The 72,089-nt window shown below is 40.6% G+C and overlaps 2 protein-coding genes across 2 annotated transcripts; one reads left to right on the forward strand and one right to left on the reverse strand.

Annotated features, from left to right (window-relative positions):
- Positions 1 to 36,605: 36,605 nt before the first annotated feature.
- On the reverse strand, positions 36,606 to 44,680 carry LOC124264914. Its single transcript, XM_046699728.1, has 6 exons — positions 44,407 to 44,680; positions 40,055 to 41,740; positions 39,707 to 39,795; positions 39,307 to 39,466; positions 38,748 to 38,953; positions 36,606 to 38,242 (listed from the first exon to the last, which is right to left on the reverse strand). Exons 1-6 carry the CDS (start codon positions 44,573 to 44,575, stop codon positions 37,565 to 37,567), a joined length of 2,988 nt encoding a protein of 995 aa, XP_046555684.1. The 5' UTR covers positions 44,576 to 44,680; the 3' UTR covers positions 36,606 to 37,564.
- A 570-nt stretch (positions 44,681 to 45,250) lies between these two features.
- LOC124265006 lies at positions 45,251 to 57,582 on the forward strand. Its single transcript, XM_046699823.1, has 8 exons — positions 45,251 to 45,820; positions 49,366 to 50,470; positions 51,783 to 52,066; positions 52,647 to 52,844; positions 53,187 to 53,275; positions 53,555 to 54,080; positions 55,692 to 55,778; positions 56,432 to 57,582. The coding sequence occupies exons 1-8, from the start codon at positions 45,667 to 45,669 to the stop codon at positions 56,560 to 56,562; spliced, it is 2,574 nt and encodes an 857-aa protein (XP_046555779.1). The 5' UTR covers positions 45,251 to 45,666; the 3' UTR covers positions 56,563 to 57,582.
- The last annotated feature ends 14,507 nt before the right edge of the window (positions 57,583 to 72,089 follow it).

The raw sequence follows: 72,089 nt of genomic DNA on the forward strand, positions 1-72,089 counted from the left end.
CACGCGCACCACCTCCTGTACAAACTTGACAGAGAACGGTTCTCTATGGACGGTTCTATGTTCATGATAACTGTCTCTTACAGTAATATATAGAGTTTCAAGTTAGGGTTTAGTACTACGGAAGCGTAGTAGGGCCACGGTGAAAAAAATGTTTGGTCTCACTATCTCCTACGTAGGACTTAATATCTCCTACGTAAGATATTTTCTCCTACGTAGGACAAATTATCCCCTACGTAGTACTTAATATCTCGTATATACGTAGGAGATGAGCGATATATTAATATATATATATAGTTATATATATATATTATAACGGTAATGCTATTTTTGAGGGCATTATCATTTGCAGAAGCCCGAGGTCTTCCATTAACTGCCCGACGAAGGAGGGCAGTTAAAAAAGACCGAGGGCTTCTGCAAATGATAATGCCATCAAAAATAGCATTACCGTTATTATAGCTAAAATACATGGAATTTGTGTTGAAAAGAAAAAGGAAACAATGAAGGAATTTGACTGTAAGTTTACTCTAAACCAACTTCTGACTCGGTTGACTGCGCGAATGCAATCACGTCATCGAACAATTCAAGTGACGTCACAACAGAAAGTGACGATATTTGACCTTGGCCTTTGACAAGACCATAGCCTGCAACATGCCAAACCATGTCAGTGTTCGGTTTTGGTCCAACAACAACGTTAATAGTGCAATTGTTAAGGTTAGCACCAGCAAGAAAGCCAATATTACCGCTATTTAAAGCGGGAATTCGGGTTGCTTTGCCTTGTTTGACCCAGAATATCTGCCAGTCCAAAGCCAATGTCGAATGAAGCGACGCATATGAGGTCACTTGACAACAGAACTGATAGTGGCCCGTCGTTAATTAAGGTTGAGCGGTCCAATATCATTTGCAGCGGCCCGCAAATTTCTGATAATGGGAGGGCCGTTTCATGATAATTCCATGTATATTAGCTATAAATATATATATTACATAGATAAATAAAAACAGAATGCCTTTTTCTCCAACATGTTTCGTTCTTTACTCTTCAGGGAGATTGTAGCGGTTACAGTATGACGTCATTACATATATATTGTGACGTCACAATAGGGACAACATTCTAGAGCGACAAGGTCACAGCTTGCAATGGTTTAACATTGGTTTGAACTTGTCTATGAAGTAGTGTTATTTTAAAATTCGTTTTACTTTGTCCGAAGTTTGAACTTGATAAAAAAGGAAATATTGTAAATTTAACATCGTTTCCTTTCGCACAGACATCTAGATGTTCACTCAGTGGGATACATCGGGTTTCAGGACACTTTATTTGTTGTTTGTGGACACGAACCCGGGCTCTTAAATGTTCTGATTGACCAATATACTGTTCATTACAGCCTGTGCATGTTATGACATATATTATGTTTTTGCAAAAGCAGTCAAAATTCTGTTTTACATAGAATTCTCCGTGTCTCGTGAAAGTTACAGAGTGAACTTCAACAATCTGTCGACACGTTCCACAGTTACCTCTGTTGCATCTAGACACAGTAGGATTTGATTCCGTTTCTTTAAAATAAATTTGGCTTTTGTTAGTATCTTTTTTAAGATTATAAGTAGATACAAAAGCAATTACTTTTTCCTCATTGGTGTTTCATCGTTCCTGTCAAAAGATCTTCTCTAGCTATTAAGCGGTAAAGCTTTATTTATTCCGTCTTCAACAAGAGATTTTGGATATTCCCGTAATAGTAAAAACATCCTAAGTTCATTCAGTCTTTGATTGCGGGTGTCCTGGTTTGAAACTATTGTACATATTCCTCGTGCCAGGTTATATGGAAGACTTTTTTTGGTGTGACTGACTGACTGACTGAGTAGAGTTTTACGCCGCTTTTAGCAATATTCCAGCAATATCACGGCGGGGGACACCAGAAATGGGCTTAACACATTGTGCCCATGTGGGGAATCGAACCCGGGTCCTCGGCGTGACGAGCCAACGCTTTAACCACTAGGCTACCCCACCGCCCTTTTTTGGTGTGGCTCGGATGACAAGATTTGAAGTTTAAATATTGTTTCGTATCTGTAGGTTTGTAGAAGATATCTGTGTCCAATTTCCGCCCCGATTTGATGACCATTGTGTCTAAGAAAGCTGTTTTAGTTTCATCCGCCTCCATAGTGAAAACAAGATTTTCGTCCATGCTATTTAATAGTTCGTAAAATGTATTTAATTTCTCCTCAGAAAATGGCCAAATTATGAAGCAGTCGTCTAGAAATCATTTCCAATTTTCCATGAAATAATGGGCAACATCCTCTCCAAGAATTTGACTGCTTTTATGCTTGAACTTTCCCTCCAGATATCCTAAGACAAGCGTCGCATAAGTCGGCGCCATTTTGGTTCCCATGGCTTTCCTTTAATCTGTTTATAGTACTTATCGTCAAAAAAGAAAATATTGTTTTTTAAGATGAATTCAACGCTTTCCAAAATGAATGATTTTGAAATTCGCTCAGTTATGTGTTCTTCACAACGGTTTAACCAATAATCCAACGCTTTAATTCCTAGGCTATGTGGGATATTTGAATACAATTTGTTTACAGCAAAAGTTACAAGTTTGCTTGTTTCATTAACGTTTTGTGGTAAGGAGGAACGGAAATGCATGGTGTCACGAGTAAAACTTTTAACATTTGATGAGATTGGTTTCAATAAAATATCAATGAAATTACTAAGTCTATGTGTAGTACACGCTGGGCCTGCAATTATAGGTCGGAGTTTCAAATCTCCCGGGTGTTCCATCTCAACATAGCTGCTTTTAGCACTTTCACAATGTCTTATGATCTCCTTACTTTTGGGTAAGCCATAGAAATTGCTCGATTTGCAGTCAAAATGTGTTATATAATTTAATTCCTTTGATGTGAGCTCTTCTGAGTACTGACTGGTTAGGTTCTTTAATTTCCGAAGTACACTGTCTGACTCAGGAGTAAGTCCATTGCCATGTGTTTGTAGTTCGTTGAATCCATTATCACTGTTGCTCCGCCTTTGTCAGCTTTTATTATGATGTTCGGATCATTGGCCAAAGAGTTTAAAGAATCTCTCTGTTTGCTGGTTATATTAGAGTATTTCTTGCTTGTGTTAGGAATTATTGGATAACTGTTTATTTGATCCACAAAATTATCCAAATGTTTGTTTTGTCCCTTTTTGGCGCACCAAAAACTTTTATTTCTAACTAGGGATTCCTCCCCATTTCCACACTCGAAAACGTATTCCTCATGTCGGAGTTTTCTGCAGAATTCAGTTAAGTTTTCTTTCACTTCATTGCAGTTACTTGATTTTGGGGTAGGTGTAAATTTGAGTCCCTTATTTAATATTGTAATTTCATCTTCTGTTAAAGGGCGCCTGGACAAGTTAAATATCTTTATGTCTACTGTCTTTGGTTTTTCATTTTCCTTCTTTTCTTCACATTCCAAGTGTTGAATAAAAAAGGATTTTCAGTGTTGTTGTATCTGTGGCTTTGTGAGGGGAATACATCAGTTTTACCTTGATTTCGCGGCACTGGATTCTGATTTGTGTATTCCTCCTGGTGTGTTTTCTGCTGGTATGGAACTCCAGACTGGAAGTAAACATTACTGTTATTTGTCATTATCCTCCAACATATGCTAACAAAACTTTGAAAATTAGTAATGACAAAGCGTTTGTCACAAACATAGCTATTACCCCCGCCACATGTCGATATCTGAATGTCGCAATTATCCTCTGTCTGACCCTGAAAATTATGTAAACGTTACCGAAACTGTCATCTGATGCCTTGATACAAAATGCGAACAAATTCCATCCATTAGGTTTGGAGATTTTGCAAGAATACTCGCTGTGACCTTGAAAATAATCCGAAGGTCACTGAATTGGACTGGCGTTAGACGATACTCCCAACGCATCTTGGTACTACATTTAAGCAAAACATATTAATTCTGTCTTGTATTTTCGCACTAAAAAGTTAGATATGTGCAGTTTATTGCAGATTTTACGTTTTGGGGGAGTACCAAGCCAAGATACAAAGTCTCACAAAATGGGGATCGTGAGGCTGCAACATAGCAAAACCAATTTGCTTGAGGCTGACAGATAATATGTAGAAAAATAAAACATAAAAACAGCTGCATTTGTATCATATTCTAGGTGAGGCTGACTACTATTTGAACGTCCCTCGTAGTTATACCCGTTAGAACACCCACCCGTCTCTCCGACTCTACATCCATGCAAGTGTGTTAGATATACCCGTTAGAAACCCACCCCTACCTCACTTTATATGTGTGCATATCTAAACCTCAAAAGATATTTGCGAAAAGACATGATACAGAGGACAGTTGATATCGATTATATATCAGGACGAATATCATTTTCGTCATTTAGCTAAGATTTGTCAATTCATTCTTGGGTTATCGCGCTAACAATCTTTATATTGGCAAAACCCTCAGATTTTTTATGTGACCTTGAAAATTATCTCAAGGTCACTCCATTTCAATATACCTTGGTACCAAATTTGAACAAAATCCATCATTTCTTTCTTGGGTTATCGCCCTAACAAGCTTATTTGATGTATGAAATGCAACGAAAAAAACAAACACCCGTGTATTTACGAGTGATTAAAACTGTTATTACAATTTACGTAAACATTTATTACATTTTACCGCAACTAAAATTATTACAATTTACGTCAATTTTTATTACAATTTACGTTTTTATTACAATTTACGTCAAGTTTATTACAATTTGCTGCAAGTATTACAATTTGCGTTTTTATTACAATTTACGTCCTAACACCCTGTAATTTATCAAGGAGTGTCCAAGCGTGGGACAAAGTGTCTCATATGTTCGATTCCCAAGACAAAGCATGTCATTTCAGGAATTCTGTGCAGAGCTATACGTCAGTAATATAAACCAGAGAATACGCACAGGCCAGTGTTCAACATGATAACCAGTTACTTGCCCAACCGGTATGGTTTGCACTGTGGATTCAAGACCCGTGAAGATCCGGGTTAGAATTGATCTTTAGTAGCCCATGCTTGTAGTATGAGGCGACTAACGGGATCGGGTGGTCAGGGTCGCTAACTTGGTATTACAAGCATCCAAACTCTGAACCTTTAGTTGATTACATGTGACATGTGGTCTGTACTCTGAAAAAGAAATGCAAACAAATAACAAAAAAATAAATAAATAAGCTTAAAGAATTTGATAAAATATTGTCCTAAATTATCTCATCATATACAAGCCGTTGTAAGTCAGTTACAGCTCCCAGCAAGTTTTCGGTATTTCCGACAATAACTTTATATTAACTTAATGCCACAAATGCAGAAATAATAGTTATCTGTTAATTGGTTTTTACACAATTAGCGACGTAGCCTCAACGTGGCACATACAAAGCAAGTACGTACACCTTGAAAAATATAACTGTAAAACAAAAAGAACTATATTCAAGTTACATAACTGTAGTGTTCATATCACATGAGTGTTCTTTCAGTAATTTGTCACAACATCTTTGGTAAATCTACAGGTTGTGAACATATCTGACGAGGTAGTTCGATATTCTTATGATGTATTTTGCATTAGATCTCTGAATATGATCATTGCGTAGATCGATGCTCATGCTGTTGATCACTGGATTGTCTAGTCCAGGCTCGATTATTTACAGACCGCCGCTATATAGCTGGACATTTGCTGAATGCGGTGTAAAACTAAACTCATTCACTGTCTCTTCAGGTCCGGGTTACCCTGAGACGTTAGTGATGTATCAGTATTGCAACACAGGGTGCAGGAACACATACCTTAAATCTACCAATACAAACGGGACTAATGCTCTGACGCATCTCTCCGCCTACTTTCACGGCTTAGTAGAATGACAGATAGTTCTATCTTGGGTTACTATGTGTGTATCTTGTATAGTATACATTAATTTACGATGACTCATATAAGCACTTAGTGAGTGAGTGAGTGAGTTTTGTTTTACGCCCCTTTTAGCAATATTCCAGCAATATCACAGCGGGGGACACCAGAAATGGGCTTCACACATTGTACCCATGTGGGGAATCGAACCCGGGTCTTCAGCGTGACGAGCGAACGCCTTAACCACTAGGCTATCCCACCGCCCCATAAGCACTTAGCTGTAGCATAAGGTAATCTTGAGTTTGACAGAGGAAAATTAATATTTTATTGTATTTGGCATTCAGAAGACCTTCTATATCGTGATGGGGCCACATTTATTAATACATAGATTGCGACTTTTCCTGCCTGAAAACGGAAATTTCAAATTCAGCAACATGTATTTGTTTGTAATATATTAATTTATAAAATTTTGAAAATGTTCCCTTACGGTTGCAGAAACGTCGCACCCTTACGGTAGTAGAAACGTCGTTCCCTTAGGGTGGCAGAAACGTCGTTCCCTTACGGTAGCAAAAACGTCGTTCCCTTACGGTTGCAGTAACGTCGTTCCCCTACGGTAGCAGATATGTCGTTCCCCTACGGTGGCAGATATGTCGTTCCCTTACGGTGGCAGATACGCCGTTCCCTTACGGTGGCAGATACGCCGTTCCCTTACGGTGGCAGATACGTCGTTCCCTTACGGTAGCAGATATGTCGTTCCCCTACGGTGGCAGATACGTCGTTCCCTTACGGTAGCAGATATGTCGTTCCCCTACGGTAGCAGATATGTCGTTCCCCTACGGTGGCAGATATGTCGTTCCCTTACGGTAGCAGATATGTCGTTCCCCTACGGTAGCAGATATGTCGTTCCCCTACGGTAGCAGATATGTCGTTCCCTTACGGTGGCAGATACGCCGTTCCCTTACGGTGGCAGATACGCCGTTCCCTTACGGTGGCAGATACGCCGTTCCCTTACGGTGGCAGATATGTCGTTCCCTTGCGGTGGCAGATACGCCGTTCCCTTACGGTGGCAGTAACGTCGTTCCCTTATGGTAGCAGATATGTCGTTCACTTACGGTGGCAGAAACGTCGTTACCCTACGGTGGCACTGGGTCAGGTGGTAAGTCGACAGACGGTCGTGGGGAGATTATGTGTGGCTGGATCTGTGCCCGTTGACTACGTGGAAAAAAACGTCGGCAGAACACATGACGTTGGTCATGTGCGTTGCGTGATTGACGCTAGGTTGTCATTGTTTGTATTACACTAATAGAAGAGCCAGCGAATATCAACGTAATGCACTACCATGCTAGATGCAAGTTCAACCTTACGGCCGGGGCAGTGTGAAGGTTTGGGGAGGCATCTGGGGGAGTATATGACACCACTGGTAACAGTTCAGGGTAACCTGACAGCTCAACGTGATACTGACCAAGTACCTCAGACCGGTCCAAAATCAGCATGGAACGTCGTTCCATAGTGATAATGTCCCAGCTCATACTGCCTGGATCGTGGCGCTTTCACGAACGCAAATAACGTCAACCTTGCCTTGGGACTGCCCGAGGCGGACGATGAGGACAAGGCACAATACACCATGACTATCAGAGAACTGGAACAAGCCTTTGTTGAAGAATTGTTGAACATTTCCAGAGACGTCATGAGATACAGGTTCACTGAAACGTCGTGCCATGGCGTATATTTATGCTTAAGGAATACACACAGAGTACTGAGCAATATGAACATTTCGACGTGGACCTTTAAAACTCTACTTTCTGAACATATGACTATGGCATTGTATACCCAGGGCATTGTAGAGGTTGGGGGCCAAAGAAAGTTGATTTACATCGTGTTCCTATCAAATGCACATGGTGTATGTGTGGTGTTGCCTAACAATAGAAGTGAACATTTCTAATTTTTTCCACGAACACCTTTCATGGGGTACTTGTAGTACAAAAATGCATTCTGTTTGTTATTACACAACAAAATTCGCATATATTTAAACCAGAAATAACATTGTCAAGAATTTGTCCGAGAACAGCTACATTTTGCTTAATTTTAATCAACCTCAGAAAATCACTCAAATCGTAAAGATATCGTGCGTGGGTTGGCGTCGTGTGATTGGCAAGGATGTTTTCGTTTGCTTCTCCAGTGATGCGAAGCATTAACATGCTCTGACTCGTACCCGCTGTCTCCCAGCGTAGCTATTAATCAGAGACGCATCCGGGAAAATACCCATAATGTTGTGTATGTCCTTTTGTAAGTAGTTAAGCTTGTGTATATTAAACACAATTTATCTGTAATGGGAACCATACCTCATTAAGCACCCAACCACGTAGACGACTTACCTCCCCATGCATGCCAGGAATTGGCTGGGTATGACTGTTAAGGTGTAATCCTAAATTGTATATTTTACTTAAGACGCGTCAAGATCCGGGTTAGAATTGTTCTCCAGAAACAACATACTTATAACAGGGAAATAACTAGTGGTTAAGGCGTTCGCTAGTCACGCCGAAGACATGGGTGCAACGTGTGGAGCCCATTTCTGGTGTCCCCCGCCGTGATATTGCTGGAATATTGCTAAAAGCGGCGTAAAACCCAACTCACTCACTCACTCACTCACTCCAAATAGTTTTGGTATGACACTGCCTGGAACAACTAACCGTCTGCACTCCGGGTGGGCACTTCAACCACTTGACCACAGAGGCGGCCTTTCGGACACGTCCGGCATCATAAAAAACCTTCTTTTGAGTTGCATGGTCACTGAAATGCTGAAGTTAATGTTTTGTCTTATAAACTGATAAACACAACAGAATGTGTGATATTAAGGTAAACGTGTCTATGTCATCGTTGGGAGTGAGAAATGACACCTTAATCTGGTTATTTTACCACTGTATCCTTCATTGGGAGCATCACACAGCTATTTGTCACAGTGTGGTGCACATGCGTCACATGTTAAATAACAATTTGGAAACTGAGCAGTACAAAAAAAAATTCATGAAAAATAATACAACTTTAACTCCCGAGAACAACCAGTCTTGAAGAAACAGGTTTCACTTGGCACAAATAGAAGTGACAAAAAAGCACGAATCGTTCACCGATTCCCGACCACCAGACGAAGGGTTCCATACTCATCCATACTAACTTGTATACCAGTGATCTTCCAGTTTTCCCCGTAGTCTTCCCTGGGAGCTGATTACTTAAAGGTATATTAAAATGTGATCTATATATTTTTTGTAATTAATGTTTGCTTTTGTGTATGCGAAAATTTAGAAATGTTACTTCACTTGTTATAGATAAGACGGACACAGCAATGGTTTTTGATAATATAATAAATGAAATAATAATAATTATATAAGAGCTGCAGTGTTGGAGAGCCTTCATATTCTCCGGAAGTTCTTGGTGGGTTCGACTAGGCAGCGTTTCCTGGGAGAAGTCCCATTCGCTGTCAGGGCTGCGTGTAGAGGGGGCAAGGGCCCTGAGCTGATGATGAGCCTTACCAGCCTGACTGTGCCAGGATCACCCGAACCCTCTCTGCTGCATTTTCATCTTAATCTGAAGAACATAATAATATAAGAAAGTACTTTTCTTAAAAGTCAAGTGCGGCCCACGCAGATAATGCGATTTCCCGGAGACAAGGTCTGATTTACAAGCAACTTATAATACACCTCTGTTCTAGGAACCGCACCTTTCCTCATTTATCAATGAGGAAATCAGTTTATGTATGTCACGATTCAAGCTGTGACAACAATTGTTCCATCACTTGACTAACACCTACAGAAGCCAATGAAAAGTATACAGAGTTTCAATTAGACGTCAATCGTTTTACAGATCATTTCCTGCTTCACACAACATTTCCTGCAATATGACCGCTTGAGGACTGTCCTTGGCATTTTATTTTTTAACATTCTTGCGGGATTGTTATTTGGATATCAAAATCACCGACTGTATGTTCAGGTACATATCTGACCTTTCATATGTCCGTCATTATATAAACATTTGTTTATAATTAATCTCAAATTATATATTTCGAATATAATACTTATTTGAATTTGAGATGAAATATTAAGCATATGTTTATGACAATCGCGCCTATGATCTGTTTTATTGACATGCTGGAAGTTGATGAATAATAAGAAAGGTATGATACTTATTGGATGACAACTTCTTTATTGACCGCCTCCGTGGTGTAGTGGTTAGAGTGTCCGCCCGGAGAGCGGAAGGTCGTGGGTTCGATCCCCGACCGCGTCATACCAAAAGACGTTCAAATATGGTACTTGTTGGTCCCTGCCTGGCGCTAGGCATTAATGGGTACAACAAGGACTGGTCGGCTCGGAGTCAGTATAATGTATTCTAGTGGGGTATTCATGCTTCACTGCGGCATGGTATCTCAGTGGGCTAGCACTATAAAACCAGCTTGAGTCTGGGCTAGTACAAGCAGCCGCACATACACATGCACACGCATGCACATCGTCATATGAGCGAAATATTCTCGAGCACGACGTAAAACCCAATTTCACCTCACCTGACTTCTTTATTATATTATAATATATTATAGAAGTGGTCATCCATAAAGTGTCATACCTTTCTTAATAGCGCCTATTGTCAACATTATGTCTGGCGACATTTTTTACAACCCAAGTGAGGCAGTCTCATTTAAGTGAGACATCTGGCGAAAGATTGCTAAGATATTTTTGTGAATTTCATAAATTTCGAATACTATGCTTTAATTTGAGACGAATTAGTGGGCATATGTTTGTTCCTGCAAGAAGACACATGGACATGTCTGATATATTGAATTGACATCCAAGTTAGACCATGAACCTGAAGGTCAATCATAAGTAATCATATAAATGTATCCCGGGCAGACACAAAAGCACGCACGTACGCACGCACGCACGCACGTGTATGTACTGGTTGACTCCCAAGAGATTCGAGATCGGTGAATCTGTTCACATTACCCCATGCATAGATAAGAAGATTATGTCGTGACAGTATGTTGCTGGGCAAAGTGTGCACGTTGCAAAGCGTGTCGCTAGGGGAAATTAAAATGCAAACACACATTACATTTGTTTCTAAAACGCATGTTCAAAACAGAAATATTCTACACACATGCATGTCCGTACAACATATCTAAAAGACAGTTAAAACAAACATTTACCTACAAGCATCTACATACAACACCTTGAAAGAGTTGAACAGCTTCATCATCGTGATAATATTTAGTGAGTGAGTGAGTGAGTGAGTTTAGTTTTACACCGCACTCAGCGATATTCCAGCTATATGACGGCGGTCTGTAAATAATGGAGTCTGGACCAGACAATCCAGTGATCAGCAGCATGAGCATCGATCTACGCAATGATCATCTTCAAAGATCTAATACAAAATACAGCATAAGAATATCGAACTAACTCGTCATATATGTTCACAACCTGTAGATTTACCAAAGATGTTGTGACAAATTACTGAAAGAACACGCATGAATACCATAGTTATGTAACTTAAGTGTCGTTCTTTTTGTTTTACAGTAACATGTTTCAAACTGTAACTGACTTTCAACGGCCTGTATATGATGAGAGAATTTAGGACAATAACTGATCAAGTTCATTAACGTTTCATATATATATATATATATATTTGCATATTTTCAGAGTACAGACCACACGTCACATATAATCAACAAAAGGTTTAGAGTTGGATGCTTGTAACACCTTCATGTACAGAGAAAGAATAATGTATCATTTAAAGACTGACTGACTGAGTTTGGTTTTACGCCGCTTTTAGCAATATTCCAGCAATATCACGGCGGGGGGACACCAGAAATGGGCTTCACACATTGTACCCATGCGGGGATTCGAACCCGGGTCTTCGGCGTGACGAGCCAATGCTTTAACCATTAGGCTACCCCACCGCCCCGTATCATATAAAGAAGCTAACAACAAAGTCTATACAGATATAAAGATTCATCCATACTGATTTAATCTTTGCTTACTTTTAATATGTTAAATTTTGAATATGTCCAAAGGAGATGATATATTAGGCAAATAAAGTATGTAACGATGGGCAAAATTTTGTACATTTATCATATGAGCAGGTTGTAAATGCAATACATTTTGAGACATTATAATATTGGCAGCAAATTCTAGAAATATGTTTTTGATTTGGTACTATTCCATACCTTCAGTTGTGAAAAAATGTCTGTTTAGTTTAATTCATTAACCTATAAACGTCGTTGATTCCATATTTATGGAAAGTTGTATGTTTAACGACACAACCAGGAATATATCATGGTAGTCTATAAACAATCGGGTGTGAACAAGACAATCCAGTGATTAACATGCATCAGCCAAGTCAGCGAGCCTTATCACCGATCCCGTAGGCCGCCTTTTACAACAAACATGAAGACCACTTCTAACCCGGATCGTCCCAGGTCAACTAAATTATGACATACTGTTAATTTTCCATGCTGTTGTTGAGGTGAACAACTGCATTATATGGTATTCAGACTATTTAAAGTACGTGACAAGATGGCAATTTTTCCTGTAGTCTCGCCACTGTGTCGTCAGTTTACCTCATACCGTCACGCTGTCACGTCCTGGGACACAGGGCACCATGGGCGGACAACTCGAACACTACATCCGGGTTCATGAGTGCTTAGTGTCTCAAATAAAAAATACGAGTGTACAGTTAAGTGAGAAAATGCAGCAATGATTCTAGTGTTCTACAATGATTTAGTTTGCCACGATATGCCTCGGTGTTCAGTTGTGTCTGGATCCTCATACCTCGGGGAAGTCGTATGGCATTGAGGTTGAAGCAGTCACTCATCACTAGGGCTGCGCAATATAACCGGTTTACCCGTATTTACCTGTTCAGACATGAAATCGATACGTATTTCGATACGCTGATCGAAAACCGGTATTTTATTGAAGCTTAATCAAGCATAGTGATTTTGCTGTGTTTTTGCTTTATAATTCAAGCATTAACTCGATTATAAATAGTTTTTTGTTGAAAAAATTTCTTGCAATAAATATCGCAATATATGCTTTCAAATCGCAATATATCCAAAATGAAAATTCTCTGCAATTCCCACCCCTACTCATCACTCTTTGGTTGTGTCCTCAAGTTGGTACAAAGTGTCAAGTCCATCAGGGGCTGGTCCAGGATTTTGGAGAATGAGGATACCCTCGGGATCCGCCCCTGTCCATTTCTGATGCCCCCACCTTGATATTCCTGGGATATAAGCGTAATGAAACCATACTCGCTCCTCGTATTTTGGGTATATTTCCAAATTCGACCTGTTTATATCCTTTGTTTATCCGAAGAACACACCAATGCTCGTGCTTGTTTCCGAAGTTGTCAACATCTTACGCCTGCTTCAGTATGAAATTTCTCCCCTTATTAAGTTGATGCAAACTGTTATAATATGTTTAGTAGCTTAAATAACTTTAATTATGTTCAAAACAAGCAATCTCACTATCAACCTCACTAAATCCAGTATGGCAAAATATTCATATTTGGAAAAGCCTATGTTATCTCATAAAACACACGTAAGCACGCACCCACATCATTGTTGTTTCTTGGAGTGGTATCGCAATATACAACTGATCATGTCGCTTTAAATACATCACAAGCATTCAGATGTGCTCAATTATGGCCTTCCACTATACAACTTACGACCCATGATACTTAACTCTTGCGCCCCACTAGGGCGGTGGGGTAGCCTAGTGGTAAAGCGTACGCACGTCACGCTGAAAACCCGGGTTCGATTCCCCAAATGGGTACTATGTGTGAAGCCCATTGCTGGTGTCCCCCGCCGTGATATTGCTGGAATATTGCTAAAAGTGGCGTAAAACTAAACTCACTCACTCGCCTTCCACTGCCACCAACCCTCGCTCTGCAGGTTACACCTTCCTCTATCTACCAACTGTCAATATATATGCTACTTACCTACAACCTTCCATTACCATCCCTCGGCCTATTTTACTCAACCCACTTTCAACTTATTAGTTACTTACTCTAGTCCTTTAAAGGGTATGTTTACATTTAAACCTATTTAACACGAACGAACAGAGCTCGCCCTAAACGTGTACACACGTGTACACATTTGAGCCGATGCTTAAATAACCTAATAGACTGGCGATTACAGAGGTTTATTCACTTGAACCAGATAACTGAAAAATAGACATTCTGATTTCAAAGGCACTGGAAAAGGCCGATATGTTAAAAAAGTGAAAATCGTGTTTTCGGACATAAATCAGCTAAAATCTCATCATCCCCACCACGCGGGACCCAAAGCTTATTCCTTGTCCCACCCACCTTCACCCCATACCCCCAGGTCTGATCTTACACACCTGGCCCTCTCAACCACACACATGATACCACGCTGGCACCGTATCCGGGACCTAAAATCGTGTTGTCACGATGTACAAGGTATGCATAGACTTACGTTACTTTTTGCATTTCAAAACAGGATGTAACGAACTTTACATTTGCTGTTTGAAGATAGTGTTAATGTTAGACTGAGAATGTCTTGGAGGCATATTCTTGTCTTGATTGTGTTTCAGATGACATCATCCTATGAATATTAAAGATGTAACACAGCAGGACTTGAGTAAACTGGAGCATTTACAGTTTTTAATCTTCAATAGATTTGTGTGGTTTAGCCGAAAGCGTATGCAACAGCTCTCTCTCTCTCTCTCCCCCTCTCTCTCTCCTCTCCCCCTCTCTCTCTCTCTCTCTCTCTCTCTCTCTCTCTCTCTCTCTCTCTCTCTCTCTCTCTCTCTCTCTCTCTCTCTCTCTCTCTGTGTGTGTGTTTGGCCGAGTTTTTTTGTGCATATGGACATTTCATATTACTACATATTACTACCTTGATATTGTCAATCAGGAACGTGTATCAATATGAGTGGTCGAACCTGGCTCCATTAGCCTGTATACAATTTGTGCTTAAATACTGGAAATTCTCGATATTGTTCCACATTGAAAGATTGTTTCATTTTCTTATTCCGAAACTGATAAGAAACGTGCTTTCCTATTTCATAATATATCATGTGTTTCGAATACGAAGTACGAAAACTATTGCCGGTTTCAATGTTATTGTCAGTTTAAAACATGAACCATATTTACAGTTTCCTGAAACGATACAGCCATTAATATGATATACATGTATTTATGTCCTTGTATCTGATATTTGCCACAATCAGGTGACCTCTTAAAGCAACAGCCAAAGTTCAGAAAGCAGAATCGTTTTAACATCAACTCCTGCTTAATACTTGTTTTCAAGCATACATGGTTGTTATTTTAAAATACACCACACGAAGGAACCATGTGGGGAAACACATGTACAATCCGAGGCCAATATGTTCAATGTTTGCAATGCATGTTTCATTTGAGCGCCAAATTTGCATTTGTTTGACAGGCTATGAAATAAAAGAGAATTTTGGAGACAAATATGACAAAGGTGTGCAACTATGGCCATCACATATTTATAACGTGAATAATTGTAAATGTTGTTCATTGACGACACAGGTGTACATACCCTTGAGCCATGACCAAGTTTAGATTATCTGTAATGTGACTGCTTGATATAATAATTATCAACAATGACTTGTTGGGTCTACTCCCATTTGTGAGAACTCCCAGTTGTGAGACTCCCAGTTGTGAGACAGTGGAGAAGGTAAGTAGCAAAGAAAACACACCTTACTCCCCTATCTGATAGAATGGATTAACCCCAGCTAATTGTGGATTAGCTATTTAACTGAATCTTGTGGAGGTAGCTTAAAAGATAAAGTAATTAACCTACCCGGGTTAATGGCTTTAAAAAATAAACACTTTGTGTAGGTAACTTCGTTATCATTTGAAAGAGAAAGTAATTTACCTACTCAGATTTACGTGATGACACACAAACATCATAATAACGCAAATCATCAAAATTGGGAATAAAAAATCATAATGAAATATTTAATGAACTATTTCTTCTGTGTAAATATAATGATAATCTTTTTCAGTATTTCAGTATTTAAGTTGTTCTTTATTGAAAACAAAAAATGCTCTTCAATGAACAATGTCTTCTCTGTTAATTAACTCATTAATGAAATATGCCTCCTGCGGGTACTCTTCAGCAACAGGGCTGTTCCCACTTTCATCGTAGGAATGGGGAAGCACCACCTGTGTGCACTGAACCATTAATTAATGTGTCTCACAAATGGGAGTTCTCACAAATGGGAGGACACCCTTGTTAGCGCGCAGCATCCACGTCGGTGACGTAATGAGGTAATTGGTAACATATGGTGTGGATACAGTTTTCGACAGACAGTTCAAATGTCTTGTTTAGGCTCAGTATTTCAATTCATTCAAACTTCATCGCCACGCTGCATTGATTTGCTATCAGGTTGTAACTACGCAAAGACTTAAAGAGAGCATAGTGATTTATGCTATTGATATGACTAAACATACTTAAAGAACAAATAAACTTTGGTTTTTTTGTACTCTTTAAACCATTACATATGAAAATGTGTGGTTAGTCTTATGCGGAACACCAAATTCATTCTTAAAAAAACTTGTGGTTAATTAATACCGAGCGTGTGTTGTTATGTCTCTTAATCGGATTAGTCCATTGTGTGGAATAGGTAACAGGCAGTGGATTAACAGTGCAACAGACCGTAAGCTATGTTGTTATAAGTTGTAGGGGTAGTGGCATGTAGGGGTAATGGGGGGTTACCATTAAAAGTTGCCAAAAAGTCGCCTGCTTCACTCGCGCCCGCCAACGAAACCACAGACAGGTTACATAACTCTGTCGCCAGAGCACTGCGGAGACGTCATGTGAGGAAGGATTGTCAGTTAGTTGTATATGAAGTGTGTAGCAAGCTCGTCACTTTGATGATTTCTCGAAATCAACGAAGACATGCCGAATTGTTGCGTTGTCGTCAATTGCTCCTAGGGGTCGGGCGATGGTGTCACCATGCACAGATTTCCACAGGACCCCGCAGTTCGTGCTAAATGGGTTTCTGAGTGCGAAGCGAGCGTTGTGGAAGCCTGCAACGATATCTTACTTATGTTCAGATCGCTTCACGGAAGTTAAAGAATCAAAACTACTTACTAGTCGTAGCAAAATATGTATATGATTGATGGCCATAAAGATTTTCCATGACACAACTTATTACATAACGATTTCTTCCTCGGAAGCGAGGTTGTGGTCGAAGTAACAATAATATTGTAAGTAGTATTATATTGACACCCACCTCGCTTCCACGAGAGAAATTGTTATGTTATAAGCTATGTCATGCAAAATCCTATTGGCCATCAATCAAATACATATTTTACTACCAGTGGAAAGTAGTTTTGATTTTGTAACTCGGCGAAAACAAACCTAAATAGCATTTATCCTCAGACTGGCGGATGTTCGCGACAGGGCGCTGCCATTTTTGAAAATCGTAAAGTCACGGGCTAAGTCTGTTAGAATTAATGAGATTATGGTTTGTTTTCATCAAGTTAGAAATCAAAACTACTTTCTACTCTTAGTTAAATATGTATTTGAATCATGACCAAAAGGAGTTTGCATGACACAACTTGTAACATAACGATTTCTTCACGGAAGCGAGGTGGGGGTTGAAGTGACAATACTGCGATACATTTCTTGCTACATTCACGTGATTAGCGTCCACTCACCAGTATGTAGATACTAGTCAATGTACGTCTTTATATTTGGTCTTATAATCCTAATTAGTTTATTATCATACTTGATTGCATTTTGAAACTAAATAAAAAGCAGACGATCTGCTGATACTTATAGTAAATTTATAACAGGACTACAATATCTAGACATTTTATAGTTTGCCAATGTGAATCATAATTCGCACACACACCCTAGTGTATGTTGTCTGTCTCATTACACTTCACGGCGAAAACAATGATTCTGTTGAATGCTACGACAAATGAATAAAAACAAAATGCAAATATTAAACTTAAAACAGATTAAAGTTATAGGAACAATGTCAGGCTATTACCTTGTTCGAGGAATGTATCCATCAATATCCACAAAAACGAGTGATATGCCATTCATCTGCAGCTGTTCCAAGTTATGTGTCTTTTAACAGTCTAATATACGAAAAAGTGATATATCGTTTCAGGTATTTCACATTGGTGTATAGTCTCATTGGTCACCCAAGATAGCACACCTGACATCTAATTGCATAATGTCCGCCATTCTTTAAAAAGAAAGTAATTTAGTTAGCCAATAATGGGAATCAATCAAGGTATTGGCGGTTAATCCTTTGAAAGAAGGACGTTGTTTTTACACAGACACAGACTCGACAGAGTGTATTCAGTATAGATTAGTAAATCTACATACATAAACACTACCTTTTGACAAATCCGCTGTGAAAGATAAAAGACATTAATCAATCAGCGTGTTATCGGTTAATCCTTGGATGGATGTTTATAATGTTGAGTACTAGTATTTAATAACACACAAGAAATGCCAAATGGGAACCTTTGTCGAGTAATCTAAGTGGAGTTACCACTAATTGTACCTGTTATAAATTCATTAACTGACCGTCAAGTGAATGATGCTAAATAACATGTGTTGGTTTATACCACCTAACACGGGTTACAACAAGGGAGTATTAATTGCTGTATTGCATTTGAAAACTTATGGGCCGACTCTGTTTTGAGAATACGAACAGAACTTCATTGTAGCATAAGAAATATATAATTATAAGCATTTGCTGTGTGCTAAAACTGTATGTACCTATTTATCTAAGTACATTTTCAGATTCTTCTAGCAATGGCAAAGTAGGGTTGTTTAGTTTACGGATTCAAATAAATTAAATGTCAATTTTTAATATCATATGTAATAGACGTAATATTTTTACATGACATGATTAAATATCGACGTAAAACAAACACAGAAATGGGATCAATTTGGATCAGTCATTATACCATCCAGGCATGAGAAAACCCGAAAAAGCCCACACTGCTTTGATACTTTATTATAATCAGACAAGAACTACCGGGGATTTTTTCAAATAACTGCATCTGATGGGCATCCACCCTTCTTAATGTCGCACTGTTTAGGTTGAAGAAATTAACCGTAACCGTGATGAGCGAGGCTGATCATCGTTTTCACTATCACTAGCGTCTGGCTCGAACAAATAAGAAGGAGACAGAATTAAATGACAGTAGATTGTGAGAACATGTAGCTTTTTTTTCACAACAGTTGTCACGATTTCAGGTTTATACAATATACAGATAATTTACCCCCTGAAATGTACATGAATTCTGCATCGGCCCTCATATCTCTTCCTCACATGACGTCACAGAGACGCGCCGCTCTGATTGGTTGAAAGTTCGTTCGCGGGTGAAAATTGTGCACTGTTGTCAAAAAGGTCGATTTAAGTTAATTTAAGACCGAAATGAGTAGTTTTAATGACGGGGTTTCATTTAAAACGATGCCAATTAGTGATTTATGTATTTGTACCCTAGACTATATGTGATCTTTAATGTTTGTGTACACTCTTTTACACATTAATATCTATGGGGGTTGTTTTCAGAAAGGAAATCGTCCCTATGAGCACAAGTAATCCAATCCCCGACATCTGCCACCCACATAATATCAGTGAATTCAAAAGTAAATTCAGGGTTTTAGTATGGACCTAAGGGAACAAATAGTGCATTTAGTCCTACTTGGTGTTTACATTAGAAACGTATAGTTTCACAATCTGCTGGAACCAAATACGTCGCAATGAAGGATACAATAGGATAAACGTTTACACGTTAGGTGATGTTATAATACAACGTCACTCTGCAATTTGCATATATTCCGCATAAATGGCATTGGGAATGTTAATCTGTCAAGCGACATATCTCATTAGTTCTAGACGTTTGAAAAATATTACACATAATATTTTTGCCAGTGCTTGTGTAAGCTGATACCAAACCCCAGTGCTGAGATTATTTCTTCTTACGCAAGTCGGCACGCCAGGACCCGGAGAAGGAGAAATGGTGGTGATCTAGAGGGTAATGTCCGAGTAACTCTCCTTTCCTTAAAAATAATTTTCTTTAGGAATGGAGAGTTACGAGGATATTACCTTACTTAAATTACATTCAAAGTATTGGGAATATTTCTGTTATCAAATTAAATGTCAAAATGACAAAATGAAGGCTTGAATTTGAAACTGGTACACACCGCTCCCTTCCTGAAAAGTAATGGAGCGAGCAGACAATGGAATGACGTCACAAATGTAATTTAATTGAGAGTATTGATGCTTTTAATTAACAGCTGCTTTGTTCTGAGTCTGATGTATGTGCCCATCAACTGTCCCTTGGACATAATACAAGTAACACGCACAAGAAGTGTATTGGTTGGTTCGTGTCTTATCACATATTACATTAAGAAAATATGCTTGTTATGTTTATCGGGAGGACCTGTAGCTGTCAAAAATGGCCTTAGAAGATTCAGATGGATATATATGTTTTACTCCACAACTAGTATGGGTTATATCATTTTTGGCTGCGGTAAAATATCTGTAATTCTGCGACCCAAGGGATTGTTTGTTTGAGTTGTGAGCATTCGGGACCTGGGTGAGGATTTCAAAATGTTTTATTTCAGACGTTATAAATATATGAAAATGTAGTTTATTAAACTTCTAATCTGTAAAATATTAACCATACTGTCGGCTACCCTATTTAAATATACGTTCCGGTAAACAATCTCGGACAAATTAACGTGTCACATTAGCCATGACAAAGATCTTCCAGTTGATCAGGATGTTGACCAAGTGAGTCATGGAGAACTGATCATACGACACTTTAGCATAATCAGTCAAGACCGAATACGTAAATAAACACTGGGGTCGGGCAAGGAGATACTTTTAGATCTTACTCATTGGTGGTACGAACCGAGATTTTCGCGGAATAGAAAACATCAATACAAACTATGTTTATTTTCGTGGGCGGTTCCACAACACTGGGGTAGCAGTCATTCGTTGACTCAGAAGAGTAGTAATGAGTCCCCCGGATATCACAACTTTGACCGATCCCCACCCTCGCTGCCCCAGGCAGCGGTAATGGCAAAACAAGCGTGATGTTCTATTCTTACTTTAGAATCAACACACAGTAGTATTTATTTTGCAATGACAAATCACACCACACTAGAGTGTAAACAGATTTACAGTGAGAAAAAGACCATGACGCAGAGCGGGACAAATACAACTGACTGACATCATACAGCTTAACTACATGTAGTGTTAGACACAACCCTACCCACTGTTTACAGAACGTCCATTATATGACACCAGATACATTTATATCAAAAGAGTGTGTGTTGGCTTCAATATCAAATACTGATACCGAGTGTGAAGTTTGTAAATATACTCTTCCCATGAGCATAAGAAAGGTCTGTGATTCTGACTATATCATCAGCCTCTGTACAATATCACCATCTTTCAGTTGATAATTCTACTCATTTAGATCAGAGGGGGGTGATTGCATGAAGACTGACTGACTGAGTTTGGTTTTACGCCGCTTTTAGCAATATTCCAGCAACATCACGGCGGGGGGACACCAGAAATGGGCTTCACACATTGTACCCATGTGGGGATTCGAACCCGGGTCTGCGGCGTGACGAAACGACGCTTTAACCATTAGGCTACCCCACCGCCCCCATTGCATGAAGAAGCACAGCCTGGCCATCACGCTAGTATTTGCGATGTTGAGGATACTTTGTTAGGATTTATTTGAATAATGATTGATTTACGTAGTGCACAGTGGTTCTCCCCAACTCAGTATAGATACAAGCATAACAATACATAGGCGAGGCAACATTTGTTTCACACAATATCCTTACATCCTTTGTCGCAAATGTATATTCTCATCTCTCAACAATAAAATGCACACTTGCCTGCATGTGTGCATAAGGGCAATGCATAGTAAACAATTATAATCGCATTTTCTGTATGTAAGACCAACATTTGATAGTGATAACAAGGACATTGTACAGTTTCAACGAACACCTGTATATCAGACAGGTATTTGATATTTGCAACAATCACATTCTCTGAGAAAATACTAGGCTTCAGGTGAGGTTTGATTGGCGCGGAAGGATGACATGTTTGTGAAGAAAGTACCTATCTTATCTTTGCAGAGTTATCCGTTAGTTACTCCAAAGTTCATGCACTGGCTTCACCCTGCCTTAAAGCATCCCTATTATACGACAAAGTTGCATGTCGTCTCAATATTATGGATGATGTTTATGAAATCAGCTTTAGCAAATGTATGCTTCCCCTTTTAAACATGAAACAAAGCTCTATGAAAATTTTCGTAATTACTTCCTATTGTTACATGTACTGACTCTATCAGTGTCATACAATAAGGAGTTACAGTGTACAATTGGGTTAAATGCTCCGCCTCGGAAATATTTGCATTTTCTCATATCGAAAAACTGCTCTTTACAATTTGTATACGGATTACTTTTCATCGGGTTTTATGTCACAGTCATACTTCCCCGTGTCATTTCATAGTAAAATGATTAAAGAAGCCTCACAAAAGTTGCGGAAATTACCGCGCCTCGATGAAAAGCAATAACTACTGACTTCGTGGACATTTCATATTAGTGCAATGTGAACTCCTTTTCAGAACAGTGTGTGAATATATTTACTGTACAATGGGGAGTAGAAATAGAATTGTTCAATACAAAAGTTAGTTAGTCATAGTTCATTTATCAGAACCATATGTACTAGTATACGAAACAGACCAAGATGCATTTCCAACTATAGCCTGTCCTATATGATGTCAAATTGTGTTAAATTGCTTGTGAAAAAAAAGGAAAATAATTTAACATAATTAAGTGAATAAATGGGCACAATATATGTAGTGTATATATGCTTTCAAGTAAAGCTGTGTATCGTGGCCTAAGTTGCGAGACGATATATCCTGATACTAGTTTAATGAGGCGAGACGATATATCATGAAAGTATTGGCAAGGAACCTGCGAGACGATTATCATCACGAAAAACAGGACATATATGATAGATAAAATGACTGAATCTTTATTTGTTATTCATCAGAACATGTGTTACATTCACACACACTTAAAAGGCTGTTCATGTAATAAAGTTTAAGCATTTAATGCTTAATAAAGTACAATCAAACATATTCAGTATACCTTGCTCTAGGTTTCCCTTGGAAAGTTGTGTTTCTGCACCAATGCTTGCACAGGCAATGTATGCAGTAATCTATACCAGAATCACTGCAAAAAAACTCATAAGTATGCTTTCTAAATTTTATCTTCTCTTTCTTAACAAAGCTAAGACATCGTTCATAGTTGTTAATAAATGGTGTTATTTGTCAAACAACTAAAACATGTTTCAATTACTTAAAGACAAGTCTGTACAGTTTACAGAGATTGTTCACATGCTTTCATTGATACTCTAACTCCTTTGTTCATGTAACAAGGAGACACAAACAAATTCCTTTTAGGTTCAGCTTGTTTTTAAAAATTCAGAAAAATTTCAAAGAGACTCACTTCCTATTACTTATGCAATACTCCTTGCAACTTTAAGTAATATTTAAGTAGTATCGGGATATATCGTCTCTTGTGGCGATACATCGATGTATTATGGACCCTCGCGATATAAATATCCTGATATATTGCCTAAACGTGTTTTGTATCGATGCACTCGTATCGCGTAGTTGACGATGCAAACACCGATACTATCGATGAATCGTTACACCACTACTTTCAAGGCAGAGGTATTGTGGTGTACTAATGTGATGTTTAGTGAGTGAGTGAGTGAGTTTGGTTTTACGCCGCTTTTAGCAATATTCCAGCAATATCACAGCGGGGGACACCAGAAATGGGCTTCAAACATTTTACCCATGTGGGGAATCGAACCCGGGTCTTCGGCGTGACGAGCGAACGCTTTACCCACTAGGCTACCCAACCGCCCCAATGTGATGTTTAACCAGTAATGGAACGTCTCTACCATTTATCCATAGTAAACAAAACTTCTCGGAGAGTTCTGAATTTAATACAGAAAAGTTCCTTCGTCCTATCTCATTCTAAAAATTGTAGTCATGGAAACAAGTTGAATGAATGAGTCAATTCAAAAACCGCCCGAGAAAGCATTGGTCTTCCGGGTCTCTAAACGTAACGTGATTGGCTGAAATTGTACAGCACCCATGAACACAGCTGACCAAAACATGATCATAAACATCGGCAGTTGCCGTGTACCCTGGGTGGGTCACAGCTGACCTAGATATTTTCATAAACATGGGCAGTTGTCGTATACCCTGGGTGGGTCCGGGAATGACATCGTGAGACTATTTATGGGTGTAAAGTTTCTGGAAAGACAAAACTCTTAATGCATCCGGCTCACCTACTTAGACCTAAAGTCATAAGAACGTAAATGTTTATCAGGATTGTCCCTGGACATCCTCACTTTTCTGGGAACCAATTTTATGTAACGTTCCTGTATGACTCCCACCTTCGGTCAAGAACTAACTAATACTTACTGCTTTTGACGTTTGATTCTGTTTGAGAATAGTAACAAGATAAGATAAGATAAGATGAAACTTTATCATCCCGGAGGAAATTCTCTTTGTATCAAAAACGGCCTCAAAATGAATATATACAAATTTCACAAATATATACACAATACTTACATGTACAAAATGAATGCTGATGATAATAGAATGTTGATAATTAACCACACATGTAAAGAGGCTAAGTTAAAATGATATATTTGAATAATTTCATTTAAAGATTTGGACAAAATATGGTTCTTGTCTTGCCTCGTTCTTTCTCTTCGTTTCATGCACAGCATGCATCATGATATAATTCATATTCAATTTGCGTCGGAAAACGTGAAAAAAACAGCCAACTCGAAAGGAGGGGTGTGTGATCTATTCGTCATTGCAATTGACATTGTTGTGTAACTTGTACCCAATAGGCGTACCAAATACCATGGTATTTTGCTCGAATCCCCGTTTGCCCTAATAATGAGAGCACCATATATACTGTGCGTATGAGAACTTAATCACTACGTCTTTCATTCGACATTACGTTGACGCCCAGTGATATTCCGGTAGCATAACACTCACTCCTTCTGATACGCTACATTAAAATGACGATCAAAATTGTTGAGACATTTTGAATTAGATTCATCCATCATGAAGACATGCATGTAAAGTGGAACCCAACCACACTAGCACGGGTTTCACAAAACAACAGTTTGCTATATACTATGGAATCCTTGAAGAGACATTGCCGTGTTGTCGCCCTCACAAAAACAAGCAAAATGTGCCAAAATTAACCAAAGTTAATTCCGTATGATGAAGAAAGATTTCTGTGACAGTAGTGATATGTCACCTCATATTTGGACACGAGTCTCTGGATAAAAGTTTAGGCGAGTGGTAAAGGTGATCGCTTGTCACGTAAAAGACCCGGGTTCTGTGGCCCTCATGAGCAGGTACCATGAGCAGGCGGCCGATGGAAATTATTGAAACAAAATGTGTAGCTGTTCATTTCAATACATGTAGAAAAAGTCTGTTTTTTTTCTTTCATTTCAAACATATATTATATTGAAAATAAAACCCTCCAACATAGTAGCTATAAAACAGATAACAGAAATAACAGGATATACATGACCCAGTCACACCTCAGTGAACAGATAATTCATCCTTATCATGTTTGTCTGGGGCTATGTTTGAGTGTAGTGCTTGTCTCCCACCCCTGGGGTGATGGAACAATGCACGACTGTCTCTGCAGTGTCCTGGTGTCCACAGTGATCGTATAAGCTGTTCACCTTGTTCCTGGTTCCGTTTCTCCAGAAAATGTTCACTAGTGCAGCAGTACTGACTGATACCAAGGATTGTCATGTGCACGGCGATAGTTATCGAGCTACGGGGTTCACGGTTACAGCATGGGTCAGTGAATCGACGACACGCGTCAGTGAATAAAGAATTCGGGCTTCCCAGCCACATGAATCTACCATGATAAGTTGCTTTTAATACTTTCATGCTTAACATAATATCGGAAAGAAGGAATGTAATATGAATATTTTTTATTCAAACAAGTAAACGAGTTTCTTTACAGCAAATCTACCTTACATAAAACCAAGTTTATATAATGTGTTGTTTTCATACCTTTGCAAAATATTATAACAATTTGATTACCAAATTCAACAATTTATGTTAATATTTCACGATCACGACACAAAGAACGTTGTAAATAATAACTATAAACGTTACTACACTGCTAAGTTACTACACGTACAGACAGACAAACTTGTTAATATTTCACGATCACGACACAAAGAACGTTGTAAATAATAACTATAAACGTTACTACACTGCTAAGTTACTACACGTACAGACAGACAAACTTGTGTAGAAGTTAAAGGGACTTACTTCGAGTTATATGGGGTTCAATACAAGCGTATAATTCGAGACAATCGAAAGGTCGACACAACTCTGTTTGACTCTAAATCAAATCGGGTACAGAAAACTACGGACTATGAAAACCCAAAAGACTGGCCCAATGATAATCAGTGTCAAATGGACTTAATGTCCGTCACGTTGCAGAAATCCTGCACACTTGCTATCATTGTGTTGGTTTTGGTTGGTTGCTTCGTTGTTTAACGCGGCACTCAGCAATATTCAAACTATATGGCGGCGGTCTGTAAATAATCGAGTGTTGACCAGACAATCCAGTGATCAACAACATGAGCATCGATCAACGCAATTGTGATACGTTGACATGTGTCCACCAAGTGCCTGACCAGCCGATCCCGTTAGTCGCCTCTTACGACAAGCCTGGGTTGCTGAAGACCAATACAAACCCGAATCTTCACGGGTGCCAGTCACTATCAATGCCTAAATGTTGAGTGGTTGTGAGCCAGGTAGATGATCCGAATTGTTATCATAGATAACAACTCCTTCGTTGCACATACACAACATTTGGTGTTATTTCTTGCCCCATCAGAATAACAAATTATCACTCATTGCTTCGTGCCTCGAGAACAGGAAGAAGCGATAGATTCAAGATAATATGTTCGATTTTTTTTTCTTGAAATTCAAAATATTTGACAAGCAGGAAAGCTGTATCTTCTGAAATCATAAACAATCCAATTAATTGTGAGACAGATATGTTAGGGAGTAACCAAATCAGGTTTTATCATGGTAAAGATTCCAACATTCCTTTCCATCGGTGATTCTGGGAACTAGGGTCAATGGGTCATTAAGTCTTCCAACGATACAATATACTACCTGTCGTACTTGTTTGATTAACACTGCCACGTGTTCAATATATGGGCGTCTGGAAAGAGAAAATTCTTCTCTTAATCTTTCTTCCTGGTCTGAGAGATAAAAACCATGGAAACGTCCTTAGTAAATAATCACGGTATATTACGTAACGTATTTGTGGTAACCCATGACTAACCTCTTAATATATATGCATTGTAAATATTAAATCAGAATCATCATACATAATTAATATCTATAATGACTTAGCTCATTATTCGATGTCTGTCAGTCCGTCCGTCCATCCGTCCGTCTGGCTACACGTGTGTCTGTGTATTTAGGCAACATAAAAATATTTTTGTTTCTCATCATTTAAAAAAACAACAATATGGGTTTTATTTTATTTTATGTTCCAAACCCCTTAATTTCTTTAGAAATTTACACCTTTTCTCCGATAGAAAATCAAAACTTGGAAGTGTGAAAGATTAATGCACATTTTGAGAGTCAAAGTTGCATTTTCTCAGAGTAAAAATTCAAAAAAGTCTCATGGTCGGGTCGAATTTTTGGGTTGGGCGGTAATGAGAAACAAGAATATTTTTATATATGGTCTTAGTGTGACATGATGAAAGCCGACGTACAATGCGACGGAGATGATGTACATGATGTTCTCGGCGAGTGGCTACTATTTAATGTATTGAATATATCTTGTAACCTCTCATATCCACACCTAAGGTCCAAAACACAAAAGTGATACCTGGAGCAAATACATATCCATCAATTATCCATTTCTTGTTTGGGTCGTTCTTACAACCATCAAACATGTATTTCGTTTTCCCCGGCACTTTATCGCAAACAATCGCTAGCGGTGGTGAAACCGTATCGTGTAAGAATGTGGCATGGTCTACCTAGCCTGCGTCGAAACAAGTCATGAGGATATGAAGATAAGAATTAAATATTTTAAAATATGTTTATAATCCGTTCAGACTGGTGATGTACCCGTTAACGGTTGAACGAAGCTGTACAAATACAGCATAATGATACTCTCGGTCATCACGGCAGAACGGCAGAACGGCAGTACAGCCGCACTCAGCAATATTCCAGCTGCATGGCAGCGGTCTGTAAATAATCGAGTCTTGACCAGACAATCCAGTGATCAACAACATGAGCATCGATCAACGCAATTGTTGACATGTGTCCACCAAATCAGCGATCCTGACCATCCGATGCCGTTAGTCCCCTCTTACGACAATCGTGGGTTGCTGAAGATCAGTACAAACCCGGATCTTCACGGGTCCTACATGCTATCAATGCCCAAAGGATGAGTCGTTGTGAGTCAGGTGGATGTTTCGAATTGTTATCATAGATAACAACTCTTCCGTTGCACATACACAACATTTTGGGTTATTTTTAGTCCCATCACAATAACAAATTATCACTCATTGCTTCGTGCCTCGAAGGAAAAATAGAAAGAAGCGATAGAATCAAGATAATATGTTCGATTTTTTCGTTTCGGCACAGCCACACGGCATCACGTCATCACGGCATTGCGTCATCAAGTATTGGCGATTCCCACAGTTGGAATACAGACAACAGTGAAGTTGTGGATCAGTTCCGATCAGTTCCTCAAAATAAGTTTTATCAACCTGTACAAGTAGGGATGTGTTGTAACTTGAGAAAATACTTTAACTATCTGCCTCTTCTTAACGTATATAACCATTTTAAATCTAAAGTGAAACGGGTATAAAAATCTCTGGATAAAAGCTGTCACATAATCAGGTTGACACTTGATGACGCAACTGTCTGATCGTCTAACCTCTAAGGAAGCAGGAAAAATAATAATATTGATGACGACGATGGTGATGATGACGATGACGGCAGCGAAGGCGACGACGATGACGATGCTGCTGCTGCTGCTGCTGCTGCTGCTGATGATGATGATAAAAAAATAATTTTTGAACCTATTCTTCTATATTTCTATCCCTTGTCGAAATGTGGTGTTGTAGGTAATTCTTTCATCAGTCCGGCTTTTCACAAAATGTCTACAGTTACTTGAAGGATTTTTGAGCCACGCTTAACATGGCAATGACAAATGTTATGGTTAACAACTCCATACATTTCATGAGTGCGACGTTTCAATGCAGATTCTGGTACCGTTGTCAAACAGGGTTGACAAGAATCTGTATCGAACGTTGCACTCATGAAATAGAAGTTGTTATCCACACAATTCGCCATTATGTACTTGTACTTCCTAACTTCGATAATGCCACTGGAAGACATTACTCTTAAGATGGCGTATCATAATAAAACAGTTACCGTATCAACTAAATTCACTCAGTCACGAAAACTAAATTTGGGATATTCAGGTCAGCCTCTACACTTGTTGATGATTTCACATTCTTTACTCTTCTACATTCGTAATTTCTATATTAATCAGTCTCGCCATACTATTTCTCTCCCATGTCACACACCAATGTATGCACTGACTAACGTATCAGAAATACCAAACAGCCTTTATCACCACAGAGCAAGGAATGCCTATATATATTCTGATTAATATGCTCCCTGCTATATTTCTGAAGCTTATCATTTAGTCTCTTCCTTGTTGATTAAAACCTCTACATGTTTACTGTTAAAAAGTTTTACAGCGAATCAATTTAGTAGGCCAATGTCATTTATCTTACAGTGAAGCATACATGTGTTATTGCACGAGCAACGGCCTTCGATCACAGTTTGAGCTACCGTAAATAGAATCATATAATAGTGTTAGACTCAATAATTAGCCAGTCACTATCCAGTATTGAAATATTAAACTGCAGAGCAGGAACACACCCCAAAAAAGAATAATTAATACAAAACAAAACAAAAATATTAAAAAATAGTTACATAAAAATACAATACCTTCGTACATAACAACTAAAGTAACAAATAAAAACTTACAAAATTAACCGAATTAACAGTCACACAGCAAAAGAAACAGCCCTCCGTGCATAACAACAACAATAACCAATAACCACACCCACCCATACACCAAAAAACAACCCACAAAACATACAAGACGAAACAAACCGAAACCATACGAAAAATACCCAAACAAATACAAGCACCCAAGCTAACCAAAACAACCCCTCAAAAAACCCCAAAACAGTTATCATCACAATGTATACTGGACAAAAATAGTTAGGGATATATGTAAATTTGAAATTATGAAAAATGATGTATTTATTCATTGACACATTGATAAAATATCAATCATAAAAATACCAATATCCCTAACTTATTTTGTCGAGTATATTAGAATAATCTTTTTAAAAAAACCGACATCACTCTCTTTTGCAATTTGATTTACCTTCAGTGATATGATCATTAGTACAGACGGAATGGCTGGTATGTAATTTTATTTGATCACACTAGTGCATGTGTTGACATGATATACAAGCGGTTTCTCAGAATCCTAAGCAGCCTACTTATTGCTGAACGGATTCGTCTGGGGAAACCCCGTCCACAATTTCGTGCTCCCAGTGAATGGCGGTCTCTATGGGTCAACATTACACAATGCTCACGGGATAGACAGGTAGACTGATACGCACGTTTGTGCTGACCAATGCACTAAACACATTCGCTCCAACAAAACCTCCCCACGTTCCATCAAACGTAATTGGCGTTGCTACAAAAAAACCTCTCAAGAACTTCCTGGTTCTTCAGACCAGATAAAGGCTCACGTTCTTATACTCTTACGTGGCTTCACTGAACACCTCGAATCTCGAGAATATGGTAATGAATTTTCGTAAAATCTATTTGTGTCGCCACGCTGGGTTTTTATTATAATGAGTTTTGTCACTGAAGTGTTAGTGGTGTTTCCCCGACAACACAACAGGGATTCCACATGTACCGTCAGCGTTAAACGTACTTCTTTTGAGTAAAGAGGTTTGTCTCTGAATAGCTCATGGCGGATCTTTGAGTGGTATACTCAATCATGAATAAAAACGCCGTGTTTCGTGGTAATGCATATTTTTAGAAACAGAGCGTGCACAATGCATCGATGAAAGTATGTCCAGCATTTTCAAATTGTGTATGTTATGTTTTCTAAAGAGTTAAAATGATACATAACTTTGATTGACGTTGTGTTCACACTTAAATGTGACAACTATACTCATGCCAATAATGGTTGTCACCCCCTTCAATTTTAATGTGGGGTGGGTGTGTGAGGTGTGGTGTGTGGGGGTTGGGGTGGGAAGGGGGGTGACAACCATTATTGGCATGAGTATATTTGTCTACATGAGACAGGGAATAAGTTGAGAAGAGTGTTTTCGTGGTCAAGGGTGAGCAATACTGATATACTGCATTTGCTTGTAGTCATGGTAACTACAAGGATGTATATTGTGTCAACCAGGGGTAATCGTTACATTTTGAGGTAATCAGGGGTAATCATTATAGTATGCAAGTCAGAGTGTAAGTAAGGCTGCGGGGTGACGAGCCAATACTTTAACCACAAAGCTACCCCAACGCCCGCGAAATATCTAATCTACAAGCACCATGTTCTTATATACATCGTTGAGACTGAGCGAGTTGGGTTTAAACATTATACCGGCATTTCATGACATGGACACAGAAACGGACGTTGTGCCCGTGTGGGATATTGAATTCAGGTCTTGAGAATGACAAATCAATGTTTCAACCAAACAAGCGCAAACACCTATATCTACATAAGTATACCTTGACGGAAACAACTCTGAACAATCCGTTTTAAGTTAACTACATGTCTGATAATTATCATTTGAACTCGGACGGTGGGGTAGCCTTGTGGTTAAAGCATTCGCTCGTCACGCCGATGACCCGGGTTCGATTCCCTACATGGGTACAATGTGTGAAGCCCGTTTCTGGTATCCCCCCGCCGTGATATTGCTGGACATTTGCTAAATGCGGCGTAAAACTAAACTCACTCACTCATGAACTCGCCTGTCCCTCATCCTTTTAAATAGGTCAGACAAGACACACTTTGGTAACTATTGCCTAATCCTGCCTTCCGTGACAATCCTCAGCTCCAACCAAGGGACACGGACATTACCACTCTAATACCTCGAGGCGTGCGTGATGAAGGCGTTAGTTTCCCTTGTGTTAAACCCCATGCTAACACTCCCCTAACCGCACTTGATACACTGACCGCACGACGTTCGGTTGTTCTCGGTAATGGACGGAAACGAATGAATGTGAATAGTGGCATCTTATTGGACATGTCATAACCAGCCTGGACAGAGTGTCGAATTGGGCAAAGGGGAGATTACTTCAGTTAATTAAATACGCTTAATGTTTTCTAATTTTCAGGGTGTTTCGTCATTGACACTGGTTCGTAAGATTACACTCGTCCTACTATTAACTTGATTCTTGTTCATTCTGCCAACATGCTGTTTCTTGTATTGCGAATTGCCCTTTTCAGCTAACCACGTACAAAATAAATTCTGATATGGGTTTATTAATTGTCGATTATTGAGTGAAACAACTTATTATCTGTATGAATCCCCAAACACCGTATCCCTACCAGAAATGTATATAGATAGACAGATAGACAGATATATGCTTATACGTGAGCATGGGAAGGTACACTAGACCAGAGAGTGTGTTATGCGTTAATGGGGAGATGGTGTTGACCACTCCAACTGTCTAATGTATTGGTGAACAACTACATCGAGGAATTGAAACTGTCCAAATGTAAGGGAGGCGAGAAATACTGGACCACTGCAACTGTCAGAGGGTGGCGAGATATACTGGATCATTAACACTGTCAGAGGGTGGCGAGATATACTGGACCACTGCAACTGTCAGAGGGTGGCGAGATATACTGGATCATTAACACTGTCAGAGGGAGGCGAGAAATACTGGATCATTAACACTATCAGAGGGTGGCGAGATATACTGGATCATTAACACTGTCAGAGGGAGGCGAGAGGAGGGTGGCGAGATATACTGGATCATTAACACTGTCAGAGGGTGGCGAGATATACTGGATCATTAACACTGTCAGACACTGGATCATTACGAGATATACTGGACCACTGCAACTGTCAGAGGGTGGCGAGATATACTGGATCATTAACACTGTCAGAGGGAGGCGAGAAATACTGGATCATTAACACTGTCAGAGGGTGGCGAGATATACTGGATCATTAACACTGTCAGAGGGTGGCGAGATATACTGGATCATTAACACTGTCAGAGGGTGGCGAGATATACTGGATCATTAACACTGTCAGAGGGTGGCGAGATATACTGGATCATTGAAACTGTCAGAGGGTGGCGAGATATACTGGCCACTTTAACATTGTAAAAATAGACGTGGGGCGAGATATACTGGATCATTGAAACTGTCAGAGGGTGGCGAGATATACTCGATCATTAACACTGTAAACATAGACGTGGGGCGAGATATACTGGATCATTGAAACTGTCAGGGGGTGGCGAGATATACTCGATCATTAACACTGTAAACATTGACGTGGGGCGAGACATACTGGATCATTGAAACTGTCAGAGGGTGGCGAGATATACTCGATCATTAACACTGTAAACATAGACGTGGGGCGAGACATACTGGACCATTGAAACTGTCAGAGGGTGGCGAGATATACTGGATCATTAACACTGTAAACATAGACGTGGGGCGAGACATACTGGATCATTGAAATTGTCAGAGGGTGGCGAGATATACTCGATCATTAACACTGTCAAAATAGACGTGGGGCGAGACATACTGGACCATTGAAATTGTCAGAGGGTGGCGAGATATACTCGATCATTAACACTGTCAAAATAGACGTGGGGCGAGATATACTGGACCACTGCAACTGTCAGAGGGTGGCGAGATATACTGGATCATTAACACTGTCAGAGGGAGGCGAGAAATACTGGATCATTAACACTATCAGAGGGTGGCGAGATATACTGGATCATTAACACTGTCAGAGGGAGGCGAGATATACTGGATCATTAACACTGTCAGAGGGAGGCGAGATATACTGGATCATTAACACTGTCAGAGGGTGGCGAGATATACTGGATCATTAACACTGTCAGAGGGTGGCGAGATATACTGGACCACTGCAACTGTCAGAGGGTGGCGAGATATACTGGATCATTAACACTGTCAGAGGGAGGCGAGAAATACTGGATCATTAACACTGTCAGAGGGAGGCGAGATATACTGGATCATTAACACTGTCAGAGGGTGGCGAGATATACTGGATCATTAACACTGTCAGAGGGTGGCGAGATATACTGGATCATTAACACTGTCAGAGGGTGGCGAGATATACTGGATCATTGAAACTGTCAGAGGGTGGCGAGATATACTGGCCACTTTAACATTGTAAAAATAGACGTGGGGCGAGATATACTGGATCATTGAAACTGTCAGAGGGTGGCGAGATATACTCGATCATTAACACTGTAAACATAGACGTGGGGCGAGATATACTGGATCATTGAAACTGTCAGGGGGTGGCGAGATATACTCGATCATTAACACTGTAAACATTGACGTGGGGCGAGACATACTGGATCATTGAAACTGTCAGAGGGTGGCGAGATATACTCGATCATTAACACTGTAAACATAGACGTGGGGCGAGACATACTGGACCATTGAAACTGTCAGAGGGTGGCGAGATATACTCGATCATTAACACTGTAAACATAGACGTGGGGCGAGACATACTGGACCATTGAAATTGTCAGAGGGTGGCGAGATATACTCGATCATTAACACTGTCAAAATAGACGTGGGGCGAGACATACTGGATCATTGAAACTGTCAGAGGGTGGCGAGATGTACTGAATCATTGAAACTATCAAAATTGAAGGGAGATAGGGAAAGGCGAGATATACTGCTGGAGAACTGTCTTATATAAAAGTGGCCATATGTATCAAACGGTGGAAACTGGGATTGGAGAGTGGCGTGTGTCTCTTCACGGGGACTTTATGGTGATGACAGTGACTGACATGGTTCAGTTCACTGCTACATTGAGAACTATGGTTCGACTGCCACATTCAGAGCTAAGATTCCACTGCCACATACAGAACTAAGGTTCCACTGTCACACTCAGAGTGAGTGAGTAAGTTGAGTTTTACGCCGCACTCAGCAATATTCAAGCTATATGGCGGCGGTCTGTAAATAATCGAGTCTGGACCAGACAATCCAGTGATCAACAGCATGAGCATCGATATGCGCAATGGGGAACCGATGACATGTGTCAACCAAGTCAGCGAGCCTGACCACTCGATCCCGTTAGTCGCCTTTTACGACAAGCATGGTCGCCTTTTACAGCAAGCATGGGTTGCTGAAGGGCTATTCTAATAGACCCGGACCTTCACGGGTCGTCACACTCAGAACTATGGTTCGACTGCCACATACAGAACTAAGGTTCCACTGTCACACTCAGAGCTATGGTTCGACTGCCACATACAGAGCTAAGGTTCCACTGCCACACTCAGAACTATGGTTCGACTGCCACATACAGAACTAAGGTTCCACTGTCACACTCAGAACTATGGTTCGACTGCCACACTATGGCTGAACTCACATATTGAAAACTACAGTGGAACACTCACATTAATAATCAATGTTCTACTCACACATACTCATCATACCTTCATGTAAAATACTTTAATTTCATTGGTCAATGACGCTTTAACATATTTCTGTGTCACCCTCATAATATGACGCATGCAGTTCCCAGAGTTCGGAAACCGTTTGATTAGCTGTTTTTGAGTTCACTATGTAGACATATATTTCACCGACTTTCTCTGCTTTGTTTAAACTATTTTATACATTGAATCGTTTGAACACTCAACATGATTAACCATTTTTATAGCCGTTTTAAGCTGGTCAGAATATGTTTCACTGATTTTGAAAATCCAGTCGAGAGGCAGACGCCATTTTGTTTACATGTCATAAAGTCGGTAGCGATCTTCCAAATAAAATTATGGCGGTAAGATAAATACGTTGTATGCTTCTCCCTCGGGTAATACGGTCTGATGTAAGCCTCTTTGTAGCAGTGCCATTCCTCGCCTACCGGCTCGGGTAACGCTGCTACAAAGAGGCGTAAATCAGACCGTATTACCCTCGAGAGAAGCATACAACTTATAATGTCCACATTCAAACAGTTGATGGATATCGATAGAATACTTCGGCAAGCACCATTTGTCCTTCTCAAAGTTGTGGATTCCCAAGATTGTTATAACGCCCCTCTCTGAAATTAAACTCAAACAAGTAGTCCCCTCTGACGAGATGGGCTTCAGGTGGCCATGTCGCCTAGGCAGATTTCCCTCCCTTGAATACGAGAGACACTAATGATTGTGGCTTCCCGGTTCTACTCTGGATTCTGTCATCATCACTTCGGGCTTTCCACCGTATTATAACTGGAATATTGTTTGAAACAGCGGTACACCAAACACCCACAACCCACTTTGACAAGCAAAATCGTTTGGGTAAAGGAAAAGAAGTGAATCATTTCAAGCTCATATTTTATTGTGAAATACACATTGCAACAGTATAAAAATACATACAAAACAGCGTGTTATACATATTATATTTATTCATATTCATTCGTCCAATTTGCAACGCGTATGCAACTTCAAATGCCTTAAGTTCGTTATATCTGACTGGGTGGCAATCTGAACAGAGATGTGATATGTGAGTTATCAGATCTCTTGGACTAGTGTTTGTCATAGAAGGCATTTTGCTATAACTGATCCCTATCAGGATTTTTAACAAGCTTGTGCTATGCTGCTGACATAATCACAACGACTGCAAACACCTGACTGTGTAAGTTTGTACAACCGTGAACTATTTACATATTTACAAGGATTCCATTCCAAAATCATAAACAGTTCAGTTGGAGAGAGTTCAGAGAACACCATTAAATAGTTTTGATTAAGTAAAACAAAGATAAAATAACAACATCATCATGTGGGTAGAAGGGTCTTCAGAGAGCTACATAACATATAACTGTATTGAGTGAGTGGGTGAGTAAGGTTTTACGCCGCTTTTAGCAATATTCCAGCATTATCACGGCGGTGGACACCAGAAATGGGCTTCACGCATTGTACCTATGTGGGGAGTCGAACCCGGGTCTACAGCCTGACGAGCGAACGCATTAACCACTGGGCTATCCTACCTCCCCCTAATAACTGTGTTGAATATGTACAGGTGGTAGAGTCGTGCAATATTAAAACGAGACTTTCTCCAAACCATTCTCCAATGACAAGTTGAGAAGCTGTTGAGCAACTGTAAAAAGATATAACTCAATGCCCATTATTGTCAGTCACGAACTTGTCTGAACATTGTGAACGGTGTGAACGTACTCTGGCCTCGGGAAGATTAATGTTACTCTTTGTTATTACTAATATCAGCTGAGGCAGGAAATCACAGACTAGCATGTTTCAATGAACGGGAGTCCACATTTATCATTTATCTTTATATACAGGATTGAGCCTGACATGTGCATCAGAGCCGCCAAAACTGTATGACTTTTTACCGCCAATCTGTCTGGAAGCCTTCACAGAAGGGACGCCCGAAAATCGAGCTATAGGTTCATAGGGATTCTGATCACCGGATCTTGCCGAGCCAAGTTCTACATTCAGAGAGGCTCGGCCGGGAATCGCTGGTGCGGCCTCGTCGTAAGGGTTGTCTCTGGAGTATGTCTCGGAACCAGCAATGGTTGAGAAGTCTTCCTCGTCATACGATGGGTTGGCTCTACCGCCTATCTGCTCTTCATAAACCTGTGCCTCCGTAGTGACATCGTCAAGAGGGATGGAGACGGTGTCGTCTTCAAATGCTGGGTTGTCATGGCCACCTCCGCTATCGGAGTCAGCCTGTTTGTTGGATGAATCGGTATTGTTGCCGTCACCGCCGCCCATGCCGCTGTCCCGGCTGCCGAGACTGGCGTTGGACGGAGACGCTGGGAGACCAATCTTCTTCCCTCGGTGAGAGTTGAGAACTCCCTCGAACACCGACTCCACAAAGGTTCTCTTGACGATCCCGATACGAAAGAACCCGAGCTGCCCTTTGTCGATATTCCGACAATCCACGACGGTGGAGGCCGAGTTCTCTGGAGCTGGCCCACTGCACAGAATCCCGTCACACTGAAGCATGTAAATACAACGTTAGTTTTCTACAGAGAGAATTGAAAAAGTGGCGTGGTAAGACTAAAAAATAACACACATTGTTTAGTCATAATAGGAAACACGCTCATGAAACACAATATTTCATTGCCTGCCGCAATTTCACAAGATGTCATAAGAAATCGTACACCCCCGAAATATACAAGTTTGCTTAAAGGAATGTTTCTTATTCGGATCAATCCCATGTTTTTGAAGAACCGTTCTGACATGTATATTTCCCATGGAGTCGAGAAGGAAATTAGAATGCAAACTGATCCGTTGACCGCGGTAATAACGCCAAATGCTTTGAGCATGACCATAGCTACTGGAATACTGTCGCAATAAGAATTACCGTATTTCATCAATATCAATACGTTTACATTTTAACAATATAACATTATTTTTTATTTTATCGAACTAAAAGATCCTACTCTTGATAAGAGGACAGTTTGAATCATTTTTAAACATGTAATGTGCCAATGCTTACGTTTTCAAGTCCAAGTTTAGCCAGTACTTGGAGATGGTGGGTGGTGTCAGCCTCGCCGGTGGGGTTGGCGGAAGTGGAGGCTACGGGGCCGCAGATGTCGAGGAGGGCGGAAGTGACGGTGTTGTCGGGCATACGGGTGGCGATACTGTCGGGTCGGCCGATGTACTTCTCTGCATAACCAATACCCAGACTGTCCAGCCAGGGTCCTGGGGGAAACGCAGTGTATCATCAAACTAACTTTATAGAGTGTATGGTCAATACTGCATATATGAATGGGGCGTACCCGCAGACACTAACCAAATAGAAGTGGGACATGCTTTTTACTAGCACTACAGAGACTGTATATAGGAGCAGGTGTAGTTTTAAGCGTTCCTAGAATGATTTAGTATGGTTTTACGCCGCTTTTAGGAATATTCAGTAATAGCACGGCGGGGGACACTAGAAATTGGCTCACAGAGTGTCCCCATGAAGGGAATCGAACCCTGGACGAGCGAACGCTTTAACCATCAGGCTACCCCACCTCCCCTCCTAGAATGCCAGTATGTGAGAGCAGGTGTACCTTTAGGCAGCACAAGACTGACAGTGCCTGGCCAGATCTCCTCCATGAAGTCCCACAGCAGCTCCCCGAACAAAGGACGCCCTGCAGCGATCTGTTCTCTCCGGGAGATCCACATTGACATAGGTCTGTCCTCAGCCTCCTTCTTCGACTTGTAGGCCCTCTGTAAGAGATACACATGCTGGTAAATGAACACTCAACTATGAATAACGCTGAGAGTACAAGATTATGTCCACTGTGAAGCGTCGATGGCAAGGTGATCAAAACGGTCCTCATTTTGATAGAGTTTTATGATGATGTTTTAGATCATGAGTAGTAGTAGTAGTAGTAGTAGCAGCAGCAGCAGCAGCAGTAGTAGTAGTAGTAGTAGTAGTAGTAGTAGTAGTACAAAAGTATTTCTCACCTCGACTGACTTCGGAAACTTGACAGCAGCGACCAGCACATACACCACATCAGTTGGAATTCCACAGATGCCACCCTTGTTCATTATCTCTGAAACCAAGGAGAGTAGAGCATATACTACGGAGACCCTTAAAGCCATGTTAGTAAGAGAGAACGTGCTTTTGTATAAACAAATCTGTGGACAGTAAAGAAAACAAGTGTGTGAGTCAGTGATTGACTTTATGTTTACACCGCTTCTAGCAATATTCCAGCAACAGCACGGTGCGCACACAAATACATAACATTAGAAGTAACGAGCATGATTATGTTGTTCTTTGGTCAATACAACTCTAAGGGACTAAGTACGTACCTCCAATTGTGTTAACTCCGCTTTGCTTTTTCGCATCTGCCCATATTGCCCTGTCCCCTTGAGAATGGATATAGCTGACCTGGAGGAGAGGTTTACCCAGGGGAAGGACGTCCCGGCCCCACACAGTCTTCAGAGCGGAGGCAGCGAAGCAGTACACGCAAACGATGACGAAGATGATGATGATGACGATCTCGTAGACACTGACGCCAGGGACGGCGAGAACGCGCAACAGGAAGGCAAGGACGACAAGCTCAAACACAGCACAGATGAGGAACCATGCCTTGTTGATGAGGGCAGCCAAACCAAGGTTGAGGAGGCCCACACAGAGGAAGGCAATACAACCAGTAGCAGCAGCCACGCTGTTGTCCAGGACGAGAATGCCTAGTCCACGAGCAGGTCCCCATATCAACCAGAGGCAGGAGAATGTGAAGAATGCACAGCTCTCCACTGTCAGACCTCTTGCGAAGGCAATGGATGCCACAACCATCTGAGGAATGCCGCCGAAGCCGATCACCCACGGCATAACTGCTGGTCCGAAAGGCGCCCAGACAACTGCAAGAGCTGATACAGCATTGAGGGCAAACCCCACACTATCGAGGTCTAGATACTTCGAGAAGCCCAACATCTCACTGGAGGAGAAAAGGCTGCTACTACGACGTCCTCCCGACTCCTTCAGCCTTCCGTAGATGCAGACGGCGCAACAGCGGCATTTGTTTACGAGGAAGTTCTTCAGTTTTGCCGTCTCAATACATCGGACACCAAGCGGTATCTTGAAGGAACCGTTCTGGAGTCGACTTATGTGGGCGGCGAGTCCGTATAGGGAGAAGATGAAGCTGATCCAGCCCATGGCACCGAGGAAGACGCCGGAGAAGCCGTTGACGCAGAACGCGATACACATGATGCAGAGAGATAGGTGTTGAAGGAATTGGTAGATTTCGCGGGTAAGGGAGATAATCGAGATGCAGAAGAAAGTGATGATGTAGATGACTTGAACAGCTATAAGTGGAGGCATTGTGGTTGCCATGGCATACTCGATCGTGAGGGTGTACGCGTTGGCCATCCAGAACATGCTGTGGATAAAGAAGAGGCAGCCGTTGTAGGCGTCGGAACGACGGACAGCGACGACGCCGGCGACCGATTGGAAGATGCCAGCTGATACGACCCACATGAACTCCTGCCTGGGGTTGTTGTAGATACCCGTCACGTGTCCAGCAAATATAGCAAAGGCCAGCGTGTCCATTGCATGACCAAGGGGGATGTAATCTTTCGAGTGACCTTGGCTGTGGGTTTGGGGTTCCACGTTATCTTTGTCGTCTCGTTTCTTCAGCTTGGTGATGAGGTTGCTGGCGATGCTGTAGAGGGTGAGGGCGGCAAGGAGGATGTAGTACGAACCGGCGCTCGAGCGGAGAGGTCGCCAAAGGGAGGCAATCTCGAAAATGCAGGAGAGAAAGAAACCAAGGGAGAGAACTGCTGCAAACTTTGCCTTGTGCTGAAGGGACCCAATGACGAATAGGAGGAATATTAGGAGGAAGGCGCCGTATCCTGCCCACAGTGCCTGGGAGTCTGTCACCCCCTGTGGGTTTGTGCCTTCGGTCACGTGATAGATGCCAATGCTGCCCCACATGGCAGCGAGACAGAGCTGAAAGGATCGGAGGACGCTTTCTTCAGGGTGCTCGGCAGATATACCTGAAAGTGAAAAAGGAGATTTTAGCAATGGCATGCAATTGTATTGAGATTTTTTGCACGTACTGAGATTTTTAGGCATCGGTTTGAACCGAAATCAGATTGTAGTTTATTGATTTATTGAACATATAAATAACACATTTTAATGCATTTTGACAGGACAGCACACTTACGGCCGACACAACTGATATTCACGTATATATTATACGTATGAAGAAACGGAGCTATATATTCACTTGATTTTGTCAAGTGTTTGATTTTCAAATGTAAATATCTTACGTTAGCTAATAATCCAGCTGATGATGATGTACTCTCCCTTAGTCAATAGACAAATAATACTCCTAAATCAAGTTTTATTTTTGATTTAAATAAAACCTAATCTAATTATGTAAAACCGTTAAAAAACCTACATTATACACAATTACTAGTTGTTGTCTGAGACATCTTAGTTTTGAAAATAAATAGAAGTGTGTTTTTGTCGAATACTGTAAACATAATCGGGATCATGCGGTTGCAAATATATTTTTTACCCCAATCTTCATTGAAACATTATAGTTCTACACAAAATTTCTGTCACATATTCGTTTAACAAACTGTTGCAGGAATGACTGATTGTCATAATCAAATTTAGGAGTTCTTTCAATTTTTAATTACATAAAAAATACTTTGCTTTTCCCCTTTAGTTATAATTGCAGTAGTACCTGGCTTCACCACCCGTGAAGGTCCGGGTTAGAATTGATCTTCAGTAACCCACGCTTGTAAGAGGCGACTAACGGGATCGACTGGTCAGGCCCGCTGACTGGGTTGACACATGTCATCGTATCCCAATTGCGTAGATCGATGTTCGTGCTGTTGATCACTGGATTGCCTGGTCCAGTCTCGATTATTTACAGACCGCCGCCATATAGCTGGAATATTGCTGAGTGTGGCGTAAAACTAAACTCACTCACTCTCACCTGGCTTCACCACACTTCCGTCTTTTAATTGTTTAGATGATAAGTAACAGATAATTTGATATTATGACGAAATTGGCCACTGAATGTTTCCCATTCCAGTCGTAGAGTACATGTGACATTACTTTGTTTAAAAACATAACCACACTGCATACAGTTATTTATATACATGCTTGCGGTTATCTCCGAAGGAACTGAATGTGAAATGTTTTGTGTTACACAATCCCTCGGTCCGTCTTCTTCCTGTCCGAGTTGCCGGGAAGTCAGCGGGATTCGGTCCACGCCATGGATACTTGTGTACATAGTAGCGGAAGTACACGGTGTTTTTACATTTCCTTCCTCGGTTGTTTTTTGTTGTTTTGCAACGGTGTCCGTGAGCGAGTGAAATGAGACTATGTATTTTTCATCAGCTAACAAAAATCCTTTTCCTCTATTATCATTGTAAACTCAATGGGAGTGTTGAAATTTTATCGACTTTTATGTTGGCATACTTGATATCGAAAGACACGAGAGAGTGAGAGATTCTCTGTATAACCAATTAGGGTTTAGACTTAGTGAATATTATGTCTGGCCTATTACCGTCACACCCTTTCTCTGGAGCGGCGTCTCGTGTCACGTTTAGTTAGAATTAACTAGATCAAGTTTTAGACTAGTTCCTCACATAAACATTTACGTAGGTCCCATGATCACGTGAAGGAAATATGCGCCGCTACCATGTATTGTGAATCGCTGAGAGTGTATGAACAGTGGATGACGTCATGCTTTATTGTCAGAGTCTGTGAATGCTGTATGACGTCATCAAGCCAAAAGGTGACGTTATACAGACAATCGAAACAATGGAACGAAAAGCAGGAACTAACTTCGTAACATGTAAGATTAAAATTCAGTCGATGAAATATACATTGCATTTAACAATGCACATGAAATCATGCTCTGGATACTTCCACTAGCAACTGACATGCTTAGAAATCTATAAACGTTAAAAGAAAAGAATGTAAGGGATCCTCTGTTCTGATCCTATGAGCGGTGGAATGAATGTCATTTGAAAATGTCGGTGTAGTTTCTAATGTCCAATACTTCGAACGGGATACCAGGAATGACATAGTGTTCGATGTGACGTCATATTCTTTTCTCAATTCTCGCCGAAAATATTCAATAGTAAAGTAATCTAAATAAGCATCATTCTTCATTTAACCCCAAATACCGACTGCTTCATATGATAAATGATAGTAAAATATATATTGATTGATCACTAAACAACCCAGTCATATATCAGGGTACGTAATTATGACTGGTCAAAGTGTCTTTATGTCAGTTCTCTAAATCCTTTCCATAAGTATAATTATGAAAAGTGTATAAAGCAAATGTAGGTATAGATGCATCTATATATAGATCGTATGTAATGATGTTAACGATTTCTTCGTTATTCGTTCTTATATTCGACAATTTATCTCTTACAAGGCCATACAATACAACTTACTACATTTAAAATTCTCAGCAATACCTTGAAACAGTTTGACAGTCTGTTCATAAAAATAACTCTGAAAATGTTATTTATATGATAAACATCATAAACAATACACGATGTACTTAAATACATTTAGAAAAGTAGAACAACAACTACAAAACGATGTTAGAAAAATTTACACATTTATACTATATGTCATTATTAAAGTTGATATAAAATACATATATAAGTAAATAAACTTGACTTACCGACAATGATGCTGAGAGTTGAGAGCACAATGAGGACGGCTCCATACGAAACATTTATGGGCAGTGTGTTGTTTGTGACGCTGAAGTTAAAGATGCACACTACCAGTAATGTGACAAATGTACAGTATAGACCAGCTACAGTGGCCGAACTTCGCCGGATCAGGCCCATGTTCGTTATGTGTTCTTAACGTCTCAATAGTCACTCGTCTAATGTCGTCAAACACCTAGCCTTTGAGAATAAAACCACTCGCACTCTTTTCCTTGCGGCGGAAGAAAAAAACGTCACTGTATATGATGCTGTGAAATTGGTCAGCTCATTTAAATATGAGGCGGATTTTGACAGTATGAGGGCGTGGTAAAGTTCCTCGACGTCATGCAATCATATGATTTCAATGGAGATAATATTTTTTGTCACGCGGAGATGTTTTCATCTGTCACCTGTGCGCACGAACATTCCGCGACTAGTTCCGTGTCAGGTAAGTTACTAATTTTTGATGTACCTTACAATAACAGTGCAGGGGTTTCTTCCGGGTTTACGGATTGGCTACAAGAAAAGACGTGTCCCTACCGATTGGTTAGTAGGAAATGAGTGCAGCGGTCAGTGCGCGAATCATTGCGCACTGTGTAGTGTATACAAAGGGTTATGCTAAAACTGGTGGTGAGTAAGAAACGGCAGGGGGCGGCGCTACCACTGTTCGGACCGGGAAGATCCGGGCTAAAATATATGATGACGTCTAAGATAGAACGATAAATGTGGTTTGGGATACCACCCACTCTGGAAAATATCATATCAAAGCTTACGCATGTCGTGACTCCTCCCAGTGGTAAAAATAGGCATCCGGCGTAACAGACCCGTATCGAAATTGGTTATATATTCAACGTTCACTGCGACACTGAAGCAATTTGACATTTCGGGAGATTAGGTTTGAGAGTTGCGGGAATCTTCTTGTGGCGTTTCCCTGTATCCGCATTGACGACACAAAACGGGAAACTGCTTACTTCATCACCACAAACACTGGAACTCTTTTGAAGGCAACACTGTACATTTTTACGCGAGATACATGGCCACTAGTTAGCTAGTCGGCATTTAACTTAAAGGACAGCTCATTTTCAAAAATATTTTCCCCATCGGTTCTCGGAAGAAAGCGGACTATTGTTACAAATTCCTGAGGTTCTTGACACTACTTTTCACCAGTGTGAGAAATCTCTTCAAGCAGACGTGATCGGAGCAGACGACCGTTGTGATCGCAGACGACAATTATGGATCCAGAGGAGAAGGTTGAAGCCTTCGCGGCGATATTATACGCCGAACCGGGCACCCTGGGCTTGATTGCAAATATTATGTCAGCTTTAATTGTTGCAGTAGAAAACATGCTTGACGGCCCATTTTCTCAGCCCGCGATGACACTTGCAGGTAAGTAAAACAAATAGTTTTGTTTATAATTTATTCAGACAGCCATCGATATTTTATTTTTAATATGTTAACAAAATATTTAATCAAAATGTATTTGTATTGGCCCAATCCGAACTGAGATAAGCTTTAATAGTTTTTGTGGATACATTTTGACTTTAACTCGTTCAAGATTTTATTTATTTCATCTTGACCTCTCTCGTAGAACATTATTGTGTTAATGCTGGCAATATACTTTGACACTCAAGGAAACGTCCCCTTATCTACCGTTAACTTCCCTATTGCGCCCCCTCGCCATTTGCGTAACTTTACAAATAACAATCGCTGGCTTAAGACTTCAACGGGGATTAACAGAAGTTTGTCAAAAATGTTTGACCATGTATTCCAAATTTCGATATTATTCATTTTCACAAAGTTTTAAATGACAATATTCAGACCAACTCCAATTTTCATTACATTTGTGTGATATTAGAAAAATGAAGATACGTCACCATTTTTGTTAAATATCCTTTCGGTAGCCATGACCACCAGAATAAATATATATTTACTTATCATTGAGATATAATTCTTTTAAAACATGATATCTTTTGATGATACAGAAGATTGTGAGAATTCTCTCTTTTATAGAAAAAGCCAGAAATGTGTTCTAAAAAGTCATGCCGTGTAGTGCATAAAACTACAAACGTTAAATTGTCAAAGTGCATTTAAAATGTTTGTACAAATTATACATTAATTTCCGTTGTTCCGAACCCACACATGTGTCGCTGGTATGTATAAAAAGGAAACTGACGTCAGCCACCTACTGTTTAAGTCTAAGCTTGTCGCTAAGCCGATTACCACTGTTGTGTAACCTTAGGATATAGCTCCCGTTTCCTTTCGAAATGTTCCCCTTTTAATCTGGTTTACATTAAAGAACAACCGTGTGATAAAAAGAATTTAACAACAACGATGAAACGGAAATGTTATTTTTCTGTTCTTATTTCTTCCCGCTCCCGCGGTTTGAATCTAAATATCAATGTAAAAAGTCGGATTGAAAGCGTACAATAAAAATGAAATATCGCGGAAATGAAATATTTTGCGAAACAGGTTTACAACAGAAAAATATTTAGGAATCAAGATTTTAGTGCGTATTAAACGTATTTTGCGCTTGGATACGAACGGGGAAATGTCACAAGAATACTTGTCATTTAGCCATATTTGAACGGTGAGGGCGGATGGGTAGCCTAGCGATGAAAAATTCGCTCTTCACTCCAAAGGTCCGGGTTCGATGCCAATATGGGTACAATGTTTGAAACCAATTTATGGTGTCCTGGCTGTGATATTTTTGACAGAAACAAGTTCGATCAATAACTCTTCATAATTAATCGACCCACCTAAAATGTATTGGTCATTCCTAAATTCCCCATCAAAATGACGACGCTGTTAAACCTGGCTGTTATGAGTTATTTATGTTGACTACCAGTAAAGTAATGTTACATAATGTAAAGGGTTGTGGTTGATTGGGGGTGTGTCTGCAGCCTTGTGGTCAAACCAAAGTCGGAGTTTGATTACACGCATGGGTAAAATCTGTGGAACTAGTTTCTGCTGTTCCGCTACGTATTATTGCTGAAATGTTGCTAAAAGCGGCGTAAAACTAAACTCACTCACTCACTCACTACTCACACGTAAACAGCTGATCATTCTAAACCTTTTCTATAAAGTATAAGGGGCGGTGGTGTAGTCTAGCGGTTAAAGCGTTCGTTCATCAGTCTGAAGACCCGGTTTCGATTCCCCACATGGGTACAATGTGAGAAGCCCATTTCTGGTGTACCCGCCGTGATATTGCTAAAACAGCCTAAAACTAATCTCACTCACTATAAAGTATAACGCCGTAATTTGAAATCATTATATACTATAACAAGCTCAAAGAATGTTTGGGGCGGTGGGGTAGCCTAGTGGTTAAAGCGTTGGCTCGTCACGCAGAAGACCCGAGTTCGATTCCCCACATGGGCACAATGTGTGAAGCCCATTTCTGGTGTCCCCCGCCGTGATATTGCTGGAATATTGCTAAAAGCGGCGTAAAACTGAACTCACTCACTCACTCAAAGAATGTTTTCAAGGAAGCGAGACTCTTGAACCATTCTAACAAGAGTACCAAAAGGAACCATTTCTGGTGTACCATGTGCCCGTTTACTGGATAACACGACAGATCATGTAGCCACAAACCCCTTAAAATGTATGGCAGACAGACACAAGTTAACCTCCCTTTGTCTTTTATTTGTTCTTCTTCCTCTCGGGTGTTTCCCATCGATCACTGTTTCCTGTGAAATAACTTCCAAGACACGTCGGTCGGCGGTACGGAGAATCCGTCACCTGTCAATCAAACTCATACACACAGTTGTCAGTGTTTAAAATGTCCGTTCTCCGCTTCGACTTGTTATAATTGTTTATATATAAATATTTTATGTATCAGTTTATATTAATATTTTGTGCAAGATACGATCGCCAAAAAGTGTTTATAGCCGAGGGCAATTTCGGCTCGGGGTTTCTATGGCGGGTGGCGGGTGGCGGGCGAGACTGACAAGAGTTACGTCCCTTGTTTATACCGGTAGTGGTTGAGCATTTCAAATAAAAAGCATTTCGATGAATAAAAATGTTTCTATTCATGAATATGTTCGGATTCAGGTTTTAGTTAAGAAACATGTTCAGTAACATTTGCTTTCAGGAAACGGGAAAAGTACACAAAGGCCTTGGAACAAAGGGTTAGAATAAATACAAGCACAAAGTACGCTCTATGATCGCACAGATAATACGTATACTCAACATGGTTAAACTACATGGTTTTCGTGACGTAAAAACAAAATTCAACATTCCAGCTGTATTAAGCCAGGAAGAATATGCAGATATTCTGCAGCTTTTTAATATTTGGCCGAATTCTGAGAGTATTTACGCTTTTTGATACACAAATGTGGTTTATTAAAACATACTAAACCCACATCAAACGTATTTTGAAATATAGTATGTCAACAAGTAAACACAAGAAGAATTAACCCCTGATCTCCAACAACACTTGAGTCTCACGGTCACAGGGTATCAAGTGTGTTTAAGCCGATGATGGGATTTCCCGGGTAATTGGATAATGGGGTTAATCGCGAATGATAGCATCTCGAGTGGCAAGAAGAACTACTTCACTACATGATGTACCCTCTTTGTGAACGTGCGTCTATAAAACATCGAGCAGAAACACAAGCCTAAACCACCCCTCCCCTACACACAAATCACCGTTAATTTGGCAAAATGATTACAAACAATATTTATGACTTCGTTGTGCAATGTACCTATAGTAATACAAAAACAGGTAATTTGGGGAAAAGGGATAACGGGAGATGTTATTTGATGATTATGTTCAACAAAAATACTTTTAGTGCTGATAAATGTAACGGAAGAATACTGCATCTCCGTTACACGATACAGCATGTATCAGTAGCTCTGATAAAGAAAGAACAGTAACTTTGTCTTTTTCACCCTTTTCATATAATTACCATGGTTACAATGCATTTCTTCCACAGGGGCGCACCTGATTATCATGGGAGGGTTTCTGCAGCTGGTGGCTGCTCTTCTCTGCTTCCGGCGTAACGACCATTTGACCGGAACAGCTTTCGCCGTGTTCGCTGCCTTGTGGACAGTGATGGGCATCAATCACATCCTATCTCCGATCATTGGGGCCGAGATCCTGAGGGTGGGGATCCTCCCCGGTATGATAGGCTTCATGACCGTGGCAGTCATTCTGTCTCTCTGCGCCATCACCGTCAACTACATCATGCCTCCGGTCCTTTTCGCCATCATGTTGACACTTATTTTCGAAGGCGTTGGGGCCTTCTTCGACTGGGGTAGAAGAGTCGCTGCAGCTTTCGAACTCTTCATCGTCATCACCAGCGTCTACGCCTCGGTTGTCATGGCTTTGAAAGGGGTGAGTCAGAGATACATCCTGCCCGGTCTCGGCAACGCCATCTTTGATCCACTTCTGATCCGAGTGAAGGAGAACCCCAACACTACCAACGAAGCCAGGAAAAACACAAAGTACGGTGAACCCTACGGTCTCGGTTACATGGGCAACGTGGTGCCAGCGGCAACGCTGGTCTTCCATCATCTGGGATACTTCGCCGACTTCCGGGCCGCTATGCCAATGTTCGTCTACTGTTTCTACTGCCACCTCCTCGCAAGCTACTACGCCTTCCTCAGACACGACTTCTTCCATGCCGTCGAGTTCAGCATCTACTTCCTGTTCTGGTTGTCAAGAGGAGCGACCCAGCTTCTCATCTCCCTCAACTTCCCAGGCATCGACGACGTCAGGGTGAACTTTTTCGGTCAGTGGGGTCTCATTGCGATAGCTCTGTTTCTCCTCCTGCTGTCCGCTGTCCGAAACAAGGTCGTCTTCATTTACAACTTCCTGTTTCTCTGCGTGGTGGTACTCTCCGTCGACCACATCCCTCATCAGGCCCACAACTTCTCCTTCGGGGTCTCGGGGGCCATTTTCGCCATTATTTCGCTGTATGTGTCCATGGCGCACCTGGAGAACTCCATCGCGGAGAAGTCTGTCATGTGGATTGGGGAAGAAGTCATCCACACAGACAAGCTGAAGAAGGCCCTCATCGGCATATTCAAAGGAATGGGGTAAGTTTCAAATTGTGTCACCAGTTTCTGGGTCTTTGGTCATGTAATGCAGTATTTTGTAGGGATCAGGTTGCTAACTTCTTCATGTAGTGAAAAAATAGCTGCGCATAGTTAGGAGAAAATAGAACATTCAATAATTTATTTTAATATATTTTTATTTTTCAATACATTCAATACATATTACTTATCGTCATTGACCCACAAAAGAATGTAGTCAGTGGACTTTTCATGAATTTTACATTAGATAATTATTTTTAATCAATGTTATTACACTCAAGATACAAAATTCGTTTTCATCATTGATCCTAGGTTAGAAGTTCATTTCAGCGACAAAATGTGAAGATTTAGTTTTAAAAATAAATTGCAAAGTACTTTCCGATTAAAAACGCCAACACAAGCATTAACACACCCATAAGAAACGTGTTACACAACAATGACAAACGCAACATTAAAAATGTGCATCCAACCCTCCCGTGACTGGAGTTCAACAGTTCAATTTTTTACCGGAAACGGCCATATAGAAAATACGTTGTGGAAATAACCATCTTGCACAATCAGCATGCGCGACACCGGCATGTGGCGAACTGGAATGTGTTAGTTTCACCTTTAGCGGAAACAGACAACAGGTAAACATCAAAGACGATTGCCGCCCTTCTGAAATCACTGACCTATCTTTGTTTTGTCGCCCTGGGTCATTCTGGTACATGAAAGTGTTTTGTAAAGAGACAGACTTTGATGAAAAAGTATTGCTGACTGTGTTGCAATTCTAGTTTCCTTTTTTATGTTTTTGCGCATTCACTAATTAATATTTTTAATGAAACAGGAGTATATTAATAATTTATTTTTTTTCTATTTAGTCAGCTATTTGTTTCACATAATATGTTTATACATTTCTTAATTATTTATTTTATTGCCTTTCATGCATTCGATTTTTCGAGTAACTTATTTTGTATCACCATCTATATTGTATTTTATAGGAAAAGTACATCAATTTATGTATATATTCCCTTAGATTAACCATAAACTAAAGTCCCCTCCCAAATAATTATGATATGGAATGAGTGAGTGAGTTTAGTTTTACGCCGCATTTAGCAATATTCCAGCAATATCACAGCGGGGAACACCAGAAATGGGCTTCACACATGTGGGGAATTGAACCCGGGTCTTCTGCGTGACGACCAAACGCTTTAACTACAAGGCTACCCCACCGTCCCTGATATGGAATAACAACAAAGTCATTAAGACTATTTGAAAAGTTCTTTCTGTAACCTCGAAGAGTCCCAACAAAACATGACTCCCTGGTGTATTTCAGTGGCGGGAAGGGCGACAACAGCTGCTACAGAGACGAGAACAAGGTCGACCTGAAAATCGTCGACACTGTCGCCCTCATTGCCAACAGCGTTGCCTTAGCGTGCCTGGCCCCTCTTGAGGCCCAGAGAGGCGGGACTCTGGCCCTCCCCTGGATCGTGGTGTCAGGGATACTACTCAACCTGTACGCTGTGAGACTCTCCTTCACAGCGGGGAGTCTAGCCAAGGCATACTACATTCTGGTTCTGGCTGGTTTCTGGGCTGTATGGAGCGCTCTGCTCATTGACAGTACGTAAAGGAAACATTCGCTCTCGGATGTAAAAAATACTTATATTTGTGGAGGCTTGGTTCTTGACTATACTCCTCATGGTTTTTTTTTATTAAAAACATACTGTTTTCAGAAAAATGACTTGGTTCTCGACTATATTCCTAGTGGAACTACGTATAGGACGGCAACCGTGTGATTATTATGCTATTAAATTGTAATTTATGAAACAACAATTTCAAGTAAAAATTGCCAAAATTATTAGATTAACACTTTGTAAAAAAATCTTGCAGTTTTGTGTAGATTTGGTTCTCAACTATATTCCTAATGGGGCCACTAAAAGATCGGCAACTGTGTAATTAATATATGTTTAGACTGGAATTTATGAAACAACAATTTCAAGTAAAAATTGCTAAAATTATTATAATAACACATTTTTCAGAAAATCTTGCAGTTTTGTGTACATTTGGTTCTCAACTATATTCCTAATGGAACCACTAAAATAGCGGCAATTGTATAATTGATATTTTTAGATTGAAATTTATAAAACAGTAATTTCAAGTAAAATTTACAACAAATATTAAAAAAACAACTTTTTTTCAGATACTCTTGCTTTCACCCTCCGCTCTGCTTCTGTGGGGATCCTGGTACTGCACACAATAGGGATGTTCGTGACGCCGGTGTTCACCCGGGTGTGGGTCCCCTTCTCCATCTTCATGGAGTTGTGTACCATCGCACTCGTCGTCCGCTGCTTCAACACCAACCCTGCCTGGATGGTCCTCATCACCGCCATTCTTGCTTGTAAGTCGATTATTCGTCAGTAGCACTCTCAAATATAATCTCGGACAACCTGGCTTGACGTTTAGTCAACTTTGTGTATACCGAATATTACATGCACAACCACCTCGAATGTGAGTACAGATAACTTCAGATATACCGAATATTAATGCATTAGATACCCACCCTAGAAATGAATAAGACAACTTCGGATATATCGAATACTCGCCTATATATTGTTCCAAAGTTAAAGCCCCATCGGTACAATGTGTGAGGCCCATTTTGGGTGTCCCCAGCCGTGATATTGCTGGAATATTGCTAAAGGCGGCGTAAAACCCAACTCACTCACTCCTATTGTCGTTGTAGGTACCGTATGTCTCTATGGAGCTATTGCTGAGCTGGTCAACGGCGTGTTGATGGATGTGGTCATCCCGGTCGGGTTTCCAATGTTTGAGGTAAGTCTGTATTCATAAGAAATCTCATGTAATTTGAGCCGTTGTTCGACACGCGGAGAGCTCATATAACGACATAGCATGATCACAACGAACCTGCTGAGGATCTGACAATTACATTGACTAGACCGATGATAACGAGACTTCGTTGCAGTCGGAGGTTGAGGTAGTCGCGAGTTCGATTCCCAAACGGCGTCTCATAAACATGAAGAAAAATATTTTGTAAGCAAAGTCTGCAAATTTATATGACGTCACTTATCATGAATCATTTATGCACTACAGGAGAAGTACATTGACCCCTACGAAAATCCCCCGTGTCCCCTTTTCCCTTCGCGTCGGTCCTCCGCCCTCAGGAAGGTAGCCAAGGTCTTGGATAATGCCGGCGTCATCGGAACCCCAACAGACACCGTCTACGCCATCGCAGCCTCCTGCAAACACCCTGAGTCCATCCAGAGAATCTACACCGTGAAGGAACGCCCTCCAGAGAAGCCAATCTGCCTCTGTCTCGCTAACCTTGAACAACTCAAAGAAGCCAGTCCGGACTTCAGCCCTCTGCTCTGGAACTTCATGGAACGGTGTTACCCAGGTGGTATCAGCTGTGTGGTACCCAAAGGACAATGGATGTATAACCTTGGGGTCGGGGATGCCTACGATCTTGTTGGTACCAAGGAAAGCATCTGCATCCGGGTACCTGACAGCTGTGTCCTTGCTTATCTGGTATCCTGGTCTGGACCAATAGCTCTCACTTCCGGTAACCCAAGTGGCGGAGCGGATAGCACACATCACAGTATGCTGATTGGGTCATTGGGTAAGTGAGGGTTTGTTAATCTACGTCTAATGGTTCGGTTTTTATTTCAAATTAGTGCAGCCTTAAAACCCATCTTAAACCGATTTTATGCATTATGACGTATGCTATTCCTTGTCGCAGATATGGCAAAATAGAATTTCTATCAGCGTGTTGACATATTTATCTGGTTTGCTACCATATAGTGCCGAGTTAGTATATATTTGTAAATGGTATTGGCCATTTATCCTACTATGAAAACATATTTTCATATTTAGTATTCACGGAAGACATAAATTGTAATATGTATGAAATGAGACTATTAATAAATTTCATAATTACAATTCCATATTGGATTATCACATGCTTGTTAATGGCAGTTTCCACACTTATTCAGTAAATACTTCATATGTTCGCCCAGTCAGGGTTTACACACAATTTGCCAACGTATTTTGTAGTAATTTCACGGATTTAGTATCTAAATATCTCTAAACGTGAATATCACGTAAATAAAGCTGTACAACCGTGCCGTGCACGTATTTTACCAACCTCAACTATTATGTCTCAGTATAATGAGCTTTTAACTTTTTATGAATGAACGCACTCAGTAAAAAGACGCTTTAAAGCCATTTAACTTTGCATTATTCCAACCTCAACCTTAATTCTTATTATGACGGAAATTCTAATCCCCCGGAAGCAGTTAATGCTTTATATGGCGTAACCTATTTTGACAATACTCACGTACGAAATTGTAGGTCACCGTTATTTACAACACGTTGCACTGTACTGTATACGTATGGCGTGTGTTTGGAGGGAATTGTGTGCTTTAAATAACCACTGCTTTTTTTGTGTTTTTTACATTTGGTATTTTTGTTTAAAACTAAAACCCCTTTGACATATCAAATATTATATTCTTTATCGAGGAGAACAGTTACACAGGCACAATATTTATACGTTGTTGGCTGGATGTATGGGTAGGATTATGTTCGGTACAGGTGATTTATATATATATATATCAATTTCAATTTCAAAGCAATAGCAGGGGCGATGGGGTAGCCTAATGGTTAAAGCGTCCACTCGTCACGCTGAAGAACCGGGTTCGATTCCCTACATAGCACAATGTGTGAAGCCCATTTCTGGTGTCCCCCGCCGTGATATTGCTGGAATAGTTCTAAAAGCGGCGTAAAACCATACTCACTCAAACCTTAGTCGTCGGTTCGATGTTTATAACAAAATTCAGGGCAACTTTGAGATAACTTCGTAAAATTGGAGGCTGTTATCGTTGAGTAAAAGAATTCAATGCAGTCAGTCAAGAGTAGTAATATGATGTGTTACTGGAGTATTTTATCTATGTATTTTACTACTATCTTTTCCATTGAATATCTAACACATGTGACTCAAATATGACACACGATCTAAACAGCCGATAGAAAGAAAGTATACAGCTGGCTACGTTTGATGTTGCTAAAACGAAACAAATAATAAATGCATTTTCGATGATGAGTTGTGTTGTGGATCTTAGTTCTGCAGTGTTTCGGCCATTACTTTCAGCCTAGTAGCACTTTGATAATGTTGCGATTTTGTGGTCATTATATATGTACGAACACCACTAATTACACTTTTTTTGTATTGCAGGCCAGAAACTAGATGCTGTTATTTGTGATGGTGAATCTCGGGAACTCGTGGCTTCCACGGTGGTCAATTGTATGAACATAGATAAAGGTAAACCCATATCCATTTGTGTATAGTGAAACCTCGTTAATCCGGACACTGTCGTTTACAAGGAAATCATCCGAATTCACAAATGTACGGAATAACGAGTCCTCGTGCCGGAATAGTGCCACTGTATGCAATACAGGTCCTAACATACTCACCGGAATAGTGTGGTTTCCCGACTAACGGGGTTTCACTTTAATGAGATTACTCAAACACATCCGTACGATGCTGTTACCAGCTGTGGAGTTAAACCTCCACAAATCCTTAACAAAGGAAGTGTAACGGAAATGTTTCCGTGCATATTTGAATTAAAAATCTCCAACCAGCGCTCAACCTGTGCAATACTAGGTATCACCCTATGATACCACATACACTTCCCATCACCTAATGCTGGTCGGTTGGTTGTTTAACGCCGCACTCAGCAATATTCCAGCTATATGGCGGTGGTCTGTAAATAATCGAGTCTGGAGCAGACAATCCAGTGATCAACATCATGAGCATCGATCTACGCAATTGGGAACCGATGACATGTGTCAACCAAGTCAGCGAGCCTGACCACCCGATCCCGTTAGTCGCCTCTTACAACAAGCATGGGTTGGTGAAGATCAATTCACACCCGGATCTTCACGGGTACTGTAATGTGTACATTGTGTTTGCAGGTGACATTGACTACTTCCGTATCGGGTGCACACCGAAGGAAATTGTGGACCAGCATTTCGAAGACGCCAAGGCAGCCATGGCGGAGAAGAACACAGTGGTCACTCTGGGGTCTACTGACCTTAAGAAATGACCACAGCCTAGGTCATAGTGGACCAACTAAGCCAGCCAGATGACAGTTTGGTGTTTGTGTCGATTAATGTTCTTTCAACGCTCTGTCTTTGGCGATATGCAATGGCATCTTGAATATGCAAGTTCGGGGGTCATGACGCATAGTTATGCATATTCATCGTGATAGATCACCATCGTTCAACTTTACCTCTGATATTGTATTCAAATAGTGCAAACATGTTGTATCAAGTACATCCAATTGTTTATTTATTCGATCATTGATGATTGCCAGGTCTGTGAACGTAAAAACTTTTTATAAACATCTATATCCAGCTCCATAGCGATTCAAGAGGGTCTCGGACACTGGTGGCCCATTTGTCTAAGGGGTGAAAATCGCTGGGCAGAGCTGCGACTCGTAAGCATGTCCGAAGCCTGTGATAGTGGGTTCAAATCTCAGATTCACCATCATCGAGTGTCATGGTTTCTCATGACCATACCTTATCTGTAGGCTTTCACCATTTAAGACCTGGAACAATTTGTTACACGCCCTGATATAACTGAAACAGTGTTCACAGCGGGCGTAAAATGAAACTCACTCACTTTCGCAGCCAACCCTTCTGACATGCTGAAGTAAGAAATGTTTCATTTCATGTAGGAGTAATTTAGCAAAGGCATCTGGAAGTTGAAAACAGATGAAATTAAAAAATAATAAATTTCTTTCTGCATTATTAATGAAAATGTTGCTAGTCAGTCCGTATATAGTGTATCGCCTGGTGCCAATGTATTATAGCTGTGTTCATACACTAGTTCAGGGCCGTTAATTATGTAGATGACGTCATGGGTATGCTGGAGATATGTTAAGTGATATGTTAATGAAAGATGTGTAGAACATCTTAAGAAGAAGAATTGGTCATCAGAATCTGTACATTCCTGTTTATACTACCAAACTTTCATACTTTTGTAGCTGATTGATTGTATACATGTATATTGTTTTTTACCTTTGTAAATATCATATTTTGAAAATAAATTCGTTTCATGTGTATTAAATGTTTTAATTGTACATGTTACTTCACTGGATAATAAAAGCTACAAAATCATTTCCACAACCTAAAGAAATATCGGTTAATGCTTCGATTCGGACTAATGTACTTAGCATGAACCACAAGCGTGATGACACCAGGTGCTCACTGACGAAAAGGTGACGGACACAAACACATGCAAAGGACAGTCAAATGCTGATATGTAAAACAACAACATATGACGCAAGTCGAAGTAGGGAATTGCATCGGAAATGGTTTTGGTCTAAGTTGGAAATCTTCGCCACATGTCTACATTAAAACATTTTGAAAGTGTGCTAGTGCTTTATAAGGAAGTACTATCTTTAGGATAAATATATCCGGACCAAATAACAATACCGCAAGGTAATAAGTATATTACATTATTCTTGTATTTAATATATCAATAATTTCCGGGCTGTTGAGTTTTCTTGCTTACTGGTTTATTATCAAACAGATTACGTCATCACGTGCAATGATAGTCCACGGTACTGAAATGTCACTGCATTTGTGCTGAAAAGGATATCGTATTTACTTTCATGATCAAATCAGCTTAGCATGAAAAGACACCAATACCATGAAAGGATACCATGTGTACCTGTATCAGTGTCATTAAGAGATTAAACTTATGTGTACTTGTATTGGTGTCATGGCGGGATACAGTCTTATGTGTACCTGTACTGGTGTCATGACGGGATACAGTCTTATGTGTACTGGTGTCATGACGGGATACAGTCTTATGTGTACCTGTACTGGTGTCATGACGGGATACAGTCTTATGTGTACCTGTACTGGTGTCATGACGGGATACAGACGTATGTGTACCTGTACTGGTGTCATGACGGGATACAGACGTATGTGTACCTGTACTGGTGTCGGATACAGACGGTGTATGTACAGGTGTATGACGGATACAGTCTTATGTGTACTGGTGTCATGACGGGATCCAGACGTATGTGTACCTGTACTGGTGTCATGACGGGATACAGACGTATGTGTACCTGTACTGGTGTCATGACGGGATACAGACGTATGTGTACCTGTACTGGTGTCATGACGGGATACAGACGTATGTGTACCTGTACTGGTGTCATGACGGGATACAGACGTATGTGTACCTGCACTGGTGTCATGACGGGATACAGACGTATGTGTACCTGTACCTGTACTGGTGTCATGACGGGATACAGACGTATGTGTACCTGTACTGGTGTTATGACGGGATCCAGACGTATGTGTACCTGTACTGGTGTCATGACGGGATACAGACGTATGTGTACCTGTACTGGTGTCATGACGGGATCCAGACGTATGTGTACCTGTACTGGTGTCATGACGGGATACAGACGTATGTGTACCTGCACTGGTGTCATGACAGTGATACAGACTTATATGTACCTGTACTGGTGTCATGACGGTATACAGGCGTATGTGTACCTGCACTGGTGTCATGACGGGATACAGACTTATGTGTACCTGGTGTCTGACGGGATACATGACGGGATACAGACTTATGTGTGCCTGTACTGGTGTCATGACGGTATACAGACTTATGTGTACCTGTACTGGTGTCGTGACGGTATACAGACTTATGTGTACCTGTACTGGTGTCATGACGGGATACAGACTTATGTGTACCTGTACTGGTGTCATGACGGTATACAGACTTATGTGTACCTGTACTGGTGTCATGACGGGATAAAGACTTATATATACCTGCACTGGTGTCATGACGGGATACAGACTTATGTGTACCTGTACTGGTGTCATGACGGGATACAGTCTTATGTGTACTGGTGTCATGATGGGATGCAGTCTTATGTGTACCTGTACTGGTGTCATGACGGGATCCAGTCTTATGTGTACCTGTACTGGTGTCATGACGGGATACAGACTTATGTGTACCTGTACTGGTGTCATGACGGGATACAGTCTTATGTGTACCTGTACTGGTGTCATGACGGGATACAGTCTTATGTGTACCTGTACTGGTGTCATGACGGGATACAGACGTATGTGTACCTGTACTGGTGTCATGACGGGATCCAGTCTTATGTGTACCTGTACTGGTGTTATGACTGGATGATTACTTATATATACCTGCACTGGTGTCATGACGGGATACAGTCTTATGTGTACCTGTACTGGTGTCATGACGGGATAAAAACTTATATATACCTGCACTGGTGTCATGACGGGATACAGACTTATGTGTACTTGTTAGGAAATGAGATTAATTCCATTTATAAGTATTGGTCTAGAAGCCAGACCCCCCAAAAGGTGAAAATGTGGTGCAGTTCTGGCGACCAAACGGGATGTGATTTTTCACAATCAGGAATGATTTAGCTTTGATTTAAAGCCGGTTGTCATCAACTACAGTGCGTGACTACCGTGCAGGGGCCCTTTTAAGGTGCAATATGTCATGTCAGTTATGGCAATATTTTAACCAATAAATGTATGTTTAATTTAATAACTCTGTTTTGGATTGACCGATTTTGATCAAAATAGTAGTTTCAGAATGCTCAGATCATGATTAAAATTGTGGACAATAATATTACATATGCTCATCGCAAAACATTTTGGTAAAGTCAAAGGTCAATTTTAATAGAAAGGGCATTTGATGAGAAAATATGAGTTGAACTTTACAAATTAAAGGTAATTGTTTCCAAAATTATGTTTTTCTAATTCAGCTATATCATTTGAAGATCATATATACCTTTGGTTGGCACTGTATACATGAAAAACCATTACAAGGAAACAAAAGTTCATGCATTCAATCAATAACAAAACATCTGTAAAAATACTTGTGATCGGAACCTGCTTAAAGCGGCATTACTCACAGGTACTTTCATACAGTATTGTTTTACTTTTCAAAGTTCTTTTAGGTAAGCTTGTTTCCAAATGTATTGATTGAGTATTTCAAGCTACGCTGCAGGTTATCTGGATGTCTGCACGTATCAACGCATTAACACCTGGAACAGACACCTTCCATCTTTCCTCTATTTCCACTACCCCATGGATAATTGGAGAAAATAATCATGCTAATTAAAAGATCGCACAAGCAATCGTACATAAAATGAACTTGGATTAACCTTTCCATATTCCATAAAATATCAAGCAGATATTCAATATAATAAATACACGACGTTTCTGGGCTACTAAGAAGCATCCCAGAAACGTCGTGTTGTAAATAATAAAGAAGTTGTACATCCATACCATACGTTGTTATGTTACCTTCCAACTTCTAAATGCCCATCAAGCATCTACATGTTGATCAGCTTACAGTGCAGACATTATGAAAATTTAACCATGATTAAATATAGTGATTAGGATGTAGTTGTGTGGCATTTCACCAATAAGGAGATACACATACACACGCGCGCGCACGAACGCACGCACGCACACACACACACACACAATCATCAAGTCACCAGGAAAAACCGGGAGCTTATGGTACAAACAAAAGGTAGGTCACTTAATTCGCTACTCACTGCGTTAGGGAGAAAATAATCAATTAATCCTGCTTCGGTGGATTTCATCTTGAACAGCCCCAGCCCATACAAATGCAACAAAAATCAAATAAACAAACACGCACAAAACCCAATGCCAAAAATTGGCTACACAGCGTATTGGATCATATAGGATCTAACAACAGTTGTTTAATGTAGGAGAAATTCAGAAATATAGATATGCTCTTGAAAAACCAATAAGCATATCCGGGGCATGTTTGGATCCTATAATTACAGCATCCTGGCACGTTATACAAAGCGTAAGTCTCTGATAATAGGAAATTTTGATAGAAATAGATCCTGAATTAGCCCCAGTGAGCTCGGAGATTCAGAACCAGTGAGAGTCCAGACTGGCTTCATTTTGGACTATTGCATTACAGAAGGGGTTGGGCCGAAAGTTTGGAGTATGAGACAGACTACTGGCATGTGTAAGGTCCCAGCGATACAGAGCGAATGTGGTTCTTACAAGGAGGGAAACGCGTTTACAAAACCTAATCTCCTAGTAATATTAGCATTCATATTTCGGAAAATAAATATATAGATCTAGGCAAGCAGAAGATGTCTTTCATTTGAAACACACTCTGCTGAACACAGCTAGTGGCTTCATAATGTCTGTTGGAACAATGCAGCTGACTACAGCTGACTTGGTAATGTTAATCTAGGTGAGGGCTATCAATATGTTAGAGCTGACGTTGTACTGTCGACGTTCATCAGCTGATGAAGATAGTCATTCGCGTGAGCCAATTCCACGAAACTATAACTATTGTCAATTCATTCACTCTCTGCCTGAAGGACAACGTAGTCATGCGACATACTGAAATCGGGAAAGGAACGACAGTTGGTCTTTTAGTATCCATCTGGACGAGGTCACACACTTCTGTCAATATGTATAGACGATTCAAGGTTTTCCGCTTAAAAATATTCTAAAGCGTCTGTCAACGTATATACCAACTTCTGTGAGTGTATGGAATAGCTGACAGTAATTAAATGCAACTTCACAATTGGCTCTCTGAGGTACGACTTATGCAGAGACCAGAAAAGATATTGGCGACATACATTCTGTTGTCAATAATATCATTTGGAATGATCTACAATAGATATCATGAGACTGACTATGCATTTATTCACTAACCATTCTCACAGGTTCACATATATGCTGGGTCAAAATTGATCTTCAGCAACCCATGTTGTAAGAGCGAACTAATGTGATCGGGTGGTCGTTCTCACTTACTTGTTTGATGCATGCCATCGTATCCCACTTGTGAAGATCGATGCTGATAGTGTCATGACCATGCTGTGTGTAACTCTTTTGTGTATATCATTACATATTACTAAAACCGACGTATGCATATTTGTATGAACGTTACAGAAGAAGCAAGATGTTTAAATGAATATTGTCTAGGAATTTCTTTGAGTTGTCCATTAAAGTAGGCACTTAATGTATTGTATTTAAAGCAATACGTTTCTGTAGTAATAGATCTTCATCAAATATTCCTCTGTTCCTCCGTGATAAAGTTGCAAATAAGCTAAGACTAAATGGTTTCCGTGGACCGTTTTCAACATATCTGTGCATGTAAACGTCAATGTCCAGGAAGGTGTAGCTGCAAGAGGTTGAACCTGTTGTGTACTTCGGCATGTGGATGTGGACATGAAATATGTTCCCGTGATCTTGACAAAGTTGACATTGCCTAACATGTCAACTGGGGATACACTAAGACTATTCAGAACAATAAATACGAATTGATATGAAGGCAATGTTGCTTGTGTTATGATGACATGATTGTGTGTGTAATTGGCGGTAAGATACCATAACGCCTTTCTGATCAGTGTGTCATATCTTTTACAATGTAGTAATGATTGCCGGTGTAAAATAAATCAAGAAAACCAAAGTCGTAATATTTCACATTGTAAATAGAAAAAGGCACACCCTAATGTCACTTGCAAACCTTCCATTAGGATGTCATATTATTATCCATCAGCTTTAAGGTTTTCACGGCATGTCAGTGCAATACTGACACTTATCAAAACATATCTCCTTCTGACATCAGCTGAATTGTTGTTTCTGCCAGAATGTCAATAAACGCAAATTTGTATGATAGTTCAACAGTATGTTCGACATATTTAGTATTGATGATACTTTGTAAAGCATGGAGCTGAAATTATCTTATGTTTTGCTGATCTAAATGCAAAGTACCAACCTTTGTTTCCTTGCAATGGTTTTTCATGAATACGATGCCAACCAAAGGAATATATGATCTTCAAATGATATAGTTGAATTAGAAAAACATAATTTTGGAAACATTACCTTTAATTTGTAAAGTTCAACTCATATTTTCTAATCAAATGCCCTTTCTATTAAAATTGACCTTTGACCTTACCAAAATATTTTTGCGATGAGCATACATGTAATATTATTGTCCTCAATTTTAAATCATGATCTGAGCATTGCAAAACTATTTTTTTAATGAAAATCGGTCAAACCAAATCAGCGTTATTAAATTAAACCATCCAGTTATCGGTTAAAATATTGACATAACTGACACGACATAATGCACCTTAAAAGGGCCCCTGCACGGTAGTCACGCACTGTAGTTGATGACAACCGGCTTTAAATCAAAGCTAAATCATTTCTGATTGTGAAAAATCACGTTCCATTCGGTCACCAGAACTGCACCACATTTTCACCCTTTTGGGGGTCTGGCTTCTAGACCATACATTGCTATCGTGTAATACACTGTACATCGATACAACAGGTATGTTCACTGTGCTCCGCAGTGGACCCGCTGCTGATACTTGGTCCACATTCCGGACAAATGGAGGTTGATTCTTAATGTTTATTCAATCAACCTGAATATGAGTGTCTTAATAACGGGCGTGAGTATTGTTTGGAAGCCTGCTTCTTTCGCATGTGTAGGAAGATGGGTCCCCAGAACTGCGTAACTATAGGCAACTATCCTGACCATGTCAGTTTTGTCTTTGGTATGCAGAGGGGATATTTCTGAGCAGAAAGGTTGGGTGTGGGTGGCTGACATATCTGAGTAAGGTTAGATAGGTATGAAGGTTACGTTGTGGGCGGAATCCTGTGTTGAACTCAAGCTTCCACCAGGAACCAAACTGAACATGTCTTTAGCAAAGAATTGGAACAAGTGTAAGGCTGTTTCTATAACACTGATGTTACAATATTCGCTTTTGACCAGTAGGCTACCCCTCCGCCCTGGAATTTTAAGGTACAGCATGCAGTATCTGGAATTTTATGCTTATAGATACGTGCAAGGTACTATGCAAGAAGATAAGTACGCGGAACACCTATCTTAGTTAAACGTTATTATTAACATATGTTGAATATCCTGCTAGATAACAGTGGATGAAACATGTGAATGTTCTTTGCTGGTCATATGAAAGAGGAACATGGCCATCAAATATAGTTCTTTTCCCCTCTCAGATTAATTTGGTCAAGCTACGCCCTGTTGCCTTTTCACACAATACACTTTCTCCATGACCTTGGTGGTCAGGCTTGAGGCAGATGGCTCTGTTCTCTGTGCAGGTGACAGGGGTCAGTGTCCGAACAGCGGAACAACACACGTGACATTTAGCGGAAATATACACAACAAACAAACCGTCATTGTTGAAGTTCTATCATGGTATATGTGGTGATGCTATTGTTTGTTTACAGAACAAGGAAGGAAGGATGATGATAATGGTGGTAGTGAAACTCTTTATTGTCTATGTTTATTCTAAATGAATAACTGTCGCTTCGGAAACACGTGTTGTGTATGACATACATAAAGCCCAAATCTTTTCTTGTCATGACAACATGTGTCGGTATATATACCGGACAAAATAATATAGGGATCAAGGACATGTTTGTTTGGTAATTTTAAAAAAAATAACATGACGTTAAATACCATATATATACATATACATTTACTGAGATGGATACGGTTGACTGTATATTTGTTCACGACGGGCACGTGCTGCTAAGCCGCACGAAATAAGTGTGTTAAAATGTGATTTGTGGTGTGACACTGACACAGTATATATCTGTACAGTGTCTGTGGCTTGACAACGTGATGGTATACATCTGTACAGTGTGTGTGGCTTGACAACGTGTGTCGGTACATATCTGTACAGTGGGTGTTGCTTGCCAACATGTGTCGGTACATATCTGTACAGTGTGTGTGGCTTGACAACGTGTGTCGGTATATATCTGTAGAATGGGTGTTGCTTGACAACGTGTCTCGGTATATATCTGTACAGTGGGTGTTGCTTGACAATGTGTGTCGGTATATATCTGTACAGTGTGTGTTGCTTGACAACGTGTGTCGGTATATATCTGTACAGTGGGTGCTGCTTGTCAACATGTGTCAGTACATATCTGTACATTTGGTGTTGCTTGACAACGTTTGTCGACATATATCTGTACAGTGGGTGTTGCTTGACAATGTGTGTCGGTATATATCTGTACAGTGGGTGTGGCTTGAAGACATGTGTCGGTATATATCTGTACAGTGGGTTTTGCCTGACAACGTTTGTCGACATATATCTGTACAGTGGGTGTTGCTTGACAATGTGTGCCGGTATATATCTGTACAGTGGGTGTGGCTTGACAACATGTGTCGGTATATATCTGTACAGTGGGTTTTGCCTGACAACGTATGTCGACATATATCTGTAAAGTGTGTGTGGCTTGACAATGAGTGTCGGTATATATCTGTACAGTGGGTGTTGCTTGACAACATGTGTCGGTATATATCTGTACAGTGGGTTTTGCTTGACAAAGTGTGTCGACATATATCTGTAAAGTGTGTGTGGCTTGACAATGAGTGTCGGTATATATCTGTTTAGTGGATGTTGCGTGACAACGTGTCTCGGTATATATCTGTAGAATGGGTGTTGCTTGACAACGTGTGTCGGTATATATCTGTACAGTGGGTGTGGCTTGACGACATGTGTTGGTATGTATCTGTACAGTGTGTGTGGCTTGATCACATGTATCAGTACATATCTGTACAGCGGGTGTTGCTTGACAACATGTGTCGGTCCATATCTGTACAGTGTGTGTTGCTTGACAACGTGTGTCGGTGCATATCTGTACAGTCTGTTTGGCTTGACAACGTGTGTTGGTATATATTTGTACAGTGTGTGTGGCTTGACAACGTGTGTCGATATATATCTGTAGAATGGGTGTTGCTTGACAACGTGTCTCGGTATATATCTGTACAGTGTGTGTTGCTTGACGACTTGTGTTGGTCTATATCTGTACAGTGTATGTGGCTTGACAACGTGTATCAGTACATATCTGTACAGTGTGTGTGGCTTGCCAACGTGTGTTGGTATATATCTGTACAGTGGGTGTTGCTTGCCAACATGTGTCAGTACATATCTGTACATTTGGTGTTGCTTGACAAAGTTTGTCGACATATATCTGTACAGTGGGTGTTGCTTGACAATGTGTGTCGGTATTTATCTGTACAGTGGGTGTGGCTTGACAACATGTGTCGGTATATATCGTTACAGTGGATTTTGCTTGACAGCGTGTGTCGACATATATCTGTACAGTGGGTGTTGCTTGACAACGTGTGTCGACATATATCTGTACAGTGGGTGTTGCTTGACAACGTGTGTCGACATATATCTGTACAGTGGGTGTTGCTTGACAACATAAGTCGGTATATATCTGTACAGTGGGAGTTGCTTGACAACGTGTGTCGACATATATTTGTACAGTTGGTGTTGCTTGACAATGTGTGCCGGTATATATCTGTACAGTGGGTGTGGTTTGACAACATGTGTCGGTATATATCTGTACAGTGGGTTTTGCTTGACAATGTGTGTCGACATATATCTGTAAAGTGTGTGTGGCTTGACAATGAGTGTCGGTATATATCTGTACAGTGGGTGTTGCTTGATCACATGTGTCGATATATATTTGTACAGTGGGTGTTGCTTGACAACATGTGTCGGTATATATCTGTAGAATGGGTGTTGCTGGACACATGTGTGCCGGTATATATCTGTACAGTGGGTTTTGCTTGACAACGTGTGTCGACATAAATCTGTAAAGTGTGTGTGGCTTGACAATGAGTGTCGGTATATATCTGTAGAATGAGTGTTGCTTGACAACGTGTGTCTGTATATATCTGTACTGTGGGTGTTGCTTGAAAATGAGTGTCGGTAAATATCTGTTCAGTGGATGTTGCGTGACAACGCGTGTCGGTATATATCTGTACTGTGGGTGTTGCTGGACAACGTGTGTTGGTATGTATCTGTACACTGTGTGTGGCTTGACAACGTGTCTCGGTATATATCTGTACTGTGGGTGTTGCTGGACAACGTGTCTCGGTATATATCTGTACAGTGGGTGTTGCTTGACAACATGTGTCGGTATATATCTGTACTGTGGGTGTTGCTTGACAGCGTGTGTCGGTATATATTTGTACAGTGGGTTTTGCTTGACAACGTGTGTCGACATATATCTGTAAAGTGTGTGTGGCTTGACAATGAGTGTCGGGTATATATCTGTTCAGTGGATGTTGCTTGACAACGTGTGTCGGTATATATCTGTAGAATGGGTGTTGCTTGACAACGTGTGTCGGTATATATCTGTACTGTGGGTGTGGCTTGACGACATGTGTTGGTATGTATCTGTACACTGTGTGTGGCTTGATCACATGTATCAGTACATATCTGTACAGTGGGTGTTGCTTGACAACATGTGTCTGTATATATCTGTACAGTGGGAGTTGCTTGACAACGTGTGTCGACATATATCTGTACAGTTGGTGTAGCTTGACAATGTGTCTCGGTATATATCTGTACAGTGTGTGTGACTTGACAACGTGTGTCGGTATATATCTGTAGAATGGGTGTTGCTTGACAACGTGTCTCGGTATATATCTGTACAGTGGGTGTTGCTTGACAATGTGTGTCGGTATATATCTGTAGAATGGGTGTTGCTTGACAACGTGTCTCGGTATATATCTGTACAGTGGGTGTTGCTTGACAATGTGTCTCGGTATCTATCTGTGCAGTGGTGGTGGCTTGACAACATGTGTCGGTATATATCGTTACAGTGGATGTTGCTTGACAGTGTGTGTCTGTATATATCTGTACATTTGGTGTTGCTTGACAAAGATTGTCGATATATATCTGTACAGTGGGTTTTGCTTGACGTGTGTCGACATATATCTGTACAGTGTGTGTTGCTTGACAACGTGTGTCGACATATATCTGTACAGTGGGTGTTGCTTGACAACATTAGTCGGTATATATCTGTACAATGGGAGTTGCTTGACAACGTGTGTCTGTATATATCTGTAGAATGGGTGTTGCTTGACAACGTGTCTCGGTATATATCTGTACTGTGGGTGTGGCTTGACGATGTGTGTTGGTATGTATCTGTACAGTGTGTGTGGCTTGATTACATGTATCAGTACATATCTGTACAGTTGGTGTTGCTTGACAACATGTGTCGATATATATCTGTACAGTGGGAGTTGCTTGACAACGTGTGTCGACATATATCTGTACAGTTGGTGTAGCTTGACAACGTGTGTCGACATATATCTGTACAGTGTGTGTTGCTTGACAACGTGTGTCGACATATATCTGTACAGTGGGTGTTGCTTGACAACATTAGTCGGTATATATCTGTACAGTCGGTGTTGCTTGACAACGTGTGTCGACATATATCTGTACAGTGGGTGTTGCTTGACGACATGTGTTGGTATGTATCTGTACAGTGTGTGTGGCTTGATCACATATATCAGTACATATCTGTACAGTTGGTGTTGCTTGACAACATGTTTCGGTCCATATCTGCACAGTGTGTGTGGCTCGACAACGTGTGTCGGTGCATATCTGTACAGTGTGTTTGGCTTGACAACGTTTGTTGGTATATATTTGTACAGTGTGTGTGTGGCTTGACAACGTGTGTCGGTATATATCTGTAGAATGGGTGTTGCCTGACAACGTGTCTCGGTATATATCTGTACAGTGGGTGTTGCTTGACGACTTGTGTCGGTATATATCTGTACAGTGGGTTTTGCTTGACAACGTGTGTCGACATAAATCTGTAAAGTGTGTGTGGCTTGACAATGAGTGTCGGTATATATCTGTAGAATGAGTGTTGCTTGACAACGTGTGTCTGTATATATCTGTACTGTGGGTGTTGCTTGACAATGAGTGTCGGTAAATATCTGTTCAGTGGATGTTGCGTGACAAAGTGTGTCGGTATATATCTGTACTGTGGGTGTTGCTGGACAACGTGTGTTGGTATGTATCTGTACACTGTGTGTGGCTTGACAACGTGTCTCGGTATATATCTGTACTGTGGGTGTTGCTGGACAACGTGTCTCGGTATATATCTGTACAGTGGGTGTTGCTTGACAACATGTGTCGGTATATATCTGTACTGTGGGTGTTGCTTGACAGCGTGTGTCGGTATATATTTGTACAGTGGGTTTTGCTTGACAACGTGTGTCGACATATATCTGTAAAGTGTGTGTGGCTTGACAATGAGTGTCGGGTATATATCTGTTCAGTGGATGTTGCTGGACAACGTGTGTCGACATAAATCTGTAAAGTGTGTGTGGCTTGACAATGAGTGTCGGTATATATCTGTAGAATGAGTGTTGCTTGACAACATGTGTCTGTATATATCTGTACTGTGGGTGTTGCTTGACAATGAGTGTCGGTAAATATCTGTTCAGTGGATGTTGCGTGACAACGCGTGTCGGTATATATCTGTACTGTGGGTGTTGCTGGACAACGTGTGTTGGTATGTATCTGTACACTGTGTGTGGCTTGACAACGTGTCTCGGTATATATCTGTACTGTGGGTGTTGCTGGACAACGTGTCTCGGTATATATCTGTACAGTGGGTGTTGCTTGACAACATGTGTCGGTATATATCTGTACTGTGGGTGTTGCTTGACAGTGTGTCGGTATATATTTGTACAGTGGGTTTTGCTTGACAACGTGTGTCGACATATATCTGTAAAGTGTGTGTGGCTTGACAATGAGTGTCGGGTATATATCTGTTCAGTGGATGTTGCTGGACAACGTGTGTCGGTATATATCTGTAGAATGGGTGTTGCTTGACAACGTGTGTCGGTATATATCTGTACTGTGGGTGTGGCTTGACGACATGTGTTGGTATGTATCTGTACACTGTGTGTGGCTTGATCACATGTATCAGTACATATCTGTACAGTGGGTGTTGCTTGACAACATGTGTCGGTATATATCTGTACAGTGGGAGTTGCTTGACAACGTGTGTCGACATATATCTGTACAGTTGGTGTAGCTTGACAATGTGTCTCGGTATATATCTGTACAGTGTGTGTGACTTGACAACGTGTGTCGACATAAATCTGTAAAGTGTGTGTGGCTTGACAATGAGTGTCGGTATATATCTGTAGAATGAGTGTTGCTTGACAACGTGTGTCTGTATATATCTGTACTGTGGGTGTTGCTTGACAATGAGTGTCGGTAAATATCTGTTCAGTGGATGTTGCGTGACAAAGTGTGTCGGTATATATCTGTACTGTGGGTGTTGCTGGACAACGTGTGTTGGTATGTATCTGTACACTGTGTGTGGCTTGACAACGTGTCTCGGTATATATCTGTACTGTGGGTGTTGCTGGACAACGTGTCTCGGTATATATCTGTACAGTGGGTGTTGCTTGACAACATGTGTCGGTATATATCTGTACTGTGGGTGTTGCTTGACAGCGTGTGTCGGTATATATTTGTACAGTGGGTTTTGCTTGACAACGTGCGTTGGTATGTATCTGTACAGTGTGTGTGGCTTGATTACATGTATCAGTACATATCTGTACAGTTGGTGTTGCTTGACAACATGTGTCGGTATATATCTGTACAGTGGGAGTTGCTTGACAACGTGTGTCGACATATATCTGTACAGTTGGTGTAGCTTGACAACGTGTGTCGACATATATCTGTACAGTGTGTGTTGCTTGACAACGTGTGTCGACATATATCTGTACAGTGGGTGTTGCTTGACAACATGTGTCGGTATATATCTGTACAGTCGGTGTTGCTTGACAACGTGTGTCGACATATATCTGTACAGTGGGTGTTGCTTGACAACATTAGTCGGTATATATCTGTACAATGGGAGTTGCTTGACAACGTGTGTCTGTATATATCTGTAGAATGGGTGTTGCTTGACAACGTGTCTCGGTATATATCTGTAGAATGGGTGTGGCTTGACGACATGTGTTGGTATGTATCTGTACAGTGTGTGTGGCTTGATCACATATATCAGTACATATCTGTACAGTTGGTGTTGCTTGACAACATGTTTCGGTCCATATCTGCACAGTGTGTGTGGCTCGACAACGTGTGTCGGTGCATATCTGTAGAATGGGTGTTGCCTGACAACGTGTCTCTGTATATATCTGTACAGTGGGTGTTGCTTGACAGCGTGTGTCGGTATATATTTGTACAGTGGGTTTTGCTTGACAACGTGTGTCGACATATATCTGTAAAGTGTGTGTGGCTTGACAATGAGTGTCGGGTATATATCTGTTCAGTGGATGTTGCTGGACAACGTGTGTCGACATAAATCTGTAAAGTGTGTGTGGCTTGACAATGAGTGTCGGTATATATCTTTAGAATGAGTGTTGCTTGACAACGTGTGTCTGTATATATGTGTACTGTGGGTGTTGCTTGACAATGAGTGTCGGTAAATATCTGTTCAGTGGATGTTGCGTGACAACGCCGCGGTCGGCATATATCTGTACTGTGGGTGTTGCTGGACAACGTGTGTTGGTATGTATCTGTACACTGTGTGTGGCTTGACAACGTGTCTCGGTATATATCTGTACTGTGGGTGTTGCTGGACAACGTGTCTCGGTATATATCTGTACAGTGGGTGTTGCTTGAAAACATGTGTCGGTATATATCTGTACTGTGGGTGTTGCTTGACAGCGTGTGTCGGTATATATTTGTACAGTGGA

Source organism: Haliotis rubra, unplaced genomic scaffold (genome assembly GCF_003918875.1).
Source record: "Haliotis rubra isolate DU_JTF1 unplaced genomic scaffold, ASM391887v1 Scf10, whole genome shotgun sequence".
NCBI classification, from domain to species: domain Eukaryota; kingdom Metazoa; phylum Mollusca; class Gastropoda; order Lepetellida; family Haliotidae; genus Haliotis; species Haliotis rubra.

Coding starts and splice junctions, on each gene's coding strand:
- LOC124264914 (XM_046699728.1), bottom strand. CDS start 44,575: ATGGGCCTGATCCGGCGAAGTTCGGCCACTGTAGCTGGTCTATACTGT. Junction 39,796..40,054: donor CGGAGTTAACACAATTGGAG/GTACGTACTTAG, acceptor CCTTGGTTTCAG/AGATAATGAACAAGGGTGGC. Junction 38,954..39,306: donor CAGTCTTGTGCTGCCTAAAG/GTACACCTGCTC, acceptor CGTTTCCCCCAG/GACCCTGGCTGGACAGTCTG.
- LOC124265006 (XM_046699823.1), top strand. CDS start 45,667: ATGGATCCAGAGGAGAAGGTTGAAGCCTTCGCGGCGATATTATACGCC. Junction 52,845..53,186: donor CATCACCGCCATTCTTGCTT/GTAAGTCGATTA, acceptor TTGTCGTTGTAG/GTACCGTATGTCTCTATGGA. Junction 53,276..53,554: donor TCGGGTTTCCAATGTTTGAG/GTAAGTCTGTAT, acceptor TATGCACTACAG/GAGAAGTACATTGACCCCTA.